This window comes from Mixophyes fleayi, chromosome 9, assembly GCF_038048845.1.
Source record: "Mixophyes fleayi isolate aMixFle1 chromosome 9, aMixFle1.hap1, whole genome shotgun sequence".
Classification (NCBI taxonomy): domain Eukaryota; kingdom Metazoa; phylum Chordata; class Amphibia; order Anura; family Limnodynastidae; genus Mixophyes; species Mixophyes fleayi.
In genome coordinates, this window is record NC_134410.1 from 36,565,496 (window position 1) to 36,624,512 (window position 59,017).

At 37.6% G+C, this 59,017-nt stretch overlaps 1 protein-coding gene across 1 annotated transcript; it reads left to right on the forward strand.

Annotated features, from left to right (window-relative positions):
- The first annotated feature begins 19,093 nt into the window (after positions 1-19,093).
- On the forward strand, positions 19,094-47,784 carry CD40LG (CD40 ligand). Its single transcript, XM_075187294.1, has 6 exons — positions 19,094-19,329; positions 21,808-21,945; positions 31,635-31,680; positions 33,772-33,834; positions 37,566-37,619; positions 43,543-47,784. The coding sequence occupies exons 1-6, from the start codon at positions 19,168-19,170 to the stop codon at positions 43,926-43,928; spliced, it is 849 nt and encodes a 282-aa protein (XP_075043395.1). The 5' UTR covers positions 19,094-19,167; the 3' UTR covers positions 43,929-47,784.
- Positions 47,785-59,017: the final 11,233 nt, after the last annotated feature.

Sequence of the window (59,017 nt, forward strand, 5' to 3'; positions counted from 1 at the left end):
CCTGATGTGCGTGTGAGTCCTCACCAGTAATTTATAGGGAGTCGGACAAGGGTTTCCTGAGTCAACCGCTGGTACACCTTGCCAGACCTTGCCAAGAGCGACAACCCTGAAGTGTGTACACGACTTGGGTGGAGGCACTGAGTTTGAGAGGTGATGAGATTACCCCAACAGTGAGATTTATGACTCCCCCCCCTCCCCCTCCAGGTACACTGAGGTTTAATTTCAAGATCCCATCTTGAAATATCTTTATACAGATGCACACAGGCAGGTTTACCCTTTGTCATTTCATTCAATATTGCTTTTCCTAGTGGAGCCCTGAACTTCCTATATTGTGCTTAATTGTTTATATGCTACTATATTCGTGCAATGTAAAGTTTGACATTTGGAGAAAAATAATATAACAATATAATAGTTTGTATAAAAATAAAGCTTAAATGCAGTAATAACAATTATGATCATATTCCAAAGTGATTAACATGTTGCAATAAGTTTAAATTGACATATATAAACTCAATTTAGGAAGCAAAAAGGCTGGATAATGCATTATTGACTTGCTATTGTGAGTTCTGAATAGGAACCACAGCAAATTAACGCTCCTTTATATCTGGAGTCTGGAATTGTGAGCTTTCTCCATTATAAAAGTTGTTTTGTTTCCCTATTCTATTTAGGGAATAAAAGTAGTAATAAATAAAGCCTGTGTTTAGCTAAAATCACATAAAAAGAGAAGACTACACAGCACATTGAACAGTAGAGGACATGATGGAAATGGGATACATTAAATCTGTGATTGAATTCACAAGTTGTTTGCCACAGTAATTCTCTTATTACTTTTAAATAGATTTTTTCCATGTCTTAATTGGCCTGGAAACCATTGTCATCAATTCAGTTAGCAATTAGCAGATTAATAAATATAAAGAATACAGCCTATTTAATCTGCTGCTCTCAAAAAGACCACAGAGGCTGAAAACTGTATAAAACAACAATATAAAAGAAGTGCCGAAAGCGCTCATATACAAGACAGTATTACAATATTTATATATATATATATATATATATATATATATATATATATATATATAATATAAATGTCTAGTGGCGTGTGTTAGTCTGTCTGTGTGTGTGTGTGTGGAAAAAATAAAACCAAGCTGCAGCGCCATCCGCTGGGCGGAGTTATACACTGACCTACTAAATTCTAAGTGTGTGTGGAAAAAAAAATCAGAAAGGGCTAAAATTGGGTATACTAAGATGTTTTTAATTTGTTAATTTAATTTGTTAATTGTTAAAAGTGTTTATAAAGATTTAAAAAAAATATATATATATTTCTTGAAGGAGAAGTGACAGTTGGGAGTGGTTGGTGGTTGCCGGGGGTGACAGTGGGGAGTGGTTGGTGGTTGAGGCCTGGGCTATGGCCCAAATGCATGACAAGAACCTTTGTAACACCTTAAGTAGCTTGATTTGACTAGAATGCATGAGTATCATGCACGGGTTAACTTGTATATATATATATATATATATATATATATATATATATATATATATGTATATATATTACATACAAGACACTGATCTTAACTAACACGATACTTGCTTGCTTTGTTTAATGAAAGCTTTTGGATATATATTTGTCTTATATTGCTATATAAGTATTGTGTCATCCACTAGATGCAACTTAGACCTTGATTTAAATACTTTACTACTTACTATTTATTTTATTTTAGAATTGGTCCCAGGGTAACAGTCAAGGTTCCCTAAAACCTCTGTCCATTATGACAAAAGTAAGAAAATAACATTCACACAATTTTAAGATAAAACTTTCATTGACTAAGACTCAAAATTCTGACTCATCACTTTATAAGATATAAAAAGTATATTCTTGACTTCTTTATTGGTCTGAAGTGAAGATAAAATGATCTATTATTTTCATTTTTCTTGATCCATCTTAATCCAAATGAAAAAGAAACACCCCAAAATTCCACTTTAAAAAGACCCACCAGTACATGAGTTCTGCCAGTCACTAAATGGTGAAAGCAGGGAGCTTCTGTGATGCTGCACACTGGTGACTGATTCCCTTTGACCAGCAGTCAGTGCTAGTGGGCTGATGGGGCATTTTTTTCATGGGGACCTATGAGGCTTTTCGGTATTTCAATATTTCACCCCTCCCCCTCAGTTGGACTATGGCAGTTTAATAAAGAAGATAAGAATATTTTTATTTCCCACTTGGACTACGAACGGCCAAGAAAGAGTAAAATACTTTTTTATATATTTAATAAACTGAGGACTTTTGGGGAGTTTTTTTTATTCTTTCAATAAATGCACAGTTTAGTAACATCTCTTATCTACTGAACAGTTCTGTGTCACATTACAGATGTAGGCAGTGACTCACACAGGTGGTTTCAAGCACTGACATTCTATCTGCGTCTGAACAATCACTCTACCTCTAACCTCCTCTAAACTCCTAGCCTCTGCATATCTCCCTCTCCCCCTAGATTGAAATAATGGAATTGTGTGAATAAGAGAGGGAAATAATGTAGGTAGGGGAAGGAGCTGGTAAAAGAGATGAGTAAGCAGGGAGGTGCAGTAGGGGATAAGCAGTACCGGAAATAAAGTAGGAAGAGCTAACAGTTGAGTCAGAAGGTTTTTTACCAAAAGAACCCACTGAGAAAGTCATGAACCTGTGGCAAAACACATTTGGTTTGTATTCAAAGTTTGGACTATCATGAACATGTTTGATATACTTTCATTTGACTATTTAGTTTTAATTTAATTATTTATTTATATATTCTTTAATATTTACCATTATTATGTCCTAATTACCCCCATTCATTATATTTTATTATTTTACTTGATAATAACTTTTTGCTGTATCACATATAAACAATAATGCAATATAATGATTTATAGAGGTTTACATAAGGTCGTCAATAATGTAACTAGACTATTTTGTAACTACTTAACCATATAAATATAATCTATTTGAATAGTTAATAAATAGTTAAGAATAGTTAATAGTAGTTAATTCAACATAGATAATTCAGAATAGATTAATTATATCAAGTAGATATGGCAAATCTTTAGTTACAGATTATCAAAAAAGAAAATTCTAACTTTTAATTGTTGGAAGATATTGTAATTATCCTATACTGCAATATGTTCTAAATAAATACCTTTATAGCTTTGCAGTTGCAATTGTGGTTTCTTGCACAGTGTTGATGCTGATATCCAGTTTCTGTATTACACCAATGCTGGCCAAACCTTTCTCTTCACTGCTGTGTGATCCACCCAACATATTGAAGACCACAAATGCACTTTATCACATATGTGATTGCATAATTTATAAATGAAAATTATATCTCAGGCGCTCACACTGTATAATATAAAGACCTATTGTCGCTACCTATCTTAGGGGTGCCAATCCCTAAATGTAAACAAAACCTGAAACAATAAGAAAGGTGCGCCAAAAACAAAAAAAGAATTCTCAGAAAATATGACTTTGTTTATTATAAGTTATTTTTCAGATATCGATATCTGTTTATATCAAGTTTTTTTAATAATTATTTAATTTGTGAAATAAAAAATCTTTTTAATATATAGAAGCACATGATTTTCGTCATATTTCTGAAGATTCTTTCTAGCTTTTTGCGCAACTTTCTTATTGTTTCAAGCATAGTTTAAAAACAAATACACAGGAACATTTTCATTGGTCACTGTAGAATGTACAATTCTGGTTTTGTTGCACGTCAAATCCCATTTATAACTTTTCTGACTGCCACATCTATAACTACCGGTGGAAGAATTAATTAGGAATTAAGATTTTAAGTGATGTGAGTTTATAGCTGTACTGGGTGTTTTTATTATTAATTTTTTTAAGGTGTTAAGATGTTTTGTTCTCTTGCATGTAATCTTAAGAGCATCAGAGAGATTATTTTAAAGGATAATTTATAATAATCTTCCAGTGTTTGGAATTGAAAACTTGTAGTTTCTTTTTAAAACAGTTTGTCAGTTACTGTTAGAGCATGCAAATTACATAAACTCGTAAACAGGTAACAGAGGTCTTCACCTATAGCAGCCGCCATTCCCGTAGAGCTAAACATGCTCACAGGTACTCGGATGCCCCCAGGACTTAAACTCAGAGTGGTACAAGTTTATAATCTTACTGTAGTGCAGGTGAGGGTCAGTTGGTAGTAACAGCAAAGTCCAAAACAGGCCGTGGTCAAAGGGTATATCAGCCAGCGGTAGTGAGGTCCAGGCAGAGGTCAGGGCTGGCGGCAAACAGCGTAACTAGGTAACAGGCAGAGATCAGGGTCACGAGCAATTCAACAGAGTTCAGTAAGCGAGCCAAGGGTCATACACAAAAGAATCAATCCAAATCACAAGAGTAGAGGAGCAGAGGAGCAGGTCAGCAGCCAAAGACTGAAGCTATAACCGGCAGGGAGGCTGAGCCCTCCCTGCCTTATATACATTGAAGCACCAATGGAAACTAGGGGCATGCAAGCAATCATTCCCCAGCTGGGAATGAGTAATTACTTAATGTTTACGCACGCACCCGGCTGGCCAGCTGGCCGGGTTGCAACCGTGAAGTGAGGAGCATCCCGGCCGTTGACATGGCAACGGCCGTGGCGAGGACCGGAAGTGACGTCCCGGTCATCATGACAATGTCTGGGAAGCATCTGAGGGGCCAGAGCGAGTCGCGGCAGTGCCGAGCCGCCGTGGCTCGTAACAGTTACTTAGCTTATGCAGTTGAGATAGGATTAAATGATATTTGTTTGAAATGTTTGAGTGAATATCTTTGATGGACAAATAGTTACATCAAATATGATGAAACTGGCTAAAAGAAATATTATAATTTTTTTTGTACTGACATGTGGTGATCCAAAAAGCTATTAAAGCCCACAGATGTAAAAAGTTTTTAAAGGATGATATTTGATTTGTGAAATAATGTTACATCCAGGAAACATATACACTACATACATGATTATGTGTGAGGTGAGACCAATTCACAACAAAAAATGTCCGATCTTCTTTGCAGTGTTCCACAACCCGCTGTGGGAAAGTTTAAAAACAAGTAAAATAAAGGAAAAGGTCGCTCATGATAGTGTAGAATTTTAAATACCACTAATCATAATTAAAAAAAAGCAGAGTACATTATCTGTAAAAATGTTATGCTTTCCTGTCAGTGGCTTCTATCTAGCTGTACTTTATCAATAAAATCGAATGTAGTCAGATAGCAGTGTTCTTGCAAGTGGGTAAAAATATCAAGAAGTTATCTGTGTGAATGATGGCTCCACATCCAATAATAAGCTGTTTTCTCATCTGGACGATATGAAATGATGTTCCACGGAGGCCAAACTTTTCAATGCATACCACAGACACACAGCAATGTCGCCATAAATCTGTGTGGACAACCACCCTACGCATTTCGTTCCTAGTACTGCATCAACGGTGCACAGTAAGGGTTGTTTGCCCAGATGCATTCAGACTCATAAAGAGGTTGAAATAACCAGTTTTACTAATGCTTCCTCAGGGATTAAAGTAACCTTATATTGAGAGTTTGTAGTTTATATTTGTGAGTTCCTCAAAGGTTCCCAGTATGCCATAGATATAATGCCTAAAATGGCAAATGCACATTTCCTCATTGCATCATTGGTGCAATGTTATATCTTCACTTAGCAACACCAAGTTCTTCAAGTTTCACCTGCTCTATCCTTAGAACATCGGCTACAGAGGACATAGACTTTTGTGTCCCAATCTAGAACTCAGAAGTGAAAGCTTCACATATTTGTAATAGGTTTTCTGCTTTTCAGTCTGGAATGTAGAGGTTAAGTGAATATATCACTGTTATATTACATTTGCGTAAGTTATTACTTACATGACCTCTTCAATAGTTAGTATCCCCCTATTGGATAGGAGATAATATTATAACAAGTTAACCCGTGCATTATACTCATGCATTCTAGTCAAATCAAGCTACTTAAGGTCTTAAAAAGGTTCTTGTCATGCATTTGGGCCTAGCCCAGGCCTCCTCAGGAGAAGAGCGTTACTTCCCGACGTAAGCGCCCTTTTTTAACGTTGTTTTGTCCACATGTCACCACCTCATGATTCTTCTCCATCACCTCATCCTTCATCTTCATCGCCACATCCTTAATCTCCATCGTCTTACTGTTCTAAAACCTCTCGATACACAACGTTTCTGCTAAACACCTTATCGCTGTGCTCAATCAGTCTTCCTTGAAGGGCAGTATTCATAACCTGCACTTTCACATCACTGCTTCTCCGTACTCATGAAAATGCGACATACAATTGTCCATGACCAAACACAGGCTCTTGTAAATAAATACCCAGACGGTCAAGAGTTTGAGCCCTCAACTGGTAAATTTAGCCTTTACTACCCCTCCCACGGGGGGAAGGGGGGATGATGGAAGTTAACTGACTTTACTATTATAATTTTTTTGTCAAATTATGTCAGTATACCAAATTTAAGGTCAATTGGATGAGCCCTTTCTGAGAACATAGTTTTTTCCACACACACACACACACTAACACACGCTGCTAGGCTTATACATATTAGATAATGCTAAGAATTTAGTAGGTCAGTGTATAACTCCGCCCAGCAGGTGGCGCTGCAGCTTGTTTTTTTTTCCCACACACAGACTAACACACGCCGCTAGGCTTTTATATTATAGATCATATAAGTTATAAATCGCAAGAATAAACTTTCAAGTATTGATGTATGTAAAGTGAACTAGGGTATAATAATAAACTTATAACATTTTGCCAATGCTAAGACAGCTATTGGAAGTAGGAAATAGTGAACCCATGATAAGAAAATAGAAAGACTTTGTGATCCCATTGCGGTCATTTATATCTTTTTGTGACTTGTATGAATCGCCTTAATTGTAAGTTTTGGATGTGAACTGTTAGCTTGTATTTGTGTGTTGCATGATGTGTCCTTTCTGAATAGATTAGTCTATAGGTTTATATCTAGAAAGTCTACCAAAATCTCTTCAGCTGAATGAGACAATGTCATATTGTGTTAGCTAACAAAATTCTCAAATCCACGCTGGAAGTCATTCCAGAGGAAGAGGATATCATCAATGTAATGTAACCACAATAAATGCAGTTTGGTCCTTGGGTGTCTCCTGACAATACAATATTCCTCTCCCATAACCCTAAAAGAGTTTAACAAAGTATGTTGCTTATGCAGTGTCCATTGCCTTATCTTTCTATTATAAATAATATTTTAATTTTTATACGAATCCTTTATGGGAGAGTACAAAGGAAAACAAAATCAGTTGTAATTTATTCAAGTTACAATCAATTGAGCTTATTAAAAGGGAATATCCCATTGCTGTAATTCCTTGCCCATGGTCAATACATGTGGAGAATAAAGAAATTGCATTTTAAATTGCAGAAAGCCAAAATGTATGAGGTCCTATAATAATATATTGCAATCTTTATATAACCTATGTGTGATCAATGAAATGTGAGGAAATTGTCTCTTTTAATGGTGTTAAACAATATTAAGAAATCTTTATTGTTCGCACATTTACTGAGACTATAGACTTCCTTGGTTTGTTGGTGAGGCTCTTGTGAACTTTCAGCAATAGATAATAGTAGGGATGATCAGTCTGATGGCTACTAATCCTTCATAGGCAAGTACTGAAGTTACACCTTTTCATTTTGTAGATTGTAGAATATTATCCAATTATTATACAGTTTTAAAGCAATTCTAACTACTTCAAACTGCAATATTAAAATAGGTAGTGTCAGTTACATATATTGCAATAAATGTTAACCTGACCAACTCCCACCAGAGTCTTCCCCTTCTGGAAACCCGTACATTAAAAATAAAAATGAATAACATGATCAATGCTATAGTTTTTAACTGGGTGGACTCTTACTTACAAAGTGATATATCATTTTATAGTTTTTTATGGTTTGTTTATATATATATATATATATATATATATATATACAACTTAACCCGTGCATGATACTCATGCATTCTAGTCAAATCAAGCTTCCCGACGTAAGCGCCCTTTTTTAACGTGGTTTTGTCCACATGTCACCACCTCATCATTCTTCTCCATCACCTCATCCTTCATCTTTATCGCCACATCTATCCAGATGTCTATCCAGACACAGGGATCTCTCTCAGCGGTCCTGAGTATCACACTCCTCTCACTCTGTCACCCCCGGCAACCACCAACCACTCCCCACTGTCACCCCCGGCAACCACCAACCACTCCCAACTGTCACTTCTCCTTTAAGAAATATATATATATATTTTTTAAATCTTAATAAACACTTTTAACAATTAACAAATTAAATTAACAAATTAAAAACATCTTAGTATACCAAATTTCAGCCCTTTCTGAATTTTTTTTTCCACACACACTAAGAATTTAGTAGGTCAGTGTATAATTCCGCCCAGCAGGTGGCGCTGCAGCTTGGTTTTATTTTTTCCACACACAGACAGACTAACACACGCCACTAGACATTTATATTTTATATATATATATATATATATATATATATGTCTTCAGTTATTTTTCAGACCAAACATAAGCATTGTGATGAAATGTGATCTAAGTGACTTTGAGTATTTCAGAAAACTGCTGTTCTCCTGGAATTTTCACGCACAACAGTCTCTAGAGCTTACTAGTGAGCCACAGTTCTGATTGCAAAAATGCCTTGTTACTGAGGGAGGTGAGAGGAGAATGGCCAGACTGGTTCAAGCTGACAGGAAGGTGAAAGTAACTCAAATAACCATGCGTTACAACAGTGGTATGCAGAAGAGAATATCTGATTACACAGCATGTCAAACCTTAAATTGGATGGGTTACAGCAGCAGAAAACCTCACTGGGTTTCACTTCTGTCACCTAAGAACAGGAAACTGAGTCTACAGTGGGCACAGGCTACCCAGCTGGATGGTTTAATATTGGAAAACTTTTGCCTGGCCCCTCGAATTCTGCTGTGACATTCAGATGGTGGGGGTCAGAATTTGACTCAAACAACATAAATCCATCCAACCTTTTAATCCCACAGAGTGTAATAAGGATGTAACCAAAAACATTTGCTGCTTTCTGCAGGACACTACTCTTCTTTCAAAGGACTGAAATGGTTTGTGCATGCCATCTTTTTTATTGTTATCCTTTTCTAACTAGTTTGCAAATGCCAGCTTTATGAAAGGTAATAAAATATACTTAAATCTGAAACCAAAATCTATCTTAGCATATATCCCCAGTAAAAATAGGACTACAAAGAAATGTAAAAAAAATACACACATCATATTAATAGTCTTTAATTTAAATAAACTCTCCTCTGGGGTTACTAAGGTAACCAGCCATGAGCAGCTTCACTCTGATTGTCTAGAGCGTGACAAAGCCACTCTGATCAGCCTTTGGCGTATAGATTCCAAATGGGGTATCAATGAACTTCATTGCATCACTTAGTTTAATTGATACATTTTATGAATGAACCTCATTGATATAGTGAAGTTAATTTTTACTCCATGTGGGGTCTACATATCTTTTATTTTAATGTAGGAGTTTGCTCAGGCCTGTCTTGTATTAAAGACATTGGTGAACAATACAAAGGATAGTACTCAACACATTAGTTTCCACTCCACCTGCTTTTTCTGTGCATGATCATCCACTGAAACAAATTCAATTTAATATAAAAATCATGTCACTTTTAGTTTAAACTTCCATTAGAACACACAGCAAGCCCTTTTAATACAGGCATCAAGATCATGCTCAGTGGTATTTTGATTAAAAAAAAAACAATTAGAATATTACATTGGTTGGAATTAGGGGCAGCACAGTGGCTCAGTGGTTAGCACTTCTGCCTCACAACACTGGGGTCATGAGTTTGATTCCCGACCATGGCTTTATCTGTGTGGAGTTTGTATGTTCTCCGTGGGTTTCCTCCAGGTGCTCTGATTTCCCCCCACATTCCAAAAGCATACTGGTAGGTTAATTGGCTGATATCAAATTGACCCTAGTCTGTGTGTGTGTGTGTCTGTGGATGTGTGTGTGTATATGTTAGAGAATTTAGACTGTAAGCTCCAATGGGGCAGGGACTGATGTGAGTGAGTTCTCTGTACAGTGCTGTGGAGCTGTGGAATCAGTGGCGCTATATAAATTGATGATGATGTACATCGTCCACTCACTTTACCACTTAGTGATGCTTCCACTACTGAGTTTCAATAATGAAGGTTTGAGCTGCTGCTGCCAGAATTGGTGTATCGTTGTGAATCACCACTTATTGCAAAATATGTGTATATATAATTGCTGTACAATAAAAAACATGAGATAAAATTGAATGATTTTCTTAAAATGTCATTGATTTAACCTTTTAAGGTTTAAGTACCTTCACAGCTGGGAATTTTCTTAACTGAAAATGCTTAACAATATGAAACCTTTAATTGCAAAACCCCATCAATCCTGATTAAACAATGCTAACGTTTCTAATCTTACATAGGTATATTATTAATTTACTTGTGAAGAGTCTGTTAAGTTTTATTTCTACAAGCAACAGGATATATGCTGGTCTTTGATAGCAAGGAGCTCAGTATACTAGGTCTAGTCTCACTTATTGAAGTGTGACCAATTTAATCTTTGACAAATCCTACATTGTATTTTTATTCAGGGGCTTGTTCTTCAGGGGACCTAAAAATACCTGTGTACAGCTAATTTCTTTCAGGTATAGCAGTATGGTAATCCAAGAGGGGAAACTTTACTGTAACCAAAGATAGTACCCCTATAGCCTCCCACTAGTGTGTAGAACATTGCCACATAATCCCTGTGTATATAGAGAATACATACTGTCAACCCCTTCACCCGTTGGATAAATATGTGAACTGATTATCAACCAATCACTATAGATTCATCTGTAAACAATCTTTCCTTGCTGATTGTGTCTTCCTATCCATTACTCTCATTGAGTTGCCTATAGACTTAAAGCCTGATTTAGACGTTTAGTGCATTTTGTGTCCTAATCTGTGGTCGTAGTGGGGATGTATACGGTGGTATTTGATTTTATACTGCCACTTCTCCTTCTGCCTACATTCCCATTATATCTTCATACCATCACTTCTAAATTTTCATGCTGCCATTTCTAAATGTCCACTTGGAACTCTAGTGCTAATCATAGGCATACAAATTATGCTGCAAATATTCCAGACTTATGTGTATATGTCAAAGTACACGTATCTCAATATATAACAAGTAAAAAAACAGGTGTATTTCTACACCAGGGGGTAAATGTATGAACGTCCGTTTTTTTCAACTCGCCGGAAATCGGCGCTTTGCAGCTAAAATTTAAAGCGGCGATGGCTCGTAAAGACAAACTTGCCTTAACAAGCCATCGCCGCTTGTAAAGGCAAATTTGCCTTTACAAGCCATCGCCGCTTTAAATTTTAGCTGCAAAGTCACCGATTTCCGGCGACTTGAAAAAAAACTGACTTTCATACATTTACCCCCAAGTGTGCGTTCGGCGTATATATGCTTAGGCCCGAAGCTAGCATAGAGATGCAGCTTCACAGAGTTAGCTATAAATACTAAAGTTGCATTACCCTATTTGTATATAATATAAAGTAATACACAAGAGAGAATAGTGTATTCACAGTATCATTATAAATACGGAAGTTGCATTTTCCATATAAAATATAATGTTACCCATATAAAATGTAATGAAATACAAAACGCAACCATTGTTTACCGCTTTATAATCAAATAGGAATCTTCTTTTCTGCAGTAGTCCAAATGGAAATAACAAATAAGAAACATGAATAGCCAGCGGCAACTTGATCTAATATAGCCATAATGCAAAGGAATGAAGTACTATCAGCTGGAGGGGTCAATACGCAAACAGCCAATCAGAAGTGACTAGATAGTGGTTTTTATTGTCATCATCATTACACAAGGCTTCCAGTGAACACAAAAGACTAGGTTCCCAGGGTAGAATTACAGATCATGAGGGTGACCATACCTGAAAGTGTTTTAACATTTTGGGTTTATTTCCACTTTTACAATCGTGTAAAACACGATATGATAATATAAATGACATGTAACATAAAATGGAGATTAAAAATAAATGCAAAATGTCAAGTGACAATATACGTCAAATCATTTAGGGTAGGAGACCAGTTTCATCCTAGGGTACAGCAATGGTGTGGGAGTTTGTAGCTGTTTGTTCATGTGGGACTTTGTACTACAATGGTGGTATAAAGCAATAATGTACAAAGCAAGCAGGGGATGTACCAAACAATATCTGAGTAAAGAGAGTTTCACAGATGCAAATAGTACTACTGAAACACTTATCTATGTGCAGACTTTCAGTCTATTTTTCATTTCAAAGACCTTAACTGAACACTGCAACATAAAACACTTATCTCCCTCTCGCTTTCATAGACAATGACAAATATTAACAATGAAAATGCAGAAAAGCAAGCATAGCAGTTTTTCTACTTATGGTGCAGTGTGGTTTATAATATATGAGCTGGGCTTAACAAGGCATTAAATACAAGAAAAAAAGTTTCTAGTTATATCTGTCACAATCAAACGTGTTTCAACTTGAAACCATTATGTACTCTCTACAAATAACACAGTCAATCCACAAGTAAACTATAGTCAGCCAAGAAGGCGAACAACTATTCTCTGATGAATCCATACTATATGGGGAAACGCGTCAGGTCATTTATCCGGTGTGAAAAGTCTCTAGTGAATACTTGCTACTGACAATCAAATATCCTGTTTGCCAAATCCTAAGCACATTAATACATGTGGACACCTTTTCCTTATTGGGATCTGCTTTTTTAAATTTGCAATTGCTCCAAATCTAGCAGAGAGTGAAGGTGAACTGACTGTGGGAAATAGTAGCTGCTTCCTTGTACAGCGGAATCGGCTAACGAGTGAGTAATGCTGTTAACTACTTAAATTGCAATCTCTACAACGTGGAAAGTCTGTGAATTGATGGCAGGAGATACCGATCACATAACTTTGCTGTAGAAAGAAGCAACTATTTTGTGAGCAGCATTGCTAATGACTAGTATTCTGTGGAAATGGCTGCGTCCTGTGTAGTATAATACTTTGGGCAGACAATGGATTCCACAAAGCTGTTTGTTCATAGGAAAGTCTCAATATGCTAATAGATAATTAATATACATATACTGTAAGTACCATTTCTTGGTCTCTACTCCGTTATTCGGATAAAGGAACGCTAATTTTGCAGAAATATTTGAATATTGAACAGGGTGGTAAGCAATTTCATGAGATTTATATTACTAATTGATATATATAAACTGCTCAGGTGCCTTTTGAGTGACAGGGCCGTGATTGCCACTATAATTAACGTCTAAAAAACATGTAAAACTCTGTACTAGAAAACACATTGTATTATTATACCTAAATATTAATTTTGCATGTACATTTTGACCTTACTAAATGAAAGTTCGCAGATCAAATGTTATGTTTTATGTTACAAGATCATTGCTAATAAATTATATTATGAAAATGTTGTATAATCTTGTTTCTCTTATCATTATAATTATTATATATGATAAAAGTCAATGTGTGTCTCTATATTTCTTTATTTATAAATCAGGTGCTAACAGAACACTTAGAGGCAGCCATTTCTCTTGCATATTTAATAGTGACTATAACATTCACATAGCGCCCGTTTAGAGTTATGTGATCTATCTAATATAGTTTCATATATGTCTTATTTGTTTTGTCAATGACTACCCTAGGTATAGAATGACACCAAGGGCTAGATTTACTAAGCTGCGGGTTTGAAAAAGTGGGGATGTTGCCTATAGCAACTAATCAGATTCTAGCTGTCATTTTGTAGAAAGTACTAAATAAATGAAAGCTAGAATCTGATTGGTTGCTATAGGCAACATCCCCACTTTTTCAAACCCGCAGCTTAGTAAATCTAGCCCCAAGTATTTAATTCAATGGATAGCTTAAGTAGTTGTGTCGGAGCCATCTAGACAATCCAGTCAGTTCTCATTAGGTATCTGTCTTCAGACTTTATCATCGTCACCCAAGTATTGCAGTATGTGTATACCAAGAGGTGTGCAACTCTATGAAATATTTTCCTACATATGTAATAATTGCTGTTTGTATGGAAACTGTTTTGCTCAGTGTAGGTGATTTCCAGGTTTCTAGGTCAATTTGTAAACTGTTTATGTTTTGTTACATCTCTCTTAAGACAAATACAGGCTAGGCAAGGCTGTATTTACCATATTGGTAAACTAGACATGTAATGCGACAGCACAAAATTATTTTTATGTTACGTTTATTTATTGTATTTTCTTTTGTTGTTTTTTTTTTAAAGATTTTATTTTTGCAAGGGTCAACAGTAAGTAACATTCTGTGCAGCAATGTGTTGCAAACAGCAAATGAATATACATGCATTAAAACATACAGCGTCTTATTAGAAAAGACAAGGGTAAGGGTGTTGACCCGATTTTTCAATAAAGAGAGAAAGAAGAAACTTTAAAGAAAGAAGTTAAACAAAAGAGAGAGAAGTAGGGAGGCGTTGTGGCAGACTGCCCCAGCGTGAAAGAAAGGAAGGAGTGGAGTAGAATCTAGAAAAGAGAGGAGAAGAGATGGGAAGGACGAAGTGGGAAACTGAAGGAAGGGTCCAGATGGAGCCATGCTGTAGAGTCACGTGGCGAAAGGAGTTTGGATTTGGAAGTATAAGGTCCATGGTGCCCACAACTTGTTAAATGATTTAGATGTATTGCGGATGATACATGTCATGTATTCCATTTGATACACATACCATGCTTCCAATCAGTGGCAATTTAATATAGGGCAGCAGAGACTATGTGGCGAAACGTCTTCATTTGATGTTTGGTAACTGATGGAATCCCAAGTGGAAGGAGGAAAAACCTGGGAGAATAGGGGATGTCAAGTTGCAGTAGTTGTGAAGCAACGTTCCAAAGTTCCGTCCAGAAGGGGGTAAGTTTGGGACATTGCCATCAGATAAGGAGGAAGGATCCTTCTGTCCTGCAACACCTCCAACATTTGCTAGACGAACCTGGGAAGATTTTTTTATAGTTTGGTTGGAACCAAGTACCATCGATAAAGAAGTTTATAAACATTTTCTTTCAATTTTACACAGAATGAACTGGAGGCTGTGTTAGTTCTTATTTTCTCCCAGTTGTCGTTATCTAGTGGTCCTCCCAGGTCTTTTCCCCAATCCCACTCATGAGAATCTCAGTCATCCGAATCAGGACTCTTTATAATAGTTCCCAGTATAGTAAGAAAATTAGACCTTTGGTAGAAGACCGCCAGAGAGAAACTGATTCAAAAAAGGTCAACAGTCTACTGCCTAAAGGTAATTTAGTGGTAGAATGAAGATTTCTTAATTGTAGGTATTCAAAAAGGTATACGTTTGGAGTATTAAGTTTTATTTTTAAGTCATCGAATGAGGGAAAAGAGGTGTCTCTGGTGATATTGTTGAGGTAGCGTATACCTTTCCGCTTTCAATGTTCAAAGGATAGAATTATACATCCTGGTGAAAATTTAGGGTTATCAAAGAGTGGGATGATCGGGCTGGGAGCAGGGGCAAGCTTAAATTTCATGTTTGCTCGCTCCCAAAGAGTTAACGAGAGTGCTACAATTGGGTGATGAGAAGCGTACTGTATAGGACTAATGCGAGGGAACGGCAGGAGAGGGGAGGCGGAAGAGATCATCAAGCTTTCCGCTGCGATCGAGACCCAAAATCTGGAGGAACTAGGAGTTTTCCATAACACACACTGGGCAAGTTGCGTCACTAAAAAATAATGTCTAAAATTGGGTACCCCCTAAGCCACCACCCTGTGCTGAAGTTTTTAATTTTTTTATTGGTATTTATCAACTACCTATTTTTCCTGGTTAAAATAACATAGGAGGGTGTATTGGATAAAGGGACAATATGGGATGTATAACCGGTAATTTAGGGTGAAGCGCTCACAATGCCTAGGGCAGCATAGCTCCAAATATGGCCCTGACACAGTTTACAAGTAAACATGCATATATTGGAAAACTGTACTAAATAATAAAGGGTCTATGTCAGTGGTGGGCAACAGCTAGCCCACAGAGACTCCACCTGTGGCCCCCTCTTCTGTCTTATTTTCTGCTTAATAAGAAGGCAGAATTTAAGTCAGAAGAGCTTCCGCTAGTGAGTGGGGAAGTTTGGGTTGCATGTGTGGAGGTCTAGGTGGCATGTCTAGAGATCTGAGTGCTTTATGGGTAGGATGTGGGGAGGTCTCAGTGGTATGTAGGTGGGATTTGGGGAGGTCTGAGTGGCATGGTGGTATCAAGTGGGGAGGTTGGAGCGGTATGTGGGTGGCAATTGGGAGGTCTCAGTGGTATGTGGGTGGCATGTGGGGAGGTCTGGTAGGTACGTGGGGACATATGAGGGGCATGTGGGGGATTTTTTATAATGTATTTGAGTAAAACTGCTCTCTCACATTTATTTTCACAACAATATATACAATGCTAATATGTCTTATGTCCAAGGCTACATTATAGAAATAATAGCATATTGCTATCTCATATTTGAAGATCAGATGCATCTTGAACTTGTTCCTTTTGCAACCAACATTGCGATCCTATCCAGAGGTCTCTTTGCATGGCCTTATATGCAACAAAAAATGACAGATAAAGGAACAGGAAAAATCGTACAGCACTTTAGAACTCTCTGTTGCTACAGGAGTCCTCTTACATGCTTGAATGATGAAGCTGAATGGAAAGGGAACCAAGACATCTCCTACAATGGATTAAAATTTTCATGCAGCATCTGATACAGCAAAAAAGTCCGAGTCTATCCTCATGAGAAATATAAATAAATAAGTAAAATACAGTGACGCTTTCAGTTTTAAGACTTACTAGTCATGCAGTGGATGCTGGAAACCCAGATCAGCACAACATCCGGATTCTTAGCCTCACTAAGGAAGGGGATTTACCTATTCACCCTCTTCGGATTTCTTGCCTCCTTGTCCCTATGATATGTGGTGAAGCCGTGTCAGGGCCCCGGCACCACTGCAGCCATGTTTGGTCCATTCATTTTAAAACTGAGACTAAACCTTATTTAACCTGAAGTCCAAAAGGGGATTTCATATTTGCAAATCCCCAAATATTTGTTGTCCTTGTTTATTTCCCAAGAAATCCAGCAGATGAGTATGCACAGAAACACTTTAGAATAAAGGGACCCTATTATGCTATTATGCTATGCTGTTCCTCAGTAAATTGCAGGTTAAAAATAGGGATTTAAAAGACTCCTTTACTATAGGAACAAATGTCACCTACATGTCGTAAACACTTTGTTGAGCTACCCCACTGCTTTATCAGCTTTGTGGGTACTGCTTCATTTTGGACCTTATGTTGGGTCAGTGCTTGCTTATTGTTGGATATTGGTATTATTATTTGAATTTACCTTAAAATGCAACTTTTATTAGGGAATTACAACTCCTGGGGATGCTGGATTATTAAGACTAGTGGTGATAGGCTTCTATTTGACTGCTTTTGGCACTCCAAAATTAGGAATGGATGTTCTTATGGACTGTGCAAAATTATGCATGAAATGGTTTTCTGTTTTATAAGGATGAATCACTAAACCGTGAATGTAATATCAACTTGAATACCACCTGCCCTTTGGAGGTTTCCTCCTTTCACACCTCATGTAGCCCCCATTCTTGTTTATATTAATGTTGGTAAGGCTTTCCAGAGATATTTAGGATATACTGGGCTTCATTTAGAGTTAGAAGCAAAACATTATTGGATAACATGGATAAATCATGTTACAATGCAAGGAGTGAAAATGCATTTATTACTTTTACAGGGAATATTCTGACTGCTTTTGTACGTAGCACAAACATGCTGGACAGTTTTATTTTTACACTGCTATTTAGAGTTGAGCTGAGACACACACTCTAACTAAAAATATGTCAAAACATTTTAAATGTGTCCCCCAATCCCCATCCCCTGAAATGCAGCAAGGAATTGCCATGGTGCAAATTTGCTCCTTTATTTGTTTTGCACCTTACCTATGAGGCCATTACCTTTTTCTCTATTAATGTTAATTACTTCTGGGCAGGGCCGGATTAAGGGAATAGAGGCCCCCGGGCTAAGAGTAGTGTGAGGCCCCTCCCCCCCGTGAGCCCTCACCCGAGAGATTACCTCCTTCCGTTCTTCTGTTACTCCCTGTAGTACACCCGCGGTGCGCAGTAATCTCCTTACTGAGATCTCGTGAGAGTGAGACTGAGTCATAGTCTCACTCTCACGAGATCATCTCAGTAAGGAGATTACTGCGCACCGCGGAAGCACTACAGTGACAGCAGACAGCTAACAGCATAACATTTGCTGTTAGCTGCCTGCCATTCCCCAGCTGACAGTCGGAACTGGGGGCGCCCTTTGAATGCTGGCGGGCCCCCCAGATGCCCTGGGCTCTATCCCAGTTAGACCTCGGCTTAATCTGGCCCTGCTTCTGGGCAACAAAGCCTCTTTATACCATTGGAGAGTTTGAATTGTTTCTCATGGTTTATAAATGATAATTTGTTGAACAGTGTACCATAGACTGTACACTTTCCTGACAGGTCCCGGATTTTGTAAAGCCTACACAGGCCCAGAATTGAAGAGGTGGCAGGCTGGCCAGCCCTTGTTTCGTCATAAGCAGCAGAAAATGTGATCAGACAATGAACACGATTTTATTGTGTATGAGATTTTTCATCCAATCATACTAATTATGCCTCATAGGATCTGGCTGTTTGGCCCGAACAACTGGATCTGTCCAATTTGCTGCAGAAATGTTTTACAGCTACAAACGATTATGAGAACCCAAAAAATAAATTGGTGATCGGGAAAACATTTAATTCCCTTCTGCGGAAAGACAAGTACGTGGATAATTTTGATCACCTTAAATGTCTATCAAACCGTTTCCATAGAAAAACGTTATAGGTGGAAAATATTCTTCGAGAACCTGTGGAATATAAATGAATTATTCTATTGTGCTGTAACCACGCTACACGTCATACTACAAGCAGCAAAATAAATATTCCAGGAAGTGTATAGTTCTCAGAAGTCACTTCTAGCTGCTCTCTTAAACTAGCACCCGTTTTAATGTCATACACTGTATCTGACTGCAAGCAGAGGATATAACCCATAAGCTGTACAATGATTAACTCTCACATCCAAAGTCCTGCAGCATATCCATCTCAGCAAGGATCGCCCTTTTCTATCATGAAAATCGCTATATGGCTTTTTACTTTTTCTGTTCTTGCACAGATTATTGGAACCTGTATTTTTGGGATATATTTTCAAAAGAAACTAGATAAGGTAAGATAAAGAAAACTCACATTTATAGACCGATCTTTTAAATTTCAAATTCTTCCAAAATAATTAGGGCATGAATTTAAATTACAAAATTAAATGGTAAATGATCTTTATTTGAATTTGCTAAATAAATAAGCTTTAAGCGTTTTTTATTGAGTTTAACCACTTCCGTGATTTTACAGAGTTTGGTAATATTTTTCTGTAATATATACAGCGTTTCTTAATCAATTTTATACCACAATGCTGACTATTTTATTTTCCAGTATGGCCAAATGTAAATTCTCCAAATATTTATCAAATGAGGTGTACTGATCATGGATAGTCTATATATGATAGTTCATGTGCTTTCTCCTTTTGTCTTGGAAATAATGGACTGCTCCCTTGGGAAAAATTAAAAAGTCTAAACTCTATCGTAAAATTTTATAATCTATTATTGTGAGATCTCTTGGGAATTGTATCATACATTGGTAACTGAATTTGGAAATTTATTTTCTTCAATATCAACTTTGCGAAAACAAAGGTGTTATTGTCAATATATTTAATAATATTTAATTTAAACTTGGAAATAGTGAATTTGTAATCGGTAGGAGAGGGTTAATACATGTAATTACTAGCTCAGCACATCAAATTGCATTGTACACGAGATTAGTGACCGTAGTGTAATTGCTATGCGCCATTAGAAAATCAGAATAATTGGGTGCTTATTATCATTTCCAGACTTTAGTCATAGAGGACAAATAAAGAATAGAAGATGGTGTTCAATGAAGATGGTAAATCTCATCCACTACATTAGGACCAATTTTATTAAGATAATTAAGTTTAAGAGGATACCAATTTATTTACAGAAGTTCCAGCTTTCCTGAATCTAGTTTAAAGATACTTAGGGTCAATTTAGGAATTACTGTGATTGAGTCATTTATGAGTGAAAGATATATAGAAGCGCATTTCAGAAATCAGCAAAAGTTACTTCACAGAAGTACTTATACAAGTCATTATTATTTTTCATCATTTTGTTAATGGAAATTTATTTTACACTTTCCCCAAGAACGGTCATTTACTTTACTTTACTTTCAGAGAAGACCACTGCCTATTGGAAGATATATGGATAGCCCCGAACCCATGTTCTTTTCCTGTTTGCTTCCAATATAATAACCTTAATTATTTAATAACCTTAATAATGTCTTTATTTATTTGTATTTTTTTTATTGTTGATCCATAATGCATTTTAAATTATGCTATTGCTTTAATGTGAAACAATTCTACAAATTGATATCTACATAAAGACATATGCTATGTAAAATCTCCTCACCATCACCTACAAGGCCCTCTCCCACTCCACCACCCCATATATCTCTAACCTCCTCTCTATTCACACTCCCTCTCGCTCCCTGCGATCGGCCAATGACCGTCGCCTCTCCTCCACTCTGTTCACCTCATCCCATTCCACAATCCAAGATTTTTCCCGTGCAGCCCCCCTCCACTGGAACGACCTCCCTTGCTCCATCCGTCTGTCCTCTAATGTGTGCTCCTCCAAATGGGCACTTAAAATTCACCTGTTCCTTAAAGCCTACCAGCCATCCACCTAACCCTTTCTCGTTCTCCCCAGCTCGCTCTCATCTCCTCTCTCCTCCCGGACCTTTTTTTCACTCCTCCCACACTATATCCCAACTGACTCCCCTCTGTCCTTATTGTCTGTTTACCCTCACTTAGGATGTAAGCTCTTATGAGCAGGACCCTCACCTCCTGTCTCTAGACCTCTTCTTCTGCTCCAACCTCACTACAATAGCCTTGCCGGAGTTTCTGAAGTTTTGGTATTTTTCGTTTATTGTTCTGTTCTGTATTACCCTGTATAGTCTACTGTTTGCATTGTGCACGGCCCTGCGGAAACCTTGCCTAATAAATGAAGGCTAATAATAATAATAATATTGCCACTTTATTTCGTTGCCAAAAATAAATTAAGCTCTTAATAAATTTTAATAAGTATATGCAAATGTACAAGGTTGATGCAACATGATTTTAGATCCCTGTATATTAATATTTAATTTTCAGTTAGTGCTCCATTTCACACATCTACATATGAATACCTCTTGCATGTGAGGTTGCCATTAGTGTTATGGAAAAAATATCAGCCTTCCTATTTCTGTCATGTTTCTGTCCTATTAATAAGATTGACACCAAGGGGTAAATTTATCAAGCTGTGGGTTTGAAAAAGTGGAGATGTTGCCTATAGCAACCAGATTCTAGCTGTCATTTTGTAGACTGTACTAAGTAAATGATAACTACAATTTGATTGGTTGCTTTAGGCAACATCTCTACTTTTTTCAAACCTGCAGCTTGATAAATTTACCCCCAAGTCCCAAAAAGTTTAGTGAGTGTGCTTTGTGACCAATATATATGTAGAGCAAAATGGCAGTCCCCATCACATGACCTTGTTGAATTAACAAAATAATTATGTTTTTGTTTTTCATTTTTTTTACAAAGATTGAAGATGAAATGGACTTACATGAGGATTATTTATTCCTGAGAACAATACAGAAATGTCTGAAAGGAGGAAACATAGACTCCACATTACTGAACTGCAAGGAGGTTATAGCTAAATTCCGCAAGCTAATCTCTGAGGTAAATTGTGTTGGTGTGCAGACTGCTGTGTGTCTTGTGTTTTGTGTTTTTTATCTTTTCCATTTACAAATGGAATATATATCATGAACCCTTATTTAGAAAGGTTATTATATCTGAAAATAAAGCAGACATTGTTGTTTCTTGCAGATACAAGTATTTAAGGTGGGATTTTGTGGGTAGAAGTGATCTTCATTAAATTGCATTTTCTACAAGCAAGTAGTATCATTGCAGCATAAATAAACTTTTACATGTCCGAAAAGTAAATTCTTAAATGGGGGTATTTTCATTTTTGGGTGTTTAGTTTCACTTGCAAGTGAAGAGTCTTTCAAATGGTATTTAATTTATATTGATGTGGAAGCATAATATTAAGTGTGCATAATTGTTATCTAATTTGTGGATAAAATGTAGCATAGAAACATTTTCAGTATTATTGCTTGAATCTGAAGCTATCATCATCTCTTTCACTATAAATGGATTGTCACTCACTAGTCATTCTACTGCAATTAATATATAGCTCTATTATCATTACTTACAGTAGCTGACATGTTTAGAGCCAGACATGCTGGGTGAATGGAGAGAGAGATATCACCAAGTGTGACCTATTTGCTGTGGAAAGCTGTTATAGAGGGATTTTTTTGCCTGCAAACAGAAATTTCAATTAATACAATAGAGAAAAAAAAACATACTCTTAGGGCTAGATTTACTAAGCTGCGGGTTTGAAAAAGTGGAGATGTTGCCTATAGCAACCAATCAGATTCTAGCTGTCATTTTGTAGAAGGTACTAAATAAATGACAGCTGGAATCTGATTGGTTGCTATAGGCAACATCCCCACTTTTTCAATCCCGCAGCTTAGTAAATCTAGCCCCTACAGTCCCTTTAAAAACATAACAGACTCCCAAAATAAATGTACGTTTTATTGTTAAAACTGACTAAGTATGAGAAAGTCTACAATAATGAATTCTTCGATAATGTAAAAATGCATCTGTAAGTTATTTTCTTAAGTGACAATGAAAGCCACAGATCCAGCCCAGACAATTAACTCTCGATTTTCACATCTACCTCTCAGTTGCACATTATGGTTCTATGCAAATCAACTACTTCACTTTGTCTGTGGTCAAAATATACTAAAGTATATTCTTTTAAGGTTAAATTAATGCTATGAGCTTGGGCCTGATTCATTAAGCAACTTAAATTAAGAAGTTTCTTATTTAAGTGTCCTGGACAAAACCATGTTACAATGCAAGGGGTGAAAATTAGTTTTCTGTTTTGCACATAAGTTAAATACTGACTGTTTTTTCATGTAGCACACAAATATCACAATTAAATTTCAGTGTACAAATAAGCTATCAAGTATTTGTGTGCTACATGAAAAAACAGTCAGTATTTAACTTATGTGCAAAACAGAAAACTAGTTTCCACCCCTTGCATTGTAACATGGTTTTGTCCAGGAGACTTAAATAAGAAACTTCTTAATTTAAGTTCCTTAATGAATCAGACCCCTTGTGTTTTCTTCTATGTTGAAAAGCTTTGTGCTTTGTATTTTTCTACTTGATTCGAACAGTGAATCATTTCCAGCATTCTGCAATTATTATTTCAGTTTTGTCATTGAGCAACGTTGTTCTGTCTATGGATGACTAAGTATTACTTTATTACATCAACTAAAGACAAATTTGGCAGTTAGAGATGAGACAATCGATTTATATGAATTTGAACATTGCACAAATTTCTTAAATTTGGACAAACTGGACCAATCACGAATCAAGCCTGTTTCAGGTGAATACAAAACACTAGCTGTAGAATCAGATCAGTCACAGAGAAGTTAATGAAAAAGGGCCACAAACAAAGTAGTCACCATTATGTGGTTAAAACTATTTAAAAGACCAGTTCCAGCTCCCGCTCATTCATCCTACTTCTGTGAGAAAGGAAACTACTTTCAGAGCCTTTATAGTGACTCTTGAATGTCTTATGCAGCTCTGGGGATTGCTTAGAGTCACAGCTGATGCCTGGAACTTAAATCATCATCATCATCATCAGTTATTTATATAGCACTGCTAATTCCGCAGCGCTGTACAGAGAACTCACTCACATCAGTCCCTGCCCCATAGGAGCTTACAATCTCAATTCCCTAACATACACACTCACACACACACACACACAAACACACACAGACTAGGGTCAATTTAATGGTAGCCAATTAACCTACTAATATGTTTTTGGAATGTGGGAGGAAACTGGAGCACCCGGCGGAAACCCGCGCAAACACAGTGAGAACATACAAACTCCTGGATCTATTCTCTGTCAGAGCCAGATCCCAAGGTGCTGGATCAATAGTTTATGGACAATCTGAAGGACTTTATACATCATTTAAGCTCTCCAGCACATATTTTCTATGTCGGTGTAGAAGATGGCTTGTTCCACCCCTGCACTGACTATCAAGCCTTGAATCAAATCACAGTTAGAAATCAATACTTCGTGCCTCTGATTCCTAAACTGTTGGAACATTTGCAGTCTTCAAATTTTTACCAAACTCAGCAATCTGACATACAGTCTGGTTCATATTTGGCAAGGCTCTGAATGTAAGACTACCTTTCAATGACATATGGACATTCTGATAATTTAGTATTGACATCTGGACTCTGTATCTCCCCCAGCTGTCCTTTAGAAAGTAATGAATGATGTGTTACCAACCTTCTTGACCAATGTATGATCCGGACTATATTCAAGTTGTCCTAGGTTGCCTCAGACAATAAAATTTATTTGCAAATATTAAGAAGTGTACCTGGGACACATCGTTATCCTGAAAGGTTTACAGAAGGATTCAGCGAAGATGAAAGCCAAAGGTGACTGGCCTCATCTGCGGGAAGTCAGGACAGTTTAATGTTTTGTATGTTTTTTTCTAATTACTATTGAATGATAATTCAAGGAGTCTCAAGAATCATTGCTCCTCTCACAGTTCTCACTGGTGAACAAATCATTCCACTTATCCCCTGTAGACCAAAAAGCGTTTGAGTCTCTGATATCTGCCACAGTCCTGCCACAACGACTCTACATGTCCATGTACTTTGGATACATGGCAACAGGGGCTGTTCTGTCTCAACAACAGAGAACAAATATGACAGTGCATTTGTAAACATTGTTATTAAATAAGCTCCATTCAGCAAAGAGGCATTGTCCCATTTAAGACAGTGAGATATTAGCGTTGAACTTTCACATGCCAAAACTTGTTGGAGGGACACAAACCCTATTCAACCTGTCTACTGATCATAGCAACCTGGAATATAATAAGAGAGCATGCAGCATTAATAGTCATCAGATCAGGTGGGCCCTTATTGTCCTCTGGGTTTAATTTTCACATCAGTTATCAACCTGGTTCTCTGGACCTTAAGGCTAATGCTTTATCCAGACAGTTTGGAGAACCAGGAATCCAGAAATGATCTTTTCAGCAGGAACTGTATTGGCAGCACTAACTAAAAAGACCTTCTGCCAGATGTGTTTAACCATTATCCTGCAACTTCTAGTATTCCCTAATGGTATGCAGGTTTCACAACCCTGGTGGATGGTTTTGTCCATTTCAATTGGAAAATAAAATCATTGAGAATTCTTTAAAACTATGAGCATGTCCAGAACAAACTCTGTTCAGAAAGTTAACTTACACCCTGGATATGCTCAGAGTGGAAGTCACTGTCCCAGCTACTTACAGCTTACACTGACTTCCTACCAGGTTACTGTGGGTTGACACTTTGATCCTGTCTGCACATATTCTATGATTGAAATCAGCTTTCTGCCCACAGCTTGTTTACAGAACACACTGATCTCTGTAACCCTGCGCCCTGCTTGTTGGTTGACTGCAGCTTGCTAATGCTATTCTCCAGGCAGCATTCAGTCAGCTGTACCTGGGGAATAACTTTCAGGGAAAGCTGGTTCTAGGGTGACTATAGCACTCAAGTGTCTTCTATTGTTCAGAGATTGTTGTACAGTGACGATTGAAAAAAATATAAGAATCTTTTAGGATCGTAAAACCCATGTATCCATGTACAATGATCCGTCCACTAAATACCCAATTTTCACTTACATCAATATATGTGGTTCAAATTCTTTTTATATATTTTATTCTAATTGTGAGCCTGACTTCTCTGTCTAAAACTACCTTTTTTATTCAGATAAATACTTCAGTTTGTCTTTCCTCAAATTCTCTTAATATACTTTATTTTTATTGGGACACTAAATTATGTTATAAACACATACTTGCCAACTCTCCCGGAATGTCCGGGAGACTCCTGGATTCCGGATGGGTCTCCCACCTCTGCCCACTTCCTAGTGAAATGGGCAGAATTCGGGAATCATGGCCTTTGGCCCCACCCCACGCTGTAAAATGACGCATTTGCCTCATTACGTCAAAAAGGGGGCATGCAAAATGACTCGATTTTTGGAGCCCCGCCCCCCGCACGCCCACCTCCCTTCGGCAGCTCCTAGACACCAACTAGAAGTTGGCAAATATGTATACACATCTGTTTTTTTAGTCTAAAAATATCACAATAGCTTTGTTTCAAGCTTTTTCTATATACTTTAAATGTGCCAGAAAAGGTCTGTCTTATAATTGCCCTTTTTTACTTAAATAGCACAATGGTTGTAGTTATAATTAAGTTAATTTACTTTATACCAAGTGTGCCCAAAAATATTAAATATGACCAATATGCACATTATAGTTAAATAAAGCATCAAAAACAAAAGAAGTGCAACTTTAAACTGCAAAAGTTGAAAAATAATGCTTTTAAATACCCACCCTAGCTTCCATTTTCATTAATCATATTAGTGGTAGAAAGATGGTTAAGATAGTGGAACAAAATAGATGATCATACACTTCCTATAGGAAATGCTGTTGCAAATCAACATTTTAACATTTTAAAATTTATTTTACAAAAAAGTAAATCAAAACAGTATAGGGACAATCTCTCTGTAAATGGGAACTGGAATCAACATAAATACTATGTCAAGCTAAATACAAGTTAACTTTGTAGCTCATCAGGTTATCAGCAACATGTAGTTTCAGACTACGGTACTGAGTCATTATGGAAACTAAAGCAAAAAAAGGAGTAACTTTGCACCTTGGCAAAACCACGTTGCATTGAAGGGGAGGTAAATTTAAAATGTGGGGACAGACTTATAGTTGGGATAGGGCATGTCCTATATCAATTTTAAATTTCAGTGCAAAAATAAAGTTATCATGTGCTACATGAAAAAGCGGCCAGTATTTTCTTTATGTGCAAAATAATGAACTCATTGATACCCCTTGCATTGTAACATGGATTGTCCAGGAGCAAATTTAATCCTTTTTTGCCTTACATCTCTTTATGACTCAGGTCCTACACCTTTCTATTGAGCTATAACAACTTGCCATAGCACTACAAAAAAATGACAAAAAAGTAACCAATATGCTAAAGAGGAGGCAGATGATGACAATGCATAAACTAAACTAAAAACAAGATATATACACATATATATATATATATATATATATATATATATATATATATATATATATATATAGTCTTGCTAATGAATATCTATTATTGTATCTTTCAAAGCTGATGGGCACTTTATTATTTTTCATGAGGCTGTATATATATTATCAGAGTTTTCCGCTGATGATATTTTATATATTGCACTGAAATGTGATAATAATTCATAGTAACAATAGTTTACAGGAACATCTAAACATGTTTACTATAAAGTAAGATAGAAAATTTCAGAGGGTAAATGTATCAAGCTGCGAATTTCTAGCGATTTTCAATAATTGAGATGTTGCCTATAGTAACATCCATGGTAAACACACTAACTCATACTTGCCAACTCTCCCGGAATGTCCGGGAGACTCCCGCATTTTGCGAGAGTCTCTCGGACTCCCGGGCGAGTGTGGCAATCTCCCGAATTCTGCCCACTTCACTAGGAAGTGCCCCACTTCCTAGTGAAGTGGGCAGAATTAGATCCCAAACGCCGTGAATCGTGGTGTTTGGCGGGGCCAAATTGACGTGATTTTGGCCGTCCCGCCCCCCTCACGCCCCCCTCCACTGGCTGGCTCCCGGAAACGAGCTGAAGAAAGTCGGCAAGTATGCACTAACTCACACTATGTAGCACTAGCAGAGGCAGAACCATCCAGTTCAAGTGAGACCTCCAGAATGACTGGCTGAGAGTATGAACCTCCCATCCACTGCTGCTTGACTTGTATGTCTGGGCATGTTCAGACATGTCTCAACATGTTGGATCTCTGAATCCACTTCACTCCACTCCTGCAAAATATTACCAAATATTACATTTAATTCCTGTAGATAAATATTAATTAATATAGCCTACATTTATATTTTATTTTATAATGCACTTTTAACACATTCGCTCTTAGTGTAACTTTGTTTCCCATTGAATATCAAACTCAAAATTTTTTTACAGTCACCCCTCATAGAGTACGGTGTATGCTGTGAATTTGAAGTTTCTCACATGCCGACCACCGGAGATATTAGGGGTCAATTTTAGGGAAAAACAAGCAATTTCAAAGTGCTTTAATAAAAGATGTAGACAAGATAGATAACTCAAAATTTCTTTCAAATGTTTGAGTATATAGCTATTCCTTAAATAAATTACAGCTCTGAAATTTTATTCCTTCCCACTGAAATAAAATTCCAAAACTTTTAACAATTAAATTTGGGCTTGAATTTCAGTCATAAGGAAGAGAGTTAGGGAAATAGTTATATTGGCAAGATGTAGCTTGAAATGTGCTGAAAATAATGGGTTTCATACCAGCTTCCTATGACTTTTCTGAGCTGAGATATTGCATTTACCCCAAACATCAGCAACAGCAAAAAATGTCATATGTTATGATACAAAAATGGCCGCCATCTTCATATGAAGGTAAATAAATATAAAGTCATAGTGGTTTCTAGCTACTAGCTTACAGGGGTCATCACACACAAAAAAATAAAAAAAAGGTCAAGCAGCCAATTAATTTAATTCTGGACCATTTGATGTAGATTGAGACTTTGTTTTTTATATTCTGCATCTGGGCATGGTAAATACTATGCCTTATTGCCTTTAGTCTTTCCTCTTACATTAACATTACTTTAGAGCTGTGTGTTTTAGTCTTTTGTTGTGCAAGAATAGAAGTGGATCACAGAGAGGAATAGTAGTAATCATTGCTGATGATGGATTTGAATTGGATATTACAAGGATGTATGATTGATTCATAGGGGAATATTTACTAAACTGTGGGTTTGAAAAATTGGAGATGTTGCCTATAGCAACCAATCAGATTCTAGCTGTCATTTATTTAGTACATTCTACAAAATGACAGCTAGAATCTGATTGGTTGCTATAGGCAACATCTCCACTTTTTCAAACCCGCAGCTTAGTAAATATACCCCATAGTGTTATGAAACAAAGGTAAAACACTACAAAATGTATAAACTATATACATTTTATAACTGTGTCCTATGTAGATAACTATAAAGATACACATTGTTTTGTGAGTCGTTTTTTTAAAAAATACATTGAGACTCATTAAAATTTAACCCACACAAAATACTGAATTAAGAGTGAAATGATTTACTTAATGTTTATTAATACAAACATAATGGAATTTTAGAATACATTCAGAAATGACTCAGACGTTTGATCTTTGTAGAGTGATTGTATAACTCGGGCTCATATCTATTTGAAATATGTGAGTTGGAAGCGTATTAAAGATCATTTTGAAGATTCTGCAAGTCAGTATTGTGGATTCCTGTCAGAAAAGAAAACTATACACTTGTGAAAGTGTCACAGCAGTTCTGTTGAGAAAGCATTTCCTCGCAATGGAAGTTTCATTTCAAACGTATCTTTCTTTTATCTTTAATGATCTCCCAATACACACAATCAATGAAAAACCTAATCATTTATAATTCCACAGTGGAACTAATGTTGCTAAAATTATTCACTGTCAAAGTTATTAAACTTGAAAACTAAATTTAAAAAACAGATTTCATTGTGTAACATGATTAAAAATAAAAAAATATTGTTTTATGACAATTATCTTAGATGTATTTAAAGGTTTTTAAGCCAAAGTTATCCTATAATCAAATCTTGGCTGTCCATCTGGTAGCCCATCTTCCAGACACATCTATTCAAGGCTTATTCGTTGCTTTGGAAATAAGTGACCTGTGTGTTAACATTACAGTGAAATCAGGATCTGGATTTGGTTCATAACCATAATCTGTATTATTTAGCTAAATCCTGAACCAAATCTCCTTGATTCGGTTCAAATTTTGTAATAACATAAATGTGTCCTACAGTGTAAGCACGTGGATATCTCTGAACTAGACATCCTGACTGCAGCATGGTGGCCTAGCGGCTAGCACTTCTGCCTCACAACACTGGGATCATGAGTTCAATTCCTGATGTGAATGAGTTCTCTGTACAGCGCTGCGGAATTAGTGGCGCTATATAAATAACTGATGATGATGATGATGCAGTGGGGAAACAGATCACCTGATCCTGCAACAGGGAAATCTTATTTTACTCACCGAGCTATCCTATGTACAAATATTTTCAGGACTAACATTTAGCTATTTATATATACTTTTCTATAACATCCTTCCTTCACTTGACCTGTATATCAGACCAGCGAGGAAGAGTCAGGACTCTTAAAGATATAAAGATGACATCCATCAATGGTGCAGCACGGTGGCTAAGTGGTTAGCACTTCTGCCTCACAGCGCTGGGGTCATGAGTTCAATTCCCGACCATGGCCTTACCTGTGTGGAGTTTGTATGTTCTACCCGTGTTTGCATGGGTTTCCTACGGGTGCTCCGGTTTCCTCCCACACTCCAAAAACATACTAGTAGGTTAATTGGCTGCTATCAAAATTGACCCTAGTCCCTCTCTCTCTCTCTCTCTCTCTCTGTCTGTCTGTGTGTGTGTGTATGTTATGGAATTTAGACTATAAGCCCCAATGGGGCAGGGACTGATGTGAATGAGTTCTCTGTACAGCGCTGCGGAATCAGTGGCGCTATATAAATAAATGGTGATGATGATGATGATGAATGATGACAAAAAGGTCAAGAGTCACAGACCTTTCTGAATCTCATGAGATCTTACAAAGCCCTTTTCAGTTATTTCATTGCTAATATCAAACAAATAATTCAGTGGATGGAGAAGCTGTACAAAGGATTTTTGAACAAACATTATTTAGAAAAATAATCTGACAACAATATGTTTAAAATTTAATTTCACATGTTTTTTACGTGTGCTTGTTTTTGGTTTGTTGTTGTTGTTTATCATGTTATCCAGTTGATAATAGAATCACTTGTAAATTATTTTTATTCATTTTGCAGCACAAATTAACTTGCTAGTAACCTGTCTCATTTTGTGCTGGAGAGTTCAGCGGACATCTGTCAAGTGAGCTTTAATAGATAGTTGTCTGGTCTTTCACATCCCCTCCCTTAACTACTAACTACAATGGGACTTGTTGCAACAATATTGCTGTAGAAAAATGAATAACATGTTTGGAAATCCTCTTATCAAAATGAGCAGCCATCACTTTTAAAGTCCGATGACAGTTTCCATTTAAATTTGAGAAACATACACAAGAAGAAAGATATGCAAAAAAAAAAACAGACTGTTGATAGTGATTCTTGCATTAATAAATGTTTTCTTTATGTAGGTGACTCAATGTGATCAATCGGAAGAAAAACCTGAAATGCTAACAGGTAAATTGATTACTTCTGACTTTTTTTTACATTGTTTTCAATGTTCCTCTGGTTGCAACAAAGTACCAGTTGTTTTTATGTGTACCTAAAATTCTATATAGGAGCTTGAAGATTGCTTGGGCTCATAAACAAATCTACAATTACAAATAGTTTTAAAGATGGGGTTAGCTTCTGTATCAATCACAAAAAAAAATATGCATTTCAATAAATTACACATTATTATTAATTATTATTAATATTTATTTATAAGGCGCCACAAGACATCCGCAGCGCCGTACAGAGACAAACAAAATTACAATACAATGGGAGACAGCACAGTACAGTAAACACAGCAACTCAGTAAGCTCAATGCACAGCTAGAGAGGGCGGGGAAGGGGGAGGGAGGATCCGCAAACGACGGGGCCCAAGAAGGAGGGCGCGGAAGACAGGGAGACCCCCAGGGAGGAGGAGGGAGCGAGAGTGGACGTGGGGTGGAGGACCCTCGAGGAGGAGGGCTAAGTAGCTGGAGAGCAGAGTTAGAAGTGGTGGAAACAGGAGGAGAGATGGCCCTGCTCAGAGGAGCGTACAATCTATACATAAATGTATATACATATCAATTTTTTATATTTAAAATTGTATGTATTTGTGTTTTTTATGGAGAAGCGGTTTTCCTTGTGCTCTTTGATGATAATGGAGCTTACACTAACGTGAGGAGATGGTGGGCTGTAACCCATAGCAAACAATGATATTAGCTTTTAGCAATCCAGAGTAGTCAGGAGTATGAAAGCTAACATTTCATTGGCTGTTATAGATTACAGCATATATGTTCTACTGTTAGAACACTTGTGCTCTAAACTATTTCATATAGGGTATTTTATAAAATGTGTTCAATGACTGAGAGGTTGCCGGTGTTTACAATGCCACAGCTCAGCAAATGACAAGTTGCAGTGAACTTTTCTTTCTGTCTTTCTGTCAAATGGCAGTGGTTCCACTTCCCACTGTGGACACAGGCAGCTGGTCTCTAGCTGTGTATAATATTGGGGACCAACAAATGACAAGCAGTGCTTCACTTCCCTCCTTCAGCCAGCAGTGCTCCTTCCTCCTCAGTGTTCACTAACAATCAGAGACCCACTTTTTGTCGCCCCACAAACGACGAACAGTGGGGTGCACCCTGCACTCCTAATTTTTAAGGGCAGATGACTCTGGTTCTTTACAATGCTTGAGCCCTACAAGTGCCTCATACAAAAAAAAATTAATAAAAATGCCTTCTGTGCCTGAGTTCTTACTTTAAGTGATGTAAGTTTAACAGAGGGGAAGAAGAATTGCACAAAGTAGTGACACTATGTTCCATAGGCAAACCGAGGGGGGAAGGGGGTCCTAGTGCCTGGACCCCCTCCAAGACTGGGGCACAGTATAATTGAGGTGGCTGGACCCTGCCCCCGCATCACACAGCTCTGCTTAAAAAAGGGAGAGCTGCGTGCACCTAACAGTAGTCCACGCAGCATTGCCCATGTATATTATGGGGATAGGAAGAGTTGGAGAGCAGCCAAGCACCGTCTAAAAGTATAGCCAAGCCCACATGCATGCTTGTCACGCCCACTGGGGGCGTGGTGTGGTAACTCCCCTATACAAATCCTGCGTTTGCCACTGTGTTCTATCCTAAAACACTGTGGTTACAGCTAAACTATGTTCTATATAAATATAATGTTCAATATATAAACGATGCTGCTGCTGCTGATGATGATGATAGGTTTTCCTAATAAACATTGAAGAACGGATACTACAGAGAACCTTTCATACAAACATTATTCAGAATAGTTTCTATATACTTTGGGTTAGATAAGGGTGCTAACCAACAAGGAAATGTGTTTATAAAATTCCATTTTCTGTATTCAAGTTAACCGATGTTGGTTCGAAGGCTCAATGGGCAAATAAAACTACATTTATATAATTGGATTTCTTATGAATATTGCTTGTGATTAAATTAAATTTAGCTGTTTTCCCATCTCAGGAACATGTGAACTGTGCCCAGTAACTTTTCATTGTCTTTGATGTGTCCCACCCACAGCAAGCTGAAAACCTAAAATAACACAACAATTTTTTTTATTACAGATCTAAAAGACATTTCAATTCCTGCACCTCGAGTAGGAGAAGAACCCAATACATCAAATAAAGGTAATATGCACACAAGAATTCAAGAGTCTGAGATCATAAAATATAGAAAATGTATTAGACAAAGTCAATAGTTAAACAAATCATTTCCCTAAAAAAATCTTCGTGCTGTAATCCCTTGTGAAACTTAAATTATTTTCCTTTAAGAGTTTCACTCAGTGAGATATTAGGTTTTATATCTCTCTGATCTACCTTCAGCTTTCACTTCCCGTTCTTTCCTCTGCAACTATCATCATTTATTCGGTTGCCTTTGAGGTGAAAATGTGTATTAGATGCTTGTCTGGTTTATAAAGTGCTATCATCATTTAGGTTACTCATCAGTTAACCATTGTTTTGCTAAGCTGAGTAATCATGAAATGAAGAAAATGAAATGTTAAAAGCTGAATCAAATGATAAATTCACCCTCCATTGATAATGGTCAGCACAAACATACTGGTAGGTTACTTAGCTGCTATCAAAAAATTAACCCTAGTCTCCCTCTCTTGTCTGTCTGTCTTTCTGTGTGTGTCTATATTAGGGAATTTAGACTGTAAGCTCCAATGGGGCGGGGACTGATATGAATGAGTTCTCTACAGCGCTGCGGAATCAGTAGCGCTATATAAATGATGATGATGATTTAGGAGGAACAGTCCTGATTTGAGGACTCTGTTCCACCATCCTCATTAGTAAAGCTTTATCCTGTAAGTGTAAATATTTGGGAGGCATGGCAGAGTAGCAGTGAATAGGTGCCGCGCCACTGGTGCACAAGGTAATTTATTTATGGTGTGTGGAGGGGAGGAGAGAATTCAAAAATGCTAGGCCATGGATGGGGTCATACCAACAGTGTGATAGGCACGCCCCCATGTGTGTGGTCATACCACCATTGTCATGTAGTCACGCCCCCCCCCCCCCCATTTTGACGGGTGACAAACCCCAAAATAAAGAGGAGGCAAGGTTGGGAGGTGTGTGTTATGTATAAACCCATACGGCTCTACTCCCAGAGTGGGATGAGGTCACACAGTCTCCTGGGAGAGCAGGCAATTCTTTCAGAGTAAATTTATACACCTGCAAGGTGGGCAGGGGAGTTTTGTGAGTATACAAAAAACACAGCCCACCTCAAAGGATGTGGACAGGGGTGTGATGATGAAATTAGCTGCATAGTACAATTTGCCCTTCACACTTGATGAAAAAATGGTGTCATCAGGTCACGTTCCACAACTTATTTTCATACCACCTCTCTGCATATCTCGGAAGTGACGTAAAAAATATTTTACATATAAATAAAAAAAAAATATATATATATATATATATATATATATATATATATGTGTGTGTGCCAGCTACAATTTCTATCAATGTTTTTTTAAAAAATATATATTTGTAAGAGAACCTAATCCTCTCTCCCAGTGTGTCTAGTCTTCCTACCTCCTTCCTGAAAATTGTATTTTCTCTTATGCTTTAATCAGAACTCTGTTTGGGCATCATTCTATGAAAGTAATTGCATTAATGTGCAGTGTTGGTATTAGCAGATGCCCTGTTGAAATGACTAAGGAAACCACGAGCACTATTTCTTAAAACTGTGTACATTATGACCTGCCCGAATCACCTTCATCAAATAATCTTGCTGTAGGTACATTGTTTAGTGTAAACAAAATGTAATTTAGATTTGTAATACCATTCACAATTTACAATATATAAAGTAATAGATGCAAAAATATTTGTTCTTGGGTATTTTACATAAATAGTCTATAAAATTGTGTATAATAAAGCAACTGAGCTTAGTCATTTTGTAACTTGAACCAGTAAACAATCTGCAGATTTTAAGATTTAAGTGCATTTAATGCCTGTGTACTAATGTAGAAGTAAGCACTTCTCTGCATCATACAATGAAAAACTCATTTCCATACTGAAATATCACCGTGTCGTTACTAAACATCCTGTTTGCAAATAATTTCAGCCAAATGGCTGGATGGAAAAAAAGTGAAATTGGTTTAGATTTCTTGTAATCATCTTGTTAATTTGTGGTAGGTATGCAAACAACTATAAGGGGTGGAACTTTGAGATAGGCATCCGTATGTATGCATAATTATATATATATATATAATTAAAGATGAGAGCTTCGAATTCTGAAAAATCTCACAGAACCATGATTTGAGGTTCCGAACAGATGCAGAACACGACGCGATTCTTCGTGCCAAAATCGGATCGGACAATGAGGCAAAACATAGTTTCCAGAAAAATATGGAACCAAAACGCTTGTAATATAGGACGTGCGCCATTGCACTTCCGGTTCATGTGTTTCATGCTGGTGCTGAAACGCGTACTGCCGGAGTGTGCAAAGTGGAGGTGCGTTAGGGGTTGTATCAAGAATAAGCCCCCAACCAACCAACATCCAGCCATCTGGATTCATGAGGTTGTTCAGACTCATGCCTCCCAATGGTGTTGATGGGTGTTGCCTATCAAAAAATGGATATGGTTTTAGAGTCAAATAAATGAGATGCAGTTTGGTTGGATCATGTATGTGGTTTGAAGGGGTCAATGGCTTATTTTGTCCCAATAATGGTTTTTAAACTGTTGGGAGGTATGCAGACCAGTGACTGACGGAGGCCGACAGTACTTTTGGGAAATAACTGGCAGGCTACAATCAATCAGCTATCACCGAAGTACAACAGTGGTGCATAAAGAGGAAGATCAGAATGCACAACAAAATTGGATGAAGTTTGTCAATGATTTAACTATGTTCCATTCCTGTGAAAACCAAGAAGATGCAGCTGCAAGTCATACAAACAAATGTAGACTTGAAAAACATTAACTGATGTGATGAATCATCTGTGGGTGGGCGCTTGAAGATAAGCGAGTGGTAGAGACACAAACGGCGCCAGGCGCAGGTGTGATAGCCCCCTCCACTATCACATCTTCATCCTCAGTAGCGCTCGCTCCTGCCTCCGTTCTGCTATACAGCTCAGATTTTAATGAAAATGAAATGAGGGGCAAATATTGCTTTTTACCCTTTTAAAAAGCCAAGCGGAGCCGAGTTTCTAAAACACAGGAACATAAAAAAATGGTGGGTGATGAAAGTAGCGGGATCTTATATATAAAAACGATTGGTCTGTTTGTGTGTCCATTATGCATTCGGACACCCCTGCACCAATTGGGATGAAACCAATAAAAGGTGTTCCAGTTGGATACTGGCCAGGTTTTAGGGGGTTAGGGTCCCGGTCAGACCTCCCATTGATGTACGATAGGCAGAACTTTGACCCAGGGACCTTGTTCTGGGCCTTACACTAGATGGATTTGGATGACATCTTAGCTGCTAATTATTTTTAAAATGTTGACAATTACACCCAACTCATTGATAACTGAATAACTTTAAGATTTAAACCTGGGTAACGCCGGGTACTTCAGCTAGTTTTAAATAAAGAAGAGTTAGCTTATACCTTGCGCGTATTAGCCTGACATGGAAGTGGGTGCTATGAGCGTATTAGACTAGGACAGCCTGAACCCTTAATCAGGTCCTGTATGTAGCAATACCATCAATGTCACCTGCAGGACATGAGAAATCACTGCAGCTTCAGGTCAAAGAAACTATCATCAATCTAAATATCTTCTGCTTGGTTTTTAGTAGGTAAGAGAACAACATTGGTCAAGTTATTGTTTCCTCCTTAATTATATTGTATACAATTTAATATTCTTATAATCTGAAATGTGCTTCACAATGTCAAATACTAATGTTCTGTATATGTGATTTATTACAGTGCCTGCAATTGCTGTGCATTTAGTGGGTGACAAACTCCACAGCAATAAAGAAGGTGAGTATATGTGAAACGCGTGGTCATTAAACATTATTCTATATGGGAGGTGTTTACCTTTATTTGTTGGACTCCTGGTAGACTTGATAACTAGTAACGTACTCCTGTAAAGAGGAGCACTATGAATCTTGCACACATGGGCAGTGAGTCTCATGGACTTTTTGATAGAAAATAACTTTCAGCTTTCTTGGGTGATTGTGTTATGTATAAAGTAACACTTTTGTGTGATTTCCTGCAATTTGCTGTTAATATACTGAGTACTTTGTAAAAAGTAGGTAAATGAACTTTCACCTACAATGGGGGAGGGTGTAACGACCACGCCTCCTGATTAGAAATATCAGGAATGCAATATTGTTCTATATCCCAATACCATGATAAAGTGTGCACCATTCATGTGAAAGGTTGTTGACCTGGTTTACTTTTAACTGTATGGCCTGCTGTCTGGAATTCTTTTAGCTGAAACCTGCTTATCAATACGACATTTTTATGAATCTGTGACTGCTGTGTTAATTGGTTTTCTTCACTGCTAATCCTCCTCATTAACCATGGGTTCGGTACCTTATTCTGATGACGAAAACACCGACATCGGATCCCTGACAGGATGACACCGAAGGTGTTATTGGTGACAGAGTTGTAATGGTGACAGCTTGAAAAATAATTCAGATGAATGAAGATCCTGGCAGCCTCCAATGATGTCACTTTCAAGGGGCACAGTCTGATTCATGCTGTTAAGCTGCTAATTTAAGGAGGTGCCGACTGTGCAATGTTCTTTACAAAGGCTTTGGTGTCGTCCTGTCGGGGGATCCGATGTTTGTGTTTTCGTCACCGGGATAGTGACTGCCATGACTTCCCTGTTGTTAAGCTTTACCTACCTGCCAACCTGACTATCTTTCGCTGTGACATAATTCTCTATTTCTGCTTTTCATGCTAATTTGCAATAACCTGGATTGAATGGTTTACTTATGGTAAACACTATATTTTAACATCCAATTATAAACTCAGCACAGGTTATTGCAGTTGGAAAACATGTCTGAAAAGCAGAGTATTATCCCACTGAAAAGGAGTCAGCATTGCAGATACAGACTTGTTGGATGCAACGCTCTCTACTTCTGTATTTCTGAGAACTATAATGTGCACACCAGGGGGTAAATGTATCAAGCTACACTATTCCGGCGGGTTTGAAAAGGGGAGATGTTGCCTATAGCAACCAATCAGATTCTAGCTATCATTTTGTAGAATGTACTAAATAAATAACTAGAATCTGATTGGTTGCGATAGGCAACATCTCCACTATTCAAACCCACCAGAATATCGCAGCTGAATACATTTAGCCCATGGTGCTGTATGAGAAGATTTCTATCTATTATAATGAATTATGGGTGTGGGGTTTTCTATCTATTGCAGTGTTCATTGGGTAAGGTAGTTGTTGAGCATTCTGATGAACATGGTGCTATGTTGGACAGACATAAGGGTCATTCCTACCACTAGACATGATCAATTTTCAGTGTGGAAATTTTTCAGAAGGGTAAACTGGACAGTTTCGCCCTTTTTGCATCTAGGTTGAGTGGTCGGATCACATGGGGGCTTGTTACTGCCATTGGCAATTGACCTCATGGACAGCCTTACTGCTGTCACCCACCAATCAAATTTTGCTATAAAATGATCTGCTCGATTCTGATTAGATAAGTGTCAGGCATGCTGATCAGTTTTGGGTCACCTATATATGAGAAAAACTTTAGGGTAGACCTACTATGTGTGTCAGTTTTTCCTGAAGAATCTCCGCTCTTTCCACTGGAAAACCTTTACCATGGGAGGATTATTTTTCTAAGATTCAGAATACAGATGCACAAAGGTTTACAGACATGAAGGGAGTTGAACCCAAAAATTGTCTCATAGCGCTTGTTATCCAAAAGAAAGCATAGGGTAATGTTTATTAATTGACAGAATTAAAGTCTTCCTGATTGCTTGCTTCAAAAATACAGGAGCCCTAGGGGCATACTGTGTGTTCTAATATATTTGAGGCAGTGTATGTGATGTCTTCTAACAAATATGCTGAGAGGGACATTCTGTGCATTATAATGAATATAGGGTGAGAAGCTTGCTCTGTGTTGTAGCGAATGGAGAAATAACAGTGTAGCTGATCCCTTCTGTTGTGGTTAGTCTTTTTTTATCTCAGCTACACTTGGTATACAAATAATCTTTTTTTAGATATATATATAGAAATTCTTTCTTGTGACTCAAAATGCTAAATTAGCAGAGACTGCTGCTACACATTGGTCAACCCACAAGTTGAGTTCAAAAATAGGCCTTAATAAAAATTACACATCAGTGGGTGGTCTTCCTATATACGCCTATTTCAAAGCTTTATCATTGTGTTATTGTTGATTGTTCTTTCCTTTCTTAAGGTGAAAATAAAATAAAAATAGATTAGCAATGCGAGAAACCAAATCCTATAGGTCAGTCTCTTGGAAGCAGTTTAACAGAATTTTGCCATCTGTAGTAATGAGTTTACAGGGGATTTGGAATTCTATTACAATTGTTATGACGAATGTCCCTGGGCTGATATGATTTGGTGATAACAGTGTGAATCTGTTCCAGCAGCTTGTTACAAATGTAAGGGATTTATTATTCCTTCCACTACTGAATACCAGGCATTTTTTCAAGAGTATTTATAGCTACTTTGTCGTTGAGTGTATACAATTTTTATAACAGGAAGCGGGTTTGATATGTGGTGTATACCTCAGATGTTCCTGTTAGATATCTCTATGCAAATAAACCTTGATCTTAAAGAGATAAGTATTGATTTACGCAGTTTAATGTCACAATGAAAATGAGTAAAATTCAGCAAAAGGTTATTGAGACAATGAACTTGGCTGTGAGCTTTTACGACTCCTAATTATTAGACTTCTTATAATCTTAGAGAAAAGTAAATATATTGTATGATTATTCCTTGTCACTAACCATAACTCTAGATATATTACCAAGACATTCCACAAATACAGTGCTCTCTATTTATCACGCCAGCATAAAACACAGTGGATGGCATATAATAGAGGGTGACATGTAATAGAATTAATACATTTCAATGCACTTTTGTGAATACAATATTCCTGGTGGTAAGTGAGGTTGACGTTCTAAAGTTGTTTGGTATAAAGATAGGGCATTAACACTGTATTAATGAAAAGCTTTGAAGCTTCTTTTAGAAAGGAAGGTATTCATAAGTTTGCCAGCCAGCTATGCCTACACAAAACCAAAAGACCCACTTCCTCTACATCAATGGGGGACGAAACCATGATAAAAGCGAGGCTGTAGAAAGGAGTACCCAGTGTGCAGAGGTGGCTGCAGTGGAGCTTAATGTAGGAACTGGGCCCTACTGTCATTTCTCCAGTGTTGTCTGCTCGTCGTATAATTATATTTCAAAAGTTACTACACTAGGACATTGGAAAGTAATTGTTGAAGTGGCAGAATGACAGAGAGGTGATCCTGACATTTCACTATGCTGCTTCCTGCTCTGCAAATTGGTTTACTCCTTGTGGAGTCTAGTCTTCCTCAGTGGTCTTCCTCAGTGGGAGAGGGTCCATTCAGGGAAGGGGAGGAGGGAAACTTTTAAACCACCTCTTAGAAAATGGAATTGGCATGAAAGGCCTAAAACGTTTGCAACTCTTAGTTCCCATCTATTGCATCATCGTTAACGAAGCCAACAGCTAATGTTTTAATGTAGACCTTGCTCTATGGTGAGGAGTGCACCGCTAGTGAAAAACAAAGCAAAAACAAAATGAACACAACTGGAAAGATTTATAACTAGGTCAACACTCATCAAAGTGACTCAGATGCAAATACATGCTGCGTGGTTATAGATCACTGAATACTTATTCCATCCTATCGATTTATAAGGTTGATAAAAGTTACATAATCATTAAACGCTGGTTACACTAAACATTTATTTTACCATGATACATATTTTCCATTTAACAACTCCAATGAAAGTTTCTCAATGTTCAGGCAGCTGATGTAAACAGTGTATTATAGTCTTTTACAAAATAGAAAGAGTTTAATGTCTCTGTGATAGGATGCTCCTGTACAATCTTATTCTCTGTTTATAAGATTGGGAGCAGCCAGGCTGGGGGCCACAGGTGAAGAAGGCTCGCTGGGCTATCTGTTGCCTGCCACTAGTATAGACTATGTCCATCCCAAGTAGGATAAAATGTGCTTGCCTGGGCTCTAAACTTTGCTTTCATGTATTACTGCATCTCATCATCATCACCATTTATTTATATAGCGCCACTGATTCCACAGCGCTGTACAGAGAACTCATTCACATCAGTCCCTGCCCCATTGGAGCTTACAGTCTAAATTCCCTAACACACACACAGACAGACAGAGAGAGACTAGGGTCAATTTTGTTAGCAGTCAATTAACCTACCAGTATGTTTTTGAGTGTGGGAGGAAACCCACGCAAACATGGGGAGAACATGTAAACTCCACACAGATAAGAACATGGTCGGCAATTGAACTCATGACCCTAGCGCTGTGAGGCAGAAGTGCTAACCACTAAGCCATGTGCTGCCCGGTGGCATCTGCTTGCTAACGGTGCCTAACATCTCCATATCCAGAGTACTGTGGGCTTTCTGAGTGAAGCACATTGACTTTGCACTAAAGAGATTGAAAAGCTCGGAATGTATAGCCCGGGTCCACTAATGGCAGCATTACTCCCTAATGTTTATCTGTGTCAGATAGGCAGTTGGTGATCACAATGTAGCCAAAGACAAATCGTTGTGCTGACTAGAGAGGAAAATGATTTATCTTCAATAATAATCATAGCTGTGTGCAGCACATTTCTATAGGGTGTGCACTGAAGATTCTCTTCATAAATGAACATTTATCCATCTATCATTAACCCCTCAACCTCCATCATTAACCCCTTGTCATCATCATTCTACATGAACTACCATTCTTTATCATCATTTTCCATAACACCTCCATAATCCCACAATATTTAACCCATCATCCTACATCTTTCTCTGCTTTCATAATCATTTATCTCCATTAGCCTACTTTCATCATTATTATCATTATTCTCCATTAAGCCCCTTTTATCATTATCTTCATTACCAATCTCTACTAATTCCATATCCTTATAACATCATCCGCCCGACCCTCCTGCCTCTCACTCACTCGAGCCAGAATTACAAGAACAGTAGACTAGGTCATGAATTAGATCAGTGTTGGCTAACCTGTGTCACTCCAGGTGTTGTGAAACTACAAGTTCCAGCATGCCCTTCCAGCAATAAGCTGCTATATATTGGCAAAGCATGCTGGGACTTGTAGTTTCACAACACCTGGAGTGTCACAGGTTAGCCAACACTGAATTAGATGCTGGTGTCAGCGCAGAGCGCGCTAGTTACAGAGCTGGCGATGGTGACAACAATGCATTAGAGACGTGTACAGTGACATTCTCAAGCAACCCAAATATGCAGTGATTTGTATGCCAATTTTTGACCTGTGTCCAGAATGGCAAACAATCCCAAGTAATCTCTGGTCTGCTTCCATCAGCCTGAAAAACTACTAGATCGATGATCGAGATTTCCTCATATGTATAGTGTGTATTTGCTAAACTTTGTTAACTGGGCCCCATTTGATTTGGTTACTCAACCTGAGAGCCAAGCAGTTGGATCTATCTAATTTGGGTACCCACATGAAGCTAAATTGTACCTAGGTACAGTCCCTTGCACTTCACTCTACATCCGCTCTGACCTTGTTTTGGCACACTGGTTTGTGACATTTCAAATTTCTTACATGAAAAATATTTGCATGCATTATTAAGAAATTATTATTACCAATAATTATTTAAGATCCCTGAATGTATTTAATTTATTGGTGGCGGTGACTGTTAGTAGTGACACATTGCTTTCTCTTTTCGCAGGTCTTCACTGGCAGGAAAAAGGTTATTTATCAATGCGAAATCAAATATCTTATACAAATGGCAAACTACAAGTGGAAACACCTGGCGTTTACTATGTGTACTCCCAAGTCAGTTTTTGTGTCAATTCAACACAGTTTTTGAAAGCACCGTTTGTGCAGTACATCTATACGAGAAGAGAAAATGAAAAAGAAAGGCTTTTACTGAAAGGAGCAAACACCCACATTTCACAGACCCCAAATTGCGCTTTGCATTCAACGCAACTAGGCGCAGTATTCACATTCAAGAAAAATGATCTCATATTTGTCACTGTGACAGATCCATCCTGCATCAATTACAGTCCCGAATTTACATACTTTGGTATGTTCAAGCTCGGAGAATCTTCTTGATCTGTAAACTATAAGCTAATATATTCTATTTTCATTCTGAAACAAAAAAAAACATCAGTCTGGAATTTCTACGGTTTATTGCTAGAGATAAACAAATCTCCAATGATTTATATCACGGGATGTTTGACAATGTTGGGCCAATATTTTTATTTTTGGCAAATCCATTCATAAAACCTTTCATGGGATCAAACAAAAAAAGTCAATTAGAAGCACATTTTAAAAGACATTTCAAGTTTAAAATTTATATTTCTTAATATAAAATTGTTCAGTGTGTTATTTCTTATTGGTTTATTTTAGAATTTGTTTTTGGTGTTTTAAAAAACAAAAACAAAGAAAAAACATAAGCAGGATGCCAATTTTTTTCCTCCAGAAAAACAACTGTGAATGGATTCACAGGTGGCGAAACAGCTACATTTGTAGTAATGTAAAATTGAAAATATAAAGGTTTCTCTCATCTCTATTCATTTTACCAATGTGTCCTTACTATTGAGTTGAATTTGACAGATTGTAACAAACTGCTTAACTTTTTTATTTTTACATTTTCACAAAATACATGGAAATCACTAAAATAATAGTTAAATAACACAAGAATTAGATTAGATTAGATTAGGATAAATGCAAGTGCTTAGCGTTGATATTGCAAAACTAAAAAATGATTTAAACTAATCTGTAGCCGTTAATTCTAGGTTATATCATGGTTTTCCCCATCAAAACTTTATTCGACAAATGATCTAATTTTATAAAGGAGATTATATATTTTAACCATCTTCCCTTAATAACTGAGATTATAACCTGCTATGTATGTATGTTTATAACTCAGTACGTATTCTTTTCAGAGTTGTCCTTATAAAACTTCCTGGTTATCAATTATAAATTACATAGAACCCTAACAATGAGCGAGTGTGTTGGATGTATGAATTGCATTTTGTTTAAAGACTGGTTTCACACACGTTTTGTTGCCGTTTCTAGTGCAGGTCATTTGGAAGCTTCTCTTATTAACTTTTGTGTTCTTGGGGGAGATTCAATTCCCCATGTTGTTCTAAGGAACAACACGGGCCGTGCACAATTACCACTACTACGGTAATTGCTGTGCATTATTACCATTACTACGGTAATTGCTGCGTATTGTTACCGTTACTATGGTAATTTCAACATTGATTTTTGTGCGCAGCCCTGTAAGCCGCAAGCAAAAAAAGTCTGTATTAAAATTACTGTAGTAATGGTAATAACGCGCACCCCACAGGGAATTGAATCTGCCCCTTAACAAAGACTCATTAGCTATAGGTTGAGGACTATTCATGTGAACTTTCTCATGAACTGACAGCCTATAGACTTTTTGCAGTGCCCACTGAGACAAAAACTAAAACAGTAGACACCCGCTCCCCTATGAACGTCAACTGATATTTGAAAAGTTCGCTACCAGACTTCGTATGACTCCTGAGTTAAAAAAAAAGTTAAGAATCTGTATGTTAGTGTGGGCTTTCATTTTGAAGCAAGACTACAGGCCTTGTACTTTCTGATAGAAGCAACACTAGTGAAATTAAAACGTTATTCAAAATTTACTAAAAATGAAAGTGCATCAATGAAATGACAAGTTTAAAAACACATTTTATCATTGCACGCACTTTGACGTAAGTTAACGATATATGCAGTTACTAGTTACTTTAGGATGATTCCACACTCAGCAGCACATTTTTAAGATTTGCTTTTAATAGGCATCCAGGAGTATGGGGCCTCTGCCCCCGGTGCCTGCCCCATGGTGGGCTACCTTGGCCTGGGTCACCTGCATTTTCTTTTAAAATAGGCTGCTGTGTCTAGTCTTACCTCCCGGGTTAAAATTTGCCAGTCCTACAACATTGATTTGTTTTGAAGCACTTACTTCAGCAGAAGGTCACCCAGAAAAGTCACAGTAATGGATTTGGGCAGCAATATCCTATTACCTGTCATACGGGCGATTCCAGCCATGTACAGCAATGAGTTAAGCCATAAGGAGAAAGCTCTACTTGAGGAGTCCAATACAATTTCTGGGGCATTGAGGGACAGTGGCTCAGCCACAATAAATAAAATGCTCAAGCTGTCATAAAGGTAAATTGCTTGAAGAACAATTTCACTAATGAACAACTATTAAATTCATGTTTCATGGAACTTACAGTCTCCGAGTAGAGCTGATACAATGCCGATCAATTAATTCTGCTGAGTGGTATGGGTTAGGCAGGGACTGGGAACATTTAAGGATACATTTTGAATGTGAAACATACTAAATTTTACAGCCAAATGTGAAACAAGATGAATATTTCATGGAATGGCTTTGAAAATTGGATTCACAAAATTTTTCTTTTAAAAGGACTAAACAAAAAAGGGCAAAAAGAAAAAAGTTTTTCACATTCTAAATAAAGTGTCAAATTATTCAGTCGCTCCATTAGATATTGTACTGATCATTTATAGCTTCCTCCACAATTATAGAATATGATCCTTTTTGTATTAACAGGATAGGTATTCTAAATTATACATTTCCAGTGCAACACCTGAGGCTATACTGGGAAAATGGGTACACTTGGAAATCATCAAAATGCCCTTCTAATGTCATTGAATAAATGCCTTTTACGTGAAGTTTTATTATACATGTATTTCTTTCCATGCTTATTTCAACTCGAAAAACCCTAAAAGTCGAAAATAGTGAGTAAAGGTGAACAAAACTTCTGCAGTTTGATTGATTAAATGATTTGCAATATTTTGCTTTTTCCTGAAACCATTCTGAAACCTTTTTTTATACTGATTTATAATCAGAAAGTATAATGTAGAAATACAAGAAGAGAAAAGTGTACTTGTTTTTTGAAAAACACTTTAAAATACATTGTTGTTCCAAATTCTGAATGACATTTTAAGAAACCTACAATTGCAAAAATATTTCGTTCATCTCTAGCCATTTTGTCCAAATGTTTAAATGATGAATTTTGGTAGTTTGCCTAGAAGCGTAGAAGCTTCTGTTGCCTCAAAAATAGTTTTAGAAAATCCAGTATTACACCAACAGTTAAGCAAATATTTGCCTAAATATTCTGCTTTTCTTTATTTGACTTATAAAAAAAAAATATTTATGTAAAACAATCAAAATAATTTTATATGTTCTTCTACAACCTCTGCATGACTGTTTACTTTCCCTCCTTGATTATTGTAATGTTTTACTAACTTCTCTTAAAAAATTATATCTTCATTTCAGTCTTCTTACAGTTTTGACATCACTGAGACATGACAATTTCTCTCAACACAGAAATCCCTCTATTTGATCACTCACTAAATGCATCATCTTATACATTTCACACACCTAGGCCTCCTAATAACATATCTCTCACTACTGCAATTTGTTACCATTTCCCTTGCCACTTTTTCATTTCTTAGAACTTGTTAACACTTTAAACAGTCAAACACAGTCAAGCTCTTAAATGCTGCACTACATTAACATGTTACCCAACAAGTGGGGACAGTATGCTAGCCGGCCCCTGTACTGCATCGGTCCCACTATGAATGAATATGCAAATCTTTCTTCTACATGTCATTCAGGTTGTGTCTCCTGATAATCAATGCTATACCTAAAATTCATCATTTGAAATCTTTGAGGTAGTACATTCTCTCAGTTTATTAATGATGATGGAGAAAAGTGCTGAGTTTGCTATTATGGTTAGAGATTATATGGTAACATGTATAGACTGAGAATTTTCATGCCTTTTATGTAAAATATATAACTATTTATATCTCAAAATTATATTTTGTAGTTCTTATTAACTGAAATAAAAATATTCTGTACAGTTTTTAAGTTATTACCATTGATGTACATACAAATAAATGTGTCATTGTATTATGTCTGTGTCTTTTATGTTCTTATTTATTTGTCATAATCCACTGTACATAACCTTTGGATTTGTTGAACTTAGGCTCATGGGGAGATTTTATTGTTCCTACTGCAAGAAAATGACAACATCGCGCCATCAACATTCAGCTTGTTGCTGGATTCAGAAAAACACAAAATAACTAGTATATTAAAGTAAATCTCATAAGTCTCATGTAAATAAACAGTTCTATCAAAGTAGGAAATATACACAATGAATTCTGGACCAAGGGGCTCAATTATTATTTGGGGAACTAGTATACACCCATAGCTTGTCAAATGTTATAGGACTAAAAATCCCATGGATGTAATTTAGGGGTAGATTATAAAGGCCAAGTGGCAGAATATCTTAAAAATAAATTGCCATGGACATCACCCACTTATCTTTCCTGAATATTTTTAGTCAAATCATTAATTTGGTAATCCAATGTAAGTATCCTATAAAAGTAGAACACCCATTTTGATTTTTTTTTTATATTCAATGATCCCCTTGTCTCCAAATAGAACCAGGACTGAGGAGGTCATCGCCCCACACTAGTGCCTACATTTGATCATTTTCCAGGTCTAATGGCCTGGAGAACTTTGACTGTAAACTGCCGTATAAGGTTTTTGTTGGACAAACTGCAACTTAAACCTATATGTGGTTAATTATGCTGTCAAAACGCACTGATTATACAGTTATTATGGATGTTAACCGCTTCACTACATAGTTGCTGAGATCCTCCTCATCTCTAGGTGTGGTATGCGGAAAAGCACTTTTTGAAATGCAATAAATATACAAAATATGTACAAGACTTACAAAGAACACAACTTCTATTACCAGTATACATCTCCTTCCACACAGTGTTCTTCCTCTACACACAGTGCACTCTGTTCTGAAAGTGACAGACTATTACAAAATAATATTTCAAACAGCTCAACCTGGGGTTTTACAAAACCCAGAAAACCCAGTTCTCAGGGACCCCTTAACAGTACATGTTTCCCATATATCCTTGCTGAAGCACAGGTGTACTCATTTCAGACTAACAGAGCGTTGGCTAACCTGTGACACTCCAGGTGTTGTGATACTACAAGTCCCAGCATGCTTTGCCAATATATAGCAGCTTATTGCTGGAAGGGTATGCTGGGACTTGTAGTTTCACAACACCTGGAGTGTCACAGGTTAGCCAACACTGGACTAATACATTTTAAAAGATTTAGCCCTGGGTTACTAGTAGCTGGAACACTTTCAAATTGAGTCTTGTGAGACAAGTGGATAGAGCTTTTACTTAACTACAGATTGTCAGAAAGAGGAAAGCGTAAAATGTAATTCTTGCCTATGCCAAACACAGCTAAAATGACTAGTAAATATTATCTAAACATCTCACTATTCTCTATCTTCCTTCACCTTATATCACTTCCTCTTCAATCCACTTTGTTCAGTCCCAATTTAACAGAACTCTCCTGCTATGCATCACGTATAAACATTTGTCTCGACTCACCGTGGTGATGACAGTGGCGGATCCAGGGGGGGGCGATCGGGGCGATCGCCCCTCCTAGCAGACACTTGCTGCCGACGGCTGCACAGTATGTGCAGGTCCGTCCAGCCGTGACAGGCAGGGACAGTGTGCTGCCCGGCTGCTCTGACTGTGTTTAAAACACAATCAGAGCAGCCGGGCAGCACACTGTCCCTGCCTGTCACGGCTGGACGGACCTGCACATAGTGTGCAGCCGTCGGCAGCCTAAGATGTTAGAAAGGGGCGGGGCCTAAATCGCCCCCCCCTTCCCCCTAAATCACCCCGGGTACAGCATTTTTCTAGATCCGCCCCTGGGTGATGATGCGGAGAGCCGGGAGTGTAAAGACAAGTGTACAGTTACAAGCCCCTATTTATTAATGATAGCATCTTTAACATGAACCCTTTCAATCCTTATCACAAAGATAAGAATTGAAATATAGTGAGCATTTATTAAAAATCTTCAACAGGACCAGCAGTCACGACAAACTGCTGTTCCTGTGAAGATCCCTTTTTCTATCTTTCCTATGGTCACTATCACAAAGCGGCCACCATTGTGGTAGTGACCGGAGGGGAGAGCAGCAAGATGCAGTGAGGGATCCGAAGATCCCTCCACCACAGTACTCTCCCCATAGAGCAGAGCCGAAATATTACACATACTAATATACGCCAGCCTGAGCTGGCACACATTACCGTATGTGTATTTGCCCTTTCAAAGCTTATTAAATTGCAGTATTTAGCAGTCCCCATAGACATCTATGGGGACTGCTCTGAATTTAGAAACAAAATACAAAGCGGCAGATATCTATGCTATCTGCTGCGATGCACTATTAATAAATTTAACGTATACTTAGATTTGCGTGTATCGAAAACGGATTTATAGTAAAATAATGATTAATAAATAGGCCCCTGAGCATGATGCTACTAATATGTCCTACATGTGAGTCAAGTGGCATGAGCATGTGAGACTTTTATTTTTTCACATTACATACTGTACAGCATTGCCTACCTTGTGAAAGATCATCATGGTAGTCATCCATTATGTTAAAGAAGAGCTTCTGTACTATTGTGTTTGTAAACGGTTATCTAAAGTGGCTCCATGTCAGTAAAGGTTTAACTATGTGGCTCCACCCCTTTCAGCTACACTATATCAATCATTATAGGACCACCTTTCTTTGCCAAAATCCTACTGTTTTCCTTTGTGGCTACTGGTGGTAGTACCTTGATCCTGATTAATTTCCTTCATTTGACCTGGCTCACATACAGACTACCCTCTGATCTTTTACCACCGTTATCATGCTGGCTTGTTTGTGAGTGCTCTTGATCTTGTCGGGGTACCGAGGATTGGTGCCCCTATTATCGATCGCTGATAACCTGATTTCCTTTTAGCATACTTCAGTCAACTGGACAGGATCCTAATGAAACAAACAAGTAGTTGTAGTTTCAGAATCAGCTATGAGAGACTTCTCAGACTGCTCCTTTATTTATACCTAAGCTCCAGCATTAACTGGTTAACAACAAAGTACATATAAGGAAATATCTTTTAGTTTAACAAATCTTTCTTTGCGACAGTAAGTACATATAAGGCAACATCCTTTGTCCAGTGCTGTAAAATATCTTTCAGGCCGTTGTTTTTAAGTCTTGCATCCTGTAATTGTCTCTGGTCCATGGGAAACACTTGTTTTCTTCACTCTTAAATCAAGGGCGTAATTCTTATATCTGTAGTTATAGCTTTTTAAGGTATTTCACACATATATTTGTACCTTTAATAACTATTCACTGTTTATACTCTCACAATCTCCATGCCATTATATTGCCCGGCTTATGTTCTAGAATTATTCTCTACCCTGGAAACATTCCCTAGCTCAGCTATATGGTTCATCTCGCAGTTTGGCCACTCCCCGACTACCGCACTTAACAGCAATCTGCTGATTACTGCCCTGCTTTCTTGTTCTACGAACAAACCGTCTAGTCTGACCAGCTTCTACCGCTCCCACCGCTGTGATACAACATTTCTTCTCTCTTCTGACACTAACCCAGGAGTTACAGCATTCTGTGGTCCCAATTCATCCTAAGTCATTTTTGTTCAGCCCTGCTCACATACATCCAAAATGTGTAATCTGCACTGGTTCTGCATAAAGCTGCAATACTTACAGCAGACTTCCCGCCATGAACATTAACTGTGGCAATAATTGATTCTTTCAACTTAATTTAAACTGCTTCTGTAGAGATCATTAAACAGCATTACATTTTGAAGCAGAAAACCAAGACACAAATTTGAAATGAACTTTATCATGTTCACCTCTTGTACTTTCTGGATTCCAAACTTGGTAAAACATTGTTAGTACCTTTTTTCCCACTTGCTTCTTATTCTGTGTAAATTATGAGAAAATTTCTATAAAAGAGGAGTAATGGAAAATGGTTGTCATATTTGCAGCAACATTTTGCATAAATGTATAGATAGCAGTTTAGAGACAGAACAGGTAATTTTACAGCGCTGAGAAGCGTCTGTTTTGTGATTCCGAATGACATTCCACACTAATCATCAACTCACATTCCGTTGCATTTAAATATTAGCAATAGAGTTGGGATGGCGATGGTCAATTCATTTTTCTATTTAGTGTGGGTGAGGCAGATCTGGGAACACATAAGACCCAATTCTGCCAGTGATATAATGTGGGCAAATGCAGGATTATGTCATTCCAACAAAGAAATTTTTAAAGTACTTTTCACATTCTTCTACGTTTATGGAATACCCCAGTATTGAAATTCTAACCACTATAAATCACAGATTTCCATTACTGGGAAAATTGGGACACATGGAAGTTGTCAAAATACATTTCTAAAATCATGAATCAATGTCTTGGAATAGAATTTTAGTATAGGAGTATTCCTTCCATTTGTTACTTGTAAAACTTTATAGCATCGGCTACAGAAAAACTTCTGCAGTTCAGCTGGCAGGACAATTTTGGATTCTGGCCCAATATTTTCTGAATCAATTCACAAACCTATTTATTTATTTTTAATTTCACAAGAAATTAAAATTTTGCATGATAAGAGGAAGATTTTACATTTTTATTTAAAAAAAAACCAAATGATAAAATATTAATTTTCATAATTTACTTTTACTAACTAGCTGATTCACTGGCATAACATATTTTTTTTTAGACACCTAAAATTTGCTAAAATGTTTTGTTCTTTTGTAATCATTCATCCAAATGTTTAAATGACAAGTTTGGTAGTTTTCATAGATGTAAAGAAGTTTCTGTTGTACATCTCAATGTTCCTACAATTAAAGATTCTACCTAAATAATCGGTTTCCTTATTTTAATTAACTAGAATGATTTATGTCAAATTATTAATATAACTTTATTTGTTCTACTACAACCTCTGCGTGACCGTTTCCTACACCTCCTTGATTATTGTAATGTTTCACTAACTTCTCTGATAAAGATTTATATCTACATTTCACACTCCTTACACTTAGTGATACTAAATTATCTCACCATAAAATCATTATATATATGATCACTTTCTGAATGCATCATCCTATACATTTCACACACCTAGGCCTCCTATCAGCATAACTCTCACTCTTGTTATTTGTTGTCTCAAATCACCTCACTTCCTTACCACCTTTTCATTTCTTAGAACTTTAACAGAGTCAAGCCCCATTGCTCTGTAATACAGCACTACATTTACATGTTGTCCCACACTGAAGACAGTATACTTGCACGTCCCTGTACTTCAATCAATTGCATCGTTCCTACTATGATGGAATATGCAAATGTTTCTTCTACATAGCATTCAGGCTGTGTGACTTGATGATCAGTGCTATGCCTAGAATTCATCATTTTAAATCTATATGAGATAGAACATTCTCTCAGTTTATTATTGTAGGTGGTGAAGACTTTGGTGGGATTGTTGTAACTCATCAATGAGTAAAGTGCTGAGTTTGCTATTGTGGTTAGAGATTATGCGGTTACATAAAGAGTGAGAATATCTGTCCTTTTTATGTCAAAATGACTTATACCTCCTGTTCCTTTTTGTAGTTTTTATAAACTGAAATAAAAAAAAGAACATTCTGTAGTTTTAAATTGTAACTATTAAATAAATTTGTCTTTGTATTATGTTGGTGTGTCTTATGTGTTTGTTAAAGATAACACAGTAGTGACTCAATTGTGCACGCTATCTCCATATGCTGTTCCTGGCTATGCTCATTACATAACCACACGCTTTTACAGTTTTCACAACGATTCCAGTCCTTTATACAGTACTATATTAACATCCAATTCCACAGAGTTCTCTATATAATAATTCCTGTCCTGAGACAGTATAAAATTCATAATCTCAAAGCAGATATATATGTATGAAATAAAGTCTTTACTTATACAATAGTGTTACACTATATATGCAGTAACATAATCTTATACAAATTGTTCAACATGTGCAATCTGTGTGTTTGCTACATTAACATTAACGGATATTACTAATTTCTTACTGCATCTCATAAAGTGTAAATATACTGTTCATGTATATGTGCGGATGTATGTATATGTACCAGATCCCATTAAACTCCTATTATCACACATAGCTTCCAATATATATATATATATATATATATATATATATATATATATAAATATCCACCACTATTCTTGTATACAATCCACACAAAATCAACAGAAAATCCTCGCTATATCACAAATGCACTATGCAAAACACCATTATTCTTATATAATACTGAATACAATACAACCTCTATATATTCTCAAAAGTATATCACACTACAACAAAGCAACAAAGATATTATATATGTCACATGGGAGCCATTTTGTTCAATCACAGTGGCCATATTGGACTATTTAAAACACCATATTCATGTTTACAATATCCCCACTGTAGCCCATAAATCATATGCACAGCCCCACAATTATACAGAATTGCAGGTGTTAAAGCATGAAACTATGTCATCCATATTGAAAAGCATGTTAAAGCATTGAACATTGTCAGCCAACTTGAAAGCATGGAAAGATTATATCAAACACACTGTCATTATCTCATAAGATAGAACAATAGCATTACGTGCTAGCTATGCAACCATTCATTACTGTACAAATACAGCTATACTGTTCAATCCCATTCGACTATGTTATCTCACAACCACAAGTTTCTACAAAATGCATACAATTCTCATTCTGAATATCACATTGTCAAACATAATCTAAAACCCCCATGCATATTAGCCATAGTATATTTTATCTCTGTATACCCCAGTATCAGGTAGGCCACATAATGATCATACTAAGCAGAGAGGGAGGGGTGTCTCCCAGTATTTATCACAAATACAACATTTTATCTGCTAAAGCATGTTCTCATAACTCATGCAAATATACAACATTACAGCCAACACATTAATCACATTATTAGCTATAACTCACTATTCCCAATATTATCAGACATGTTCAATCTTTAAAGGCCATGTGGTGAAACAGGGGAAAGGGTAGAGAAATAGATGGATGTGGTCATTTTAGGATCCATCCGGGTAAAAGGAAAGACCGGGAGCGACTGAATATTTTCCCACAGGGGCCTGTCACGGTAATGACTTTTAGGGGATGCCACTGCTTGATATTGGTGCAACTTATCTGGGAGGTGCACACCCCCGGTATTCACCAGTGACCCCCGCAAGGAGATATGGGCTTGGCTGCGTTAGGTGCGCAGGTCGCGGTTCTCCCAGTTAGTAATCAGGGTAGCGGGAGAGACAGGAATGGTGGTGCGGTCCGGGTCAAAAAGCCAAACGTTGGTGCAGTACAAGGGGTGATCCAAAGGAGAGGTCAGAGGCAAGCCAAGGGTCAAATACCAGGTATCAACAGAGCCAAATCGCAGGGAAGAGAGTGGTCAGGAACAAAGCCAAGGAGTCGGGAACGAAAGAACAATAAACAGGAGGAAGGAGGGAACAGAATGCTGGAGCTGGTGAAACCAATACTCTGACACCAGAGCCATGGAGGAAGGATCCAGAAATACCTGTTAGTGGCCTCTGATTGGAGCTAGTGGGTTTTGGCGGTCAGATGCACCCGACTGCCGATAAACGGGGAGAAGAAGCATCCCGTTACCTAGCAACGGGATGCGAGCCGAGCAGAGAGACAAGCGTCCGTCCCTGGCCCGTAGGAGCAGTGCGGGGACGGCGCCTGACAGGGGTTGATGAAATGATTAAAGAGAGCATTAAAATATAGGGCAGTTTTGGGGAGGGGGGTCATGATCTCTGTATTATGTGGAAGTCACGATAATGTTCTCCATAGTGTGTGGCAGTTACAAGGATGGTCTCTGTGTTAACTAGAATGCTAAATACTAGACAGATTGGGCTGGTAGATGCTTATATTTGATTGTAGCTCTTCAACAATTTTTCATATAGTTTACTGTCTATATGCCTGTGCAATGGGGTAGTTTTATAGAACCAATAAGGAGTGTTCTATTTATTTTCAAAGAAGACCAACAACACAAGCAAGAGAGAAGGGCAGGTAGTTGAAACTGCAAAAATAGGTATGAGCTAACAATACAGTCTGTCTGTTAGGAACCCCTCTAGCCGGTACAGCACAACCCAGAGTCTGCTGCCAGTCAGGTGTTCACTGGAGCCCCTAGTGGTGGGGACAGACTTGGCCGCAGACTAGCAGAGGGTCCTGAAGTGCGTACCGACTAGGGAGAACCCAGGAAAGTGGAGTGAAGTCCAGACAAGGGTCGAGGGCCGGCAGCAGATAGGGAATCCAATACACAAGCCGAGGTCAAGGGTCACGAGCAAACAGGAAGATCGGTAAACACGCCAGAGGTCGGGGTCACAAGAAACACAGGCAGGGTCCAAATCCAGGCAAGGGGTCATACACGGGCAATCCAACACAATATCCAAAGGACAGGAGCAAGGAGCAGAGCAGGTCAGCAGACTGGTAACAGAAGCTATAACCGGCAGTGAGGCTGCAGACCTTACTGCCTTAAATATACAAGTGGACCAATCAGAGCCTAGCTCTGTAAGTATTCCCAGGGGCTGGCTGATTAATAAATTATAGCTTAATAGCCATCAGGCTATTAAGTGTCTCTGCTCGCGCGACCGGCTGTCCCCTTGTTGCCGGGACGCGGCGCTACCTTGTAGAGCGTCCGGCCGTTGCCTTGGCAACGGTCGGGAGTTAGGAGGAAGTGATGTCCCGGCCGGGGTGCACAGGAAGCGAGCCGCGGCGGCTGTGAGTACCGCCGCGGCTCGTAACACTGTCTAAATTTGAATGCTGGAGCATACTCCTGAATATTCATATTCAGAAGAATACCTGTGCACCCAAATATTCATTAATGAATTCCATATATATGATTTATATGATATGCTGATCAACATATAGCTCCCTATATGTATTAATTGGTAGTTCTGCATGCATAGTATATTTTGCTTGTTGCTGAAGAATGCTCAGCTTGATAGAATTTATGAGCATGCTCAGCCTGACAGAATCTGAAATATAAATCACAAGTGACCTGGATCCTGACACTTTCATCAATAGTTCTAAGGACTAGTGGTTGGGTCAAGGGAATAGTGGGGACACACAATTTCTGTTCCAGGTTTTATTCAATATTAAATCCAGCTGACCCAGGATGGAAAATGTCATTTTACTAAAAAGGACGTGTTTTACATAAATTCTATGTTTGTTTTTAAATGTATCTTTTGAACAAATGTGTGTGCGATTATGTATCAACATTGACAAGAATTGAATGCAGTTATTGGGAGAAAAGTGCTAATAAATATATAACCGAGTGCCCCTAGTTCTGCATCAAAAAATGTCATTCTTGACTTAGTACTATGCAAGGGGATGGCAATTAACCCCTTGAGGACACTAGCAGCTTAATTAATTTAGTGTTATATTGTTTTATTTGTTACTTAACGTCTGTAGTTCTGTTCAGCATTGTGTTTTATACTAAAACACTAAACTTTATAGAAAAAGTAAAAGAAAAATATATATTTGTTTTTAACAGGAGAAGGTTCTCTCTGGTATGGCCTCTCTAATTCCATCTAGCCGGTCAAGTTTTCCTGTTTGAGCATTAATATGACTCTTAGTTCCCCAATAGAGATATACGTCCGGGGTTCTCCTAGGAGTGCATTCTTCTTTGGAAAATCATGAAAACCCTACTTATATTGTCTCCTCAGAGGGCGGGGAGCAATAGCAGTTTAAAATTAGGAGATAAATAGACCAGAACAGATTTTCGAACTCAATTTATAAACTTTGAAAACTCTGAAACATAGATCAACCCAAACTGTAGGTGATCAGATCATCATGGGTTGGTGGAAGATGCTAATTCATCCTTTGTACATTCACAAAGGTTTAGCAGAAACCAGTGACCAAAGTCTCATTGCATAAGCCCAATTCCGAGACTTGTGTTCTGAAATGTACAGCATATTAACTCAGAATCATGGTGCCCTGAATAAGATGTAGAAGGCTGGCAGATATAGCAGACATCTGATAAGGTTTGTCTTAGGCTTTATGGGATGTTTAAATAAAAAAAATGGAAATATTATACAGCATGGTCAATATTTTCCGAGAAAGGGGAAGGCCACGCTAACGCCTGGCCAGTTAATGAAATGATAAAGGCTATCTTTTCAGACAGAAAATATCCTGGCTGAAGGTCAAAGTGTATTTGACACAGATTGAGAATGCCCCTTCAGACCCATGGATATTTATTAGAGCAAGGAGCTGTAGACAAACACTGTCCCAAAATATGGATTATAGCAACTTCAGTGGCCTTAGAACCTGAAATACTAGGAGCAATTATTCACCAGAAGCCCTGTAATGTAGAGATAATGGAGTGTCAACAGTGTTCATGGGGAGAAGTCCAAATGTGGATCCACTATGCCAGTAGCGATGGTGACTAATGGGGACCACTGCAGTAGACTGATATAATGAACTTCAGGGAACCCAAATGTTGTGGCTCACAGACAACTCTTATCAGCTGACATCTGAAAAAAGAATTGTGGATAAAAGCCAAGGGTAGTGCAGGCAGCTTAGTTGCAAAATCAGGATGAAACCGAATGTCAGAGTCAAGCAGTACAAGTACAAAACATAACAAGGCAGATAATTGGAATTACAAAAAAAAAAAAAATATATAAATATTTATAGAGGAGTACTAAAGATATAATAGTTAAGTCACCAAATAAATATATGTCTCCATCATGCCATTGGGGGACACTGTGATAATGGGGTATAGTAGGTGCATTTGGAGAAAGGGCACTTTAACTCTTAAAGTGTTGATAGGACACCTCCTCCCTTACTATGACCCTCCTAGAGGGAACTATCTTCAGTTTATTTTTAGTGCGAAGTAGGGCGTGCTTTTTGGGATCTTGCCCTGGATTTTTATTGTATTTTTTTACTTTAACTTTTTCAGTCATTTTTTCTGTTGGATCAAGTACAACACCCCACGAGCGAATGGACAGCCTGCAGGCTTCCTCCACTTTGCATCCTTGAGCTGAGGGGAGTAGCAGATTTTTCTCAACCCCAAGACACTGCAGCAAACTCCTGCTCTCAGTGTGCAGAAGACTGAAGGCAGCGGACAGCTGTGGATGAGGTTGTCAGAGCAGCGGTGCTGCGGTCAGGTTCCTCTTGGCAACGAGCAGTTCTGCAGTGCAGAGAACGCCTGGGCCAAGGAAAGCAGCTACAGCATATCTCCTTTGGAACAGAGAGTACAGCTGT

Bases quoted from the DNA above. Each gene is read 5' to 3' on its own strand.
- CD40LG (XM_075187294.1), top strand. From the start codon at position 19,168: ATGATTAACTCTCACATCCAAAGTCCTGCAGCATATCCATCTCAGCAA. The intron at 21,946-31,634 runs GTAAATTGTGTT...TTCTTTATGTAG, and splicing joins TCCGCAAGCTAATCTCTGAG to GTGACTCAATGTGATCAATC. The intron at 31,681-33,771 runs GTAAATTGATTA...TTTTTATTACAG, and splicing joins AAAACCTGAAATGCTAACAG to ATCTAAAAGACATTTCAATT.